The sequence below is a fragment of the Salmo salar genome, chromosome ssa14 (genome assembly GCF_905237065.1).
Source record: "Salmo salar chromosome ssa14, Ssal_v3.1, whole genome shotgun sequence".
Taxonomy (NCBI): domain Eukaryota; kingdom Metazoa; phylum Chordata; class Actinopteri; order Salmoniformes; family Salmonidae; genus Salmo; species Salmo salar.
In genome coordinates this window covers 64,609,690-64,681,778 of record NC_059455.1, presented here as the reverse complement: position 1 = coordinate 64,681,778, position 72,089 = coordinate 64,609,690, and the positions used below count along the sequence as shown (strand labels likewise).

General features: G+C 43.0%; 2 protein-coding genes across 2 annotated transcripts; both read left to right on the top strand.

Moving 5' to 3' along the window:
• The first annotated feature begins 3,911 nt into the window (after nucleotides 1-3,911).
• Nucleotides 3,912-8,740, top strand: LOC106595621 (chitin synthase chs-1). The gene is made up of 10 exons (XM_045693686.1): nucleotides 3,912-4,409; nucleotides 4,528-4,880; nucleotides 5,171-5,329; nucleotides 6,065-6,239; nucleotides 6,425-6,526; nucleotides 6,635-6,776; nucleotides 7,208-7,408; nucleotides 7,505-7,789; nucleotides 7,938-8,117; nucleotides 8,292-8,740. Exons 1-10 carry the CDS (start codon nucleotides 3,912-3,914, stop codon nucleotides 8,738-8,740), a joined length of 2,544 nt encoding a protein of 847 aa, XP_045549642.1.
• A 28,888-nt stretch (nucleotides 8,741-37,628) lies between these two features.
• On the top strand, nucleotides 37,629-67,636 carry LOC106569952 (retinoic acid receptor RXR-beta-A-like). The gene is made up of 13 exons (XM_014141731.2): nucleotides 37,629-37,786; nucleotides 38,307-38,453; nucleotides 46,402-46,631; nucleotides 53,239-53,386; nucleotides 54,166-54,345; nucleotides 54,881-54,904; nucleotides 57,734-57,894; nucleotides 58,159-58,288; nucleotides 62,893-63,025; nucleotides 64,668-64,709; nucleotides 65,318-65,409; nucleotides 65,542-65,647; nucleotides 65,747-67,636. Exons 2-13 carry the CDS (start codon nucleotides 38,438-38,440, stop codon nucleotides 65,892-65,894), a joined length of 1,410 nt encoding a protein of 469 aa, XP_013997206.2. The 5' UTR covers nucleotides 37,629-37,786; nucleotides 38,307-38,437; the 3' UTR covers nucleotides 65,895-67,636.
• Nucleotides 67,637-72,089: the final 4,453 nt, after the last annotated feature.

Here is a 72,089-nt window from a genome sequence, read left to right as displayed (position 1 = left end):
TGGAGTTATGTCACACATGCAGCTAACACAGACATATGGAAATGTCTGCTTGACCCAAAATTACAGCCAATTAATTGCAGCATTACCACAAAAAGTAGAAGGGGAAAAAAGTAAGAAACTTGTATGTCGGCCCTGTATTTACATTTTAGTCATTTAGCAGACGCTCTTATCCAGAGCGACTTACAGTAGTGAATGCATACATTTCATACATTTTTTCTCCATACTGGTCCCCCGTGGGAATCGAACCCACAACCCTGGCGTTGCAAACACCATGCTCTACCAACTGAGCTACACGGGTATTAAAGAACATAAATGGTTAAAGAAAAGTGTGATAAATAAAAACATATACCAATTTAATTTAAGTACCAAAAAACTGACAGCTGTGCCATATAAATTGCAAAATAGTTGGGAAAAGATTTTCGATGTACCCATTCCATGGCACATGTTTTATAAATTGATACGCAAAACAACGCCAGATTCAAAACTTCACATTTTTCAATTTAAATTACTATAGAAAATTCTTGCAAGCAATAGAATGTAATATATATGGGGGATACAATCTTCCCAGCTCTGCAGATTTTGCTGTGAGGAGGCAGAGTCATTAGATCATTTATTTTGGTATTGTCCATATGTAGCTTGTTTTTGGTCATCCCTGTGGCTCAGTTGGTAGAGCATGGTTGTGGGTTCAATTCCCACGGGGGGCCAAAACAAAAAAAAAATGCATGAAATGTATTCACTACTGTAAGTCACTCTGGATAAGAGCATCTGCTAAATGACTAAAATGTAAATGGTCACAGGTCCAGGAATGGCTGAAGAATTGCAACATTTGCCTAGAACTAACGCTGCAGATAGCAGTACTGGGTGATTTGAAAAGCCATAGTCAGTCAATCAATAATATAATAATTATTTTAGATTTTTTTTTTTTTTTTAATTTACAATCTGTAGAAGCTATGAGAATTGAAAGGTTCAGTACTTTTGTGAAGCATCACAGCACAGTTGAAAAATATATGGCAAATAGAAATCCAAAATGGCTGATGATGAGAGATAGATGGGAGGGGTTGAATGGAGCTGAAGGGTGGGACTAATAACAAGATAACCAATGTAAAACATACAGGGTCTGTAAAATGTATATAGGTTCAGAAATTTTGTGAAATAGCACAGTTGCAAATAGAAATCAAACTGGAAGGACATCAGAAATAGAGGAAAGATTAAAAACAAACTAAATAGAACTATTGTAAAATAGATTGTGTCTGTAAAATGTGTATAAGATGTATAAACTGAAGGTAGAAGCATAAGTGTTTATTAGTTTACTCCAATTGGGGGAAGGGTGGTAGGGTTTGTGGGGAATAATAAAGGTATATTCTTTAAAAAGTATGTATATCTATATAGGTATGCGTATGTATATGGATATATATTTACCAAAAAAGTATATGGGGGATTGGAAATGATGCAGACAATTACATTGATGGAAGCAACAATCTTTCCGCAATATTAAGCTGATCCACCCCTTAACAAAAAAAAAAGAAAATTAAAAAAAAGAAAGCTCCAGTACCAGTCAAAGGTTTGGACACACCGACTATGCAAGTGGTTTTCTTTAGTTTTACTATTTCCTACATTGTAGAATAATATTGAAGACATCAAAACTATGAAATAACAAAAAAAGTGTTAAACAAATCAAAACTTATGTTTTATTTTAGATTCTTTAAAGTAGCCTCTCTGCCTTGATGATAGCTTTGCACACTCTTGGCATTCTCTCAATCAGCTTCACCTGGAATGCTTTTCCAACAATCTTGATGGAGTTCCCACATATGCTGAGCACTTGTTGGCTGCTTTTCCACCACTCTGCGGTCCAACTCATCCCAAACCATCTCAATTGGTTTGATGTCCTGTGATTGTAGAGGCCAGGTCATCTGATGCAGCACCATTACTCTCCTTCTTGGTCAAATAGCCCTTAGGCAGCCTGAAGGTGTGTTGGGTCATTTTCCTGTTGAAAAACAAATGATAGACCCACTAAGCACAAACCAGATCGGATGGCGTATTGCTGCAGAAGGCTGTGGTAGCCATGCTGGTGTGCCTTGAATTCTAAATAAATCACAGACTGCCACCAGCAAAGAACCCCCACATCAGTACACCTCCTCCTCCATGCTTCATGGTGGGAACCACACATGCAGAGATCATCCGTTCGCCTACTCTGCGTCTCACAAAGACACGCGGTTGGAACCAAAAATCTTACATTTGGACTCATCACACCAAAGGACAGATTTCCACCAGTTGATTGTCCATTGCTAGTGTTTCTTGGCCTAAGCAAGATTCTTCTTCTTATTGGTGTCCTTTAGTAGTGGTATCTTTGCAGCAATTCGACCATGAAGGCCTGATTCCCACAATCTAATCTGAAAAGTTGATGTTGAGATCTGTCTGTTACTTGAACTCTGTGAAGCATTTATTTGGGCTGCAAGCTGAGGTGCAGTTAACTCTAATGAACTTATCCTCTGCAACAGAGGTAACTCTGAGTCTTCCTTTCCCATGGCGGTCCTCATGAAAGCCAGTTTCATCAAAGCTCTGGATGGTTTTTGCGACTGCACTTGAAAAAGTTTAAAGATCTTGAAATCTTGTCCCAACACAATTGATTGGCTCAAACGCATTAAGAAAGAAAGAAATTCCACAAATTAACAAGGCACACTTGTTAATTGAAATGCATTCCAGGTGACTACCTCACTAAGCTGGTTGTGAGAATGCCAAGATTGTGCAAAGCTGTCATCAAGTCAAAGGGTGGCTGATTTGAAGAATCTCAAATATAAAATATATTTAGATTTGTTCATTTTTGGGGGGTTACTACATGACTCCATGTGTTATTTCCTAGTTTTGATATCTTCACTATTATTCTACAATGTAGAACATTTAAAAAATTAAGAAAAACCCTTGAATGAGTAGGTGTGTCCAAACTTTTGACTGGTACTATATATACAGTTCAAGTTGGAAGTTTACATACACCTTAGCCAAATACATTTAAACTCAGTTTTTCACAATTCCTGACATTTAATCCTAGTAAAAATTCCCTGTCTTAGGTCAGTTAGGATCACCACAATATTTTAAGAATGTGAAATGTCACAATAATAGTAAAGAGAATGATTTATTTCAGCTTTTATTTCATTCATCACATTCCCAGTGGGTCAGAAGTTTACATATACTCAATTAGTATTTGGTAGCATTTCCTTTAAATTGTTTAACTTGGGTCAAATGTTTCAGGTAGCCTTCCACAAGCGTCCCACAATAAGTTGGGTGAATTTTGGCCCATTCCTACTGACAGAGCTGGTGTAACTGAATCAGGTTTGTAGGCCTCCTTGCTCGCACACGCGAGGTGAGGTGTATGTAAACTTCTGACTTCAACTGTATATATTACACATATTTAACCTACTTATTTGGGTAGGCACAAAACTTCCTCCATACTTCCATAAATGTTTTAATCCAGTACCAGTTACCTTCACACGAGTCTCTAGATTTTTGGGATGTCTAATGGTCTGACAAACACAGCTCTAGCTCTGCCACCTTTCACCGCAGATGCGTAAGAGCAATATCGGTGGATGCGGTGGATTGAGACGCATACACAGCAAAAAAACAGAACTGTATCTCTAGTTTAAACTGACAGATTTTTATGGGAATTGTTTTATTATGCTAATTAGATTTCCGCAGGACGTGGACATCGACCTTAGTGGGTTAAGGACAGATCGTTGTATTTCCGGAACAGAATGGGTTATATTATATTAGCTTCCCTCAGAATGTTTTTCATCCTTTAGCATTACATTTGCTTGCATTTAATGATACTATTGTAATTCTGATAATGTACAATATTCCAGGTGCTGTGTGTCGAATTCCTGGTGTCGCTGGGGAAAGCGGTTCTCACCATTGTTACCATGCCATTCTTCGGCATCGTGACCAATGTGATGATGCTGAACAGCATCAGCATCCTGTCCTCCATCTTCCAGGTGGCCGCTCAGTGCATTGCGAGGGAGACGAAGCAATTCATAGTGCCCCCAATCATCTCATTAGTCCTCATAGTGTCAGGCTACGTGCTCTTCATCCTCAGTTACCTGCTGTTGAAGGAAGATAGGGGGATGAATGTCTGGATCGGACTGGCAATAGTGGGGACCATCTTTGTCTCGCTGAACTGGTGGGAGAACTACAGCACCCTCTTCAAAAGCTCCTTCCTGAACAGTATATGCGAAGACATAGCGAGATCCAGGAATGTGGTGAGCATCCTCTCCAGTCTGGTCCGGATTCTTGTCACTGCAGCCGTGGTGGGGGCATACGTCCCTCTGTCTGGCAGAGTCTGGTCATCTGTGACATCAGTTCCAGGGGATGTGGGGTTGGTGATCCTGATCTTGGTGACCATCCTCCGCTCTGTGCCATTGGTTCGTGGTGGTGGCTTGCAAAATGCACGTCATGCGGCGAAGCTTCCTGTTACCCATGTACCTGGCCTCGTTAGGTGTTCTGGCAGCGTTCGTTGCTCCTGTCATTATCTTCTTCCAGAATTCAAGTGACCCCAGAGGTGCTAACTACACCATCACAGAGTACTGCCATGACATCACATATGGCAGGGGCCTAAGCAGCGATACTGTCTGGTTTGAGAGGCTAGTCAGGGACATCACCCATACCCTCTGTCCCCAGGACATGACCGACCTAACAGAAATGGGCCTCTTGGGAGGCTCTGCACTCTGCTGGTTGTTGGGTTGGATTCTGTGCACAATGCACATCTGGTTCCTCCAGCTTCAGCGCATCGAGAGGACACAGAATCTGTTTGTGCGGAGGATGTACGAGGGGGCCTTTCTGGAACAGTCCATGCTGCTCAACACGCGTTTTGAGATTCAGAGGAAGAAAAAATTGTAAGATTATTGCAAATTCTGTGGAGGGTGGGAGACTTTTGTATGAATGTGCATGAGATGGAGTGCCAAATTACGATTGTAACGTTTTCTCCAGCCACAGACAAACTGACCCAGTCACAGTTTACCTGTGTGCAACAATGTGGCATGAGAACAATGACGAAATGATGAAAATGATCATCTCAATGTTCAGGTACAGTCTGACGTTTTTACATGATTGAGAAACGACACAATTGGCAGAGTTAGCAGCTTTTTCACGCAAATGATGTCTTTTTTATTTGTTTCTTTACCAGGCTGGACAAATACAGGCCAAGGAATAACTCCAACGATGATGTGAGCTTCGAGTCTCACATTTACGTTGATGATGCTTTTAAAGACGTGAAAGGTAGTAAAGAACGGCATGTGAACAAATACGCAGAGGACCTGGTGGACGTTATCCGAGTTGTTTACAAGTAAGCAGTGCAACAAATGTTCACAAATGATGATCCAATATGCACAAAATGAACTGCATATATACTTGATGTAATGTTTAATCTGTAAAGAAATGAATACATGGTACGTATGCTATAATATCGATGTGCTAGAAAGAACGAGACATTTATCAAGATTAACTTAAAAAAAGAAACCACATATTCCTCTGAAAACCACCAGGGGATGCTCTACCCACATTCTCCACCATTTGTAACAAATCCCCATCAATGTCATTGTTTGTTGAAGTGTGTGCCTGATTTAAAAAAAAATCTGAAGAACTGGAATGATGGCCAAATTAATGATTTTAATAACTCTTATCAGGAATGTCATTTTTGTCCAAGTAGAAAACAAACTCAGACAGTAGGGAAAAATATGTTTAAAAAAGGGTTAAAAGTTGAGTCTAAAGTAAGCATAAAAACCTAATGGGACTTTCCATGACAATGTCATCAGGGTAATTGTCACTTCAGGGAACGTGCACAGTTGACATCTCCTCTGACAGCAGACAGGTGCTGGGTTGAGGCCTAACGGCATTTGGTGTAGTGAAAAATACCTGCATGTGTCAAAGCAGTGAGTTTGGTCCCTACTGCTGGGGTGCTCAGTGTGCTAATGAAACTCAATCCCAGCACTGCTAAACCAGAGTACACTGCAGATTTAACAGTACGGGTGAGAATAATAATGTACATCAACTTTCCCTCATTTCATCCTTTGAACCTCAGTATCTTCAATGAGGAGGATTCATCCATCTTCAAAGAGAGCCCACCCCTTCCATGCCAGAGGATCCTGCACACCCCTTACGGAGGTCGACTGGAGTACACCCTCCCTAAGGGCAACCTGCTGATGGTGCACTTTAAGGACAAGCTACTGATCCGCCACAAGAAGAGATGGTCTCAGGTGAGACAATGCTGTCAATATACAGTTTACCATGTGTCTGTGAAAGGTCTAACACTATTTCAATTTTGATTGTACTATCACGAAGCTATGATATCATTGAAAGTGATATACTTGAATTAAAGTTGGATGATGAAGTTGAATTAGACATGAAACCACAGACTTAATTAGTTCACTCACTGTTTCAGATTATGTACTTGTACTACATTCTCGGCTGGCGACTCACCAGGAAGTATTTCAAGAAGTTTGATCAGGGTGAAGATGAGAGCGAGCTGAGGGAAAAGATGATGGTAAACAGCATAAACAATAATTTTTTATAATTCTAGCATCATACTTGGATAAATTGTTACATTACTTCTTATAAAGGAAATGGGACTGACACTCTTGTATTCTGTTAGAAAGAGAAGGACAATACCTATCTACTGGCTTTGGATGGGGACACCGACTTCCAGCCCTCTGCTGTAATGCTCCTAATAGATCGACTGAAACGTTATCCACGTGTGGGTGCGGCATGTGGGAGGATTCACCCAACAGGCACAGGTATATAAAGCTTTCGTGTGAATCGTAATAAGGATCAAATGATTGTTAGGGAGTTGTCATATCTGATAGACAGCCACAACTGAACATCGTACCCGGATCATCTTTGTGGTTTAATTGTTTATTGGATGTACTCACCAACCAAGACTATTTAAGTTCAAGTTTGAGTGCAATGGTACCTGCTTTTTCCACTATATGTACCCGGTCCTAAAACAATATTGTATGTGAACACTATAAGTACAGTTAGGGTATAATATACATCATTTATGGCCCCTATTATACAGATATCTACTCAGGTCCTATGATCAAATGGAATAAAATGTGTTTAATGTACATTCATAACACTTTTTACAATATAACACTAGAGATAAAAGGCAAGAATATATCCTATGGTGTGCTATCACACGTCGGATCATTCTGTTATATTGCCCCAGGTCCTATGGTATGGTATCAGAAGTTTGAGTACGCGGTGGGCCACTGGCTTCAGAAGACTGCAGAGCACGTGTTTGGTAGCGTGCTCTGCAGCCCCGGCTGCTTCAGTCTGTTCAGGGGTGCAGCCCTCATGGACGACAACGTCATGAAGAGATACACCACTAAGGCCACGGAGGCTAGCCACTACATACAGTATGATCAAGGTAAATCTTTATTGCTGGACAACACTCATTCGAAGAACACAGCTGCTTGTCTGTGTAGTCCTCTCTCGTCTACAGTTCCTCCCTCTGCTCTCACAGGTGAAGACCGCTGGCTGTGCACTCTCCTTCTGCAGCAGGGCTGGAGGGTGGAGAACAATGCTGCGTCTGACGCCTACACCAACGCCCCCCAGGACTTCAAGGAGTTCTATAACCAGAGGCGGCGCTGGGGGCCCTCCACCATGGCCAACACCATCGATCTGCTGGGCTCAGGGTCTCTGACCTCCCAGAGGAACAGCTCTATCTCCAAACCCTTCATCCTCTACCAGATTCTCAGCATGGCCGCCTCCATTCTAGGCCCGGCTACAATCTGCCTAATGATCTCAGGTATCCACGGCAACCTGTCTGTCAGGGGCCACATACCGCTCTAGCTTTGGGGTAGTTTGTTGTTGGGATGTAACAGGATACAAACATTTTGTAAACTGAAGGAAGATGAATATCGTTCATAATAAATCTGGTCCTTTCTCTTTTTCAGGAAGCTTGTCATTCATCCTAGACATCAATCCCAACGTTGCTTTGGTCCTTGCAACAGTGCCCCCTGTGGTGTACCTGTTGGTCTGCTTCAAGCTGAAATCGGACACACAGATCGCCATAGCAGCTGTCATGAGTCTCTTGTACGCTTTCCTCATGATAGGAACGGCATTGTCCATCATAGGTAAATGATGACACTAGACTTCATCGCCATCAACATAAATTAAAACCTCAAGAATACAAACCTCAGAGTTACGGACTAACCGGTCAACGTAATGGGCAATATCAAACTTGGACATTCATTAAATACAAAACGTCAATTCTTTGTCATTATGTTAACTATCTCTGTTCATCTCAGGTGCTATGGTTGAGCAGCAAACCATTTGGACTCCTAGCGGCCTGTTTATCATAAGCCTGGTGCTGATGAACATCATCACAGCAGCATTCCACCCCAAGGAGTTCCATCTGGTCGTCTACGGCCTCCTCTACTTCATCTCAATCCCCAGTGGCTACCTCCTGCTGACCATCTACTCCATGGTCAACATGAACAATGTGTCCTGGGGCACTCGGGAGACAGGTGTCCAAGTCGCTGCGCCACCAACCAAGGCCATCACACAGCGCATCCTACAGGCCAAGTGCTGCAAGTTTCTCTGCTGGGACAGTGGCAAAGTAGCAGACCAGAATGGTCAGGTGCCAGAAACTGTTGTGTTGGCTAATGAGCCAAAGGTGAACCCTAATCTGATCTCTCAAGACAATAGCAGGTATTTACATTTTGAGTGTCTGGAGTCCTATGGTCAAATGGAATAAAATGTGTTTAATGTACATTCATAACACTTTTTACAATATAACACTAGAGATAAAAGGCAAGAATATATCCTATGGTGTGCTATCACACGTCGGATCATTCTGTGTAAACGCTAAGCATAGTATTTGGATCTGTAGTTTTTTGACAGGTACCACTTTGTGCACCTCAATGATAAGTCCTTATACTCCAAGGCTATATGTGGCATTCCACAAGGATCTTTTTCGGGAGTGTTTCATTATTTGCATATACAATATATTTCTATCTAACGTCTTTAAATCTTTCTCTTAAAGTGTGTATTTTTCATTTTCTCCTATTTTGATGTGTGTATCGAGAAAGTTGTGTGGAATGCACAACAAATAATGTTTGATTTATTTCAATCTAGGAATGTGGAATTCCGTTCTCATCAGTCTACTGAACAAACTGAGTATATTTTTGAATAGATCTATTACAATCTTTCCACTTTGTGACTTTAAGATGAAGACATTATGATATTATCTTACAAACGTGAGAAAATAACACGCACATTTAGACTTCACCTAGTAACCGTTACTCTGCACACTGTGCTAACTATGTCCCCTCTTCATTGTACTGGTACTGATACTCCCTGTATATAGCGCCGTTTTAGTGTATTTTATTTTGTTTCTCTTGTGGAAGTTACCATTTTATTTTATTTTATCCTTTTTTTTAACTGCATCGTTGGGAAAGGTTCATAACCAAACATTTCTCTGTAAAGTTTACACCAGTTGTATTTGGCACGTGATAACTGATATTTTATTTGATTGTTTGTATCTACAGACTGGGTAACACAACTGCAGAATAAGTCCTATGATTTCCCTCTAAATGAAGATTTTCTTGGGAAGGTATATTATTACCAACATAATATTATGAATGACATAAAAGTTACAAGATACATTTAAAGTTGTCTAACCGCTTCACGTTGTTGGTATGTCACTATATCCAGAATCACATATGTTTCACTATACACTGTAGATATCTGACTTGACTATTTAATAAGTGTCTCTTGGTGTGCTCCAGGGAGAGGAGGACTTTTGGAGAGAGCTCCAGAAGCTCTATTTGGAACCTCTAGCTGAGGATAAAGAAAAACAGAAGAAAATCACAAATGACCTAAAGGAACTGAGAAACAAGGTATGCTGTATGCATAACCCCTATTTTTAGTGTGCGGTGCTGGGGGGGGAATCCCCTTTATGATAAAGCATTGCATGCATCTATAATCACATTTGTGTTGTGGCATACAGTTTAGAAGGTACGTTTTTAGGATTTCCACATATGGGCTTTTTTGTTGTTGCAAAGTCTGGGAAGAAATGGGCCTATTATAAATGCATTTCAACATTTACATGAAATAAGATGTTAGCATGATCTTTTTTAATACCACACAAATGACAGAAATGAGTGGCTATTCTGACAGTGACAAACTGACAGCAAGATGCTTTTGGGAAACTGGGCCTGGGTCTTGAACATTAGCCCAGGCCAATAAAGAGACACACAGATTGTACAATGTTAATAGCAATATACATAAAAATGTATTACAAATAAAAATTGGAAATACCTTATTTAAATAAGTATTCAGACCCTTTACTATGAGACTCGAAATTGAGCTCAGGTGAATCCTGTTTCCATTGATCATCCTTGAGATTTTTCTACAACTTGATTGGAGTCCACCTGTGGTAAATTCAATTGATTGGACATGATTTGGAAAGGCACACATCTGTCTATATAAGATCCCACAGTTGACAGATCAAAAACTAAGCCATGAGGTCGTAGGAATTGTCCGTAGAGCTCTGAGACAGGATTGTGACGAGGCACAGATCTGGGGAAGGGTATAAAAAAATGTCTGCAGCATTGAAGGTCCCCAAGAACACAGTGGCCTCCATTCTTCATAAATGGAAGAAGTTTGGAACCACCAAGACTCTTCCTGGAGCTGGCTGCCTGGCGAAACTGAGCAATTGTTGGAAAAGGGCCTTGGTCAGGGAGGATTGGTCTGCTACATGGCAGACCAATCTGAACTCATCTCTCGGCATGTCCTGCCCATACATTATCTCAGCCAATCACGGCTAGCGGGAAGGTTCCCTGTCTTTTTCCGTGGCTAAACCAACTAGGCTCGTAATTTAACAACTTTCTTCGTATTTACAGAATGCATAAAAGTTTGTTATTAAGGCACATTAAATCAAATCAAATCAAATCAAATTTATTTTTATATAGCCCTTCGTACATCAGCTGATATTCTCAAAGTGCTGTACAGAAACCCAGCCTAAAACCCCAAACAGCAAGCAAAGCATGTGAAAGAAGCACGGTGGCTAGGAAAAACTCCCTAGGAAAAACTCCCTAGAAAGGCCAAAAACCTAGGAAGAAACCTAGAGAAGAACCAGGCTATGAGGGGTGGCCAGTCCTCTTCTGGCTGTGCAGGGTGGATATTAAAACAGAACATGGTCAAAATGTTAAAATGTTCATAAATGACCAGCATGGTCAAATAATAATAATCATAGTAGTTGTCGAGGGTGCAACAAGCACGTCCGGTGAACAGGTCAGGGTTCCATAGCCGCAGGCAGAACAGTTGAAACTGGAGCAGCAGCACGGCCAGGTGGACTGGGGACAGCAAGGAGTCATCATACCAGGTAGTCCTGAGGCATGGTCCTAGGGCTCAGGTCCTCCGAGAGAAAGACAGAAAGAGAGAAAGAGAGAATTAGAGAGAGCATATTTACATTCACACAGGACACCGGATAAGACAAGAGAATACTCCAGATGTAACAGACTGACCCTAGCCCCCCGACACATAAACTACTGCAGCATAAATACTGGAGGCTGAGACAGGAGGGATCAGAAGACACTGTGGCCCCATCCGATGATACCCCCGGACAGGGCCAAACAGGCAGGATATAACCCCACCCACTTTGCCAAAGCACAGCCCCCACACCACTAGAGGGATGTCTCCAACCACCAACTTACCGTCCTAAGACAAGGCCGAGTATAGCCCACAACGATCTCCGCCATGGCACAACCCAAGGGGGGGGGCGCCAACCCAGACAGGAAGACCACGTCAGTGACTCAACCCACTCAAGTGACGCACCCCTCCCATGGACGGCATGGAAGAACACCAGTAGGCCAGTGACTCAGCCTCTGTAAAAGGGTTAGAGGCAGAGAATCCCAGTGGAAAGAGGGGAACCGGCAAGGCAGAGACAGCAAGGGCGGTTCGTTGCTCCAGCCTTTCCGTTCACCTTCACACTCCTGGGCCAGACTATACTTAATCATAGGACCTACTGAAGAGATAAGTCTTCAGTAAAGACTTAAAGGTTGAGACTGAGTCTGCGTCTCTCACATTGGTAGGCAGACCATTCCATAAAAATGGAGCTCTATAGGAGAAAGCCCTACCTCCAGCCGTTTGCTTAGAAATTCTAGGGACAATTAGGAGGCCTGCGTCTTGTGACCGTAGCGTACGTGTAGGTATGTACGGCAGGACCAAATCGGAAAGATAGGTAGGAGCAAGCCCATGTAATGCTTTGTAGGTTAGCAGTAAAACCTTGAAATCAGCCCCTTGCCTTAACAGGAAGCCAGTGTAGGGAGGCTAACACTGGAGTAATATGATCAAATTTTTTGGTTCTAGTCAGGATTCTAGCAGCCGTATTTAGCACTAACTGAAGTTTATTTAGTGCTTTATCTGGGTAGCCGGAAAGTAGAGCATTGCAGTAGTCCAGCCTAGAAGTAACAAAAGCATGGATTAATTTTTCTGCGTCATTTTTGGACAGAAAATTTCTGATTTTTGCAATGTTACGTAGATGGAAAAAAGCTGTCCTTGAAACAGTCTTGATATGTTCTTCAAAAGAGAGATCAGGGTCCAGAGTAACGCCGAGGTCCTTCACAGTTTTATTTGAGACGACTGTACAACCATCCAGATTAATTGTCAGATTCAACAGAAGATCTCTTTGTTTCTTGGGACCTAGAACAAGCATCTCTGTTTTGTCCGAGTTTAAAAGTAGAAAGTTTGCAGCCATCCACTTCTTTATGTCTGAAACACAGGCTTCTAGCGAGGGCAATTTTGGGGCTTCACCATGTTTCATTGAAATGTACAGCTGTGTGTCGTCTGCATAGCAGTGAAATTTAACATTATGTTTTCGAATGACATCCCCAAGAGGTAAAATATATAGTAATATACAGTTCATATTCCAGAAGGCATTTCTGCCACAAAACACATTTTAGTAATGATGCGCAACATGACTTCCTGTGAAGTAATGATGCGCAACATACGCCTTGTTTCCTGAAACGAGTCACATTTTTGGAAAATGTATTTTTTTATTTTAGCAAAATTATTTCAATTTATCAGGGGGTGCTGCAACACTCCTACTTCCCTGCGGCTATGGCTATGGCTGTATGCTGTCTTTTCATTTCAATGTACATGATATTAGCATCAAGTAGAAGGTGAAGAACTTTATGTCTGTCTCTGGTATTAAAGAGATTGATTCAATAGCACTAAACTATCACTAGTCGGAGAAATCCACTGTTTGTGCATGCTTGCCTGTCTTGTTCATATCCCTTTAAATGAAACTCATCTCCTCTTCATACAGGCGACTTTTATCTTTTTCATCTGCAATGCCATGTGGCTGGTGGCAACGTTCACTCTTCAGGCCATCGGAACCTCAGTCACCATCAGAATCCCAAAATCCAATCTCAATCTGACTCAGACTAGGGAGTATCTATTTATCGATCCAATAGGACTGATGTTCCTTTTGGGATTTGCATCCTTACTGCTGATCCAATTCTTTGCCATGTTCTTCAATTATTTATGTATTTATTTATAGGCAGGATCACCAAATTCTAAACCACATTTTCAAAATACTATTTTCTTAAAGTAATTTAGTTTGCCTTTATATTATGATAAATTAACCCATGAAATCGTCCCCATTTTATTGCTATTACATTATTATTATTTTGTTCCTTTAGAATTTACACTCTGATCCATTTTGTGGCATTTGTGAACACGGAGTCCAAGACTGAGGGAAGACAACCAGGCGATGACATGCAGGTAAATTAACATAATCTTGTTGACGATGAAGAGGAACATCGAGGGCACAAAAGGAACCAACACTTTGTTTTCATTTTATATCATATCAATGACATTCCTGTTGGTGGATAACTAAAGATGTGTTTCTGTACCTTCTGACTCCAACTTCACAGATTCCTGACATGCTGGAGAAAGAGCTCAAATACGACAAATTCTTTGACACATTTCTGTCTATAGAGAATCCAGCAACAATCCAGCAACATAACCAATAAACTCCAGTGTGAGGTCTTACTACTGACTGTCTCTTAATGGTAGCAGTCGCAGCTAAAATAGGAGTAGGAGTCGGATAGGGGTACTGCAGTTTTGTGTTAGATGTTGCACAGTTACATATAGTAGTATTGAGGGAGAATGTTCCAAGTAGTAGAGATTATAGAGTATTTATTTTATTTAATATAGTTAACCTTTGTTTAACCAGGAAAAGACCTTTGATGAACCTCTTTTGCGAGAGCAGTGTGAACATACAATACAAGAGCAAAGACAGGGACAAAACATTAAAAACAATTGCAGTGGTCAACAACATGTATTATAGCATAAAGGAGTATAACAATTGACTGTGAGTTAAATCTCAGGGAAATGTGATATAATGTTATCATATTGCTTTCCCTTTTTTATCAAATGCTTTGTTATGAATCACTTCCGATTAGTATTTAGGTTAGCAGTTATACTTTTCCCTTTTGAATGAAGCACTTTATCTGTTTATTGCACTGATTTATGGAGATATTTAATGAACTTTTAGTGGAGTTATGTTTGCTATGTATTTATTATGTAACTGAATAGAACAAATACATTTATTTTTTTAACTAGGCTAAGTCAGTTAAGAACAAATTCTTATTTACAATTTATAAGCCCTCTACACCGATAACAAATTGTGCTTTGTTTCATTCTGCTATCTGTATTCTAATCAATGCGTAATAAAACTATATACATACTGTATTTCTCTCATAGTTTCTGTGTACGTCTGATTCAACATATCAAAGTTTTGATTGAAGACAGATAACACCTGTGATGAGGGCGAATAGAATCGGATGCATGCTGGGGAGTAAGAGGGTCGCTTAAAGAGGAATTTAGAAATGTAAAAATACATGTAGTCCTTCTTTGTGGCATTTCGTGAAGGCTCTATGTTAACTGATCGGACTATACGTTTTTACGGGTGTAGATATGGTTGTCCTTGTTCGATAAAGCCATTGGACGTCTTTCAACGATGTTCCTATCACTGGATTCATTGCTAAATATACAAGCAGACACATTTTTTCCAGTCCCTGAAACACTACAACTTGGGATGGTCCTTGTTCTCTGGCCCCCGTCCGTCCCCCAAGGCGGGCTTTTTTGAAAAGGAGGTGGACACTAATAACAATCCTTTGGGCACAACTGAAAGAACTGACCAGAAGCAATGGCTTCAAGTGATTCCTCTCATCAACACAAATTAGACGATGGAACATCTATTAGCTATATGGTGACATCCATGTTTCAACCGGAATATAGCGATGAGGATTCGAAACAAAGAGTTGGATTTAGCTAACGTTAGTAGCTCAGCTACAGCCGATGCCAGCACCAAGAGGGCAGATGACAAATACGGTGCCTAGCTAAGTAAGTTATTTTTCGTGCAAGCCACCTAGCTAACTTTAGTTTATCTACTGAAACCCATATTGTGTACTGCTGGCTAACATACTACTGTGTTACAGTGGGGGGGAAATCAAATAATTTTACTGTTTGCTAACTTAGCTAAGTAACTATACACATATACATACTGTAGGTGTGTGTATTTTGGCCATTTTACCTTCACCTTGTGCATGTTGGTGGAATCAGATTCTGGATCACATACAACCAGGGCTCAAATTTTTTATCTTCCCGGGGACGTTCAAAAATATGTCTGGGACACTTCACAACAGACTTTGGGACAGTTGCGGGACAATGGGCCAGAAAAATGTCAAATGCATAAAACAGTGGTTCCATACTAAAATGTTTAAACACAAAGATGAGGCTGATGAACATTCAGCTTGATAAACTATGAATAATTCCCATTCCTAACTCGACAATGTGTTCACTCGTCTCGGCCATATGCGTGAACATTCCAAAATGCTATTACGTGAGAACACCATTCTCAAATGCGCACCTGATGCGAGCGGTTTTATAATGTGACAGAGATGGATATACATTTCTATTGTCAGATTTTGGCTGTACACGATTCGTCATTATTTTTTTTTTTACTGAACTTTTATTTAACTAGGCAAGTCAGTTAAGAACAAATTATTAATATTTTAGACCCGCTCCCTAAAAAATCCAAGATGGCGTAGCAGTCAGACGTCTTTGTCTTGTTGTGTCCCTTCTATATATCTTTTTATATCTTTTTCTTCGCATATCTTTTAAAAATATTTTCCTAAACCTCAACTTCTAAATACTCTCCTGCAACCCGCCTCACCCAATGTGGCATGGATCTGTTTTTTTTTTCTAAAGTATTTCTATTTACTTCGGATCTGGAATCCCTCAACTGAAGCTAGCCAGCTAACTACCTACCAGCTATCAGTCAGCAAACCACTGCTAGCGGTCATCAGCTAACCTTTAGCATGGAAAGCTCTCGCCAGTTCGTACAACGTGACTCAAACCAGAGCATAACGGACCTTTTTGTTTTTCTTTCCAAATCCCCGGATTCCTACCGCAAACTCTGAACATATTCATCTGGATCTTCGCAATTAGCCTGAAGCTAGCCCGGCTAGGGCTCCTGGGCTACCACCGAAACCCACTCCTGGGCTACAATATCCAGACCCCTTCTACTGCCCCCTAATACCGACATATTCTGCCCGAGGATTCCAATAGGCCCCTCAGGCGCGACGTCCGCTGAAGGCCCATTCTGCTAACTGCGGCGTGCTAGCTACCTAGAGCTTTTTGGAACCCTACTAATCCACGACTCCTCACGAAGAGGCAAAAACAGACTTACCACCATCGCGACATCCCCCAAAGGCTCTTCTGCTAACTGCTAGCTTGCTAGTCCCGATCTGCTAACTGCTAGCTTGCTAGCCCCGGTCTGCTAACTGCTAGCTTGCTAGCCCCGGTCTGCTAACTGCTAGCTTGCTAGCCCCGGTCTGCTAACTGCTAGCTTGCTAGCCCCGGTCTGCTAACTGCTAGCTTGCTAGCCCCGGTCTGCTAACTGCTAGCTTGCTTGCCCCGGTCTGCTAACTGCTAGCTTGCTTGCCCCGGTCTGCTAACTGCTAGCTTGCTTGCCCCGGTCTGCTAACTGTTAGCTTGCTTGCTAACCCGGTCTGCTAACTGCTAGCTTGCTTGCTAACCCGGTCTGCTAACTGCTAGCTTGCTTGCTAACCCGGTCTGCTAACTTCTTGCTTGCTAACCCGGTCTGCTAACTGCTAGCTTGTTAGCTCTGGCCTACTAACTGCTAGCTTGTTAGCACCGGCCTGCTAACTGTCTGAATCGCCGTGTCCCCAGCCAGCCCAACCACTCACTGGACCCATATGTTCACTTGGCTACGCATGCCTCTCTCTAATATCAATATGCATCATCCATTACTGTCCTGGTTAGTGATTACTGTCTTATTTCACTGTAGAGTCTCTAGCACTGCTCAATATGCCTTAACCAACCACGTTGTTCCACATCCTACATATGCGATGACATTACCTGGTTTAAAAGTCTCTAGAGACTATATCTCTCTCATCATTACTCAATGCCTAGGTTTACCTCCAATGTACTCACATCCTACCTTACCTTTGTCTGTACACTATGCCTTGAATCTATGCTATCGTTCCCAGAAACCTGCTCCTTCTACTCTCTGTTCCGAACGTGCTAGACGGCCAGTTCGTATAGCCTTTAGCAGTACCCTTATCCTACTTCTCCTCTGTTCCTCTGGTGATGTAGAGGTTAATCCAGGTCCTGCAGTGCCTAGCTCCACTCCCACTCCCCAGGTGCTCTCATTTGTTGACTTCTGTAACCGTAAAAGCCTTGGTTTCATGCATGTTAACATTAGAAGCCTACTCCCTAAGTTTGTTTTACTCACTGCTTTAGCACACTCTGCCAATCTGGATGTCATAGCTGTGTCTGAATCCTGGCTTAGGAAAACCACCAAAAACCCTGAAATCTCCATCCCTAACTATAACATTTTCCGCCAAGATAGAACTGCCAAAGGGGGCGGTGTTGCAATCTACTGCAAAGCTGGCCTGCAGAGTTCCTTCTTACTATCCAGGTCTGTACCCAAAGAATTCGAGCTTCTACCTCTAAAAATTAACCTTTCCAGAAACAAGTCTCTCACTGTTGCCGCTTGCTATATACCACCCTCTGCCCCCAGCTGTGCCCTTGACACCATATGTGAATTGATTGCCCCCATCTATCTTCTGAGCTTGTGCTACTAGGTGACCTAAACTGGGACATGCTTAACACCCCGGCCATCCTACAATCTAAGTTTGATGCCCTCAATCTCACACAAATTATCAATGAACCTACCAGGTAAAACCTCAAATCCGTGAACACGGGCACCCTGATAGATATCATCCTAACTAACTTGCCCTCCAAATACACCTCTGATGTTTTCAATCAAGATCTCAACGATCACTGCCTCATTCCCTGCATCCGTAATGGGTCTGCGACCAAACGACCACCCCTCATCACTGTCAAACATTCCCTAAAACACTTCTGCAAGCAGGCCTTTCTAATCGACCTGGCCGGGGTATCCTGGAATGACATTGACCTCATCCCGTCAGAAGAGGATGCCTGGTTATTCTTTAAAAGTGCCTTCCTCACCATCTTAAATAAGCATGCCCCATTCAAAAAATGTAGATCTAGGAATAGATATAGTCCTTGGTTCACTCCAGACCAGTCTGCCCTTGACCAGCACAAAAACATCCTGTGGTGTTCTGCATTAGCATCGAATAGCCCCCGTGATATGCAACTTTTCAGGGAAGTTAGGAACAAATATACACAGGCAGTTAGGAAAGCTAAGGCTAGCTTGTTCAAACAGAAATGTGCATCCTGTAGTACAAACTCAAAGTCCTGGGACACTGTAAAGTCCATGGAGAATAAGAGCCCCTCCTCCCAGCTTCCCACTGCTCTGAGGCTAGGAAATACTGTTACCGCCGATAAATCCACTATAATTGAGAATTTCAATAAGCATTTCTCTACGGCTGGCCATGCTTCCCACCTGGCTACCCCTACCCCGGTCAACTGCCCGGCACCCTCCACAGCAACCCACCAAAGCCCACACCATTTCTCCTTCACCCAAATCCAGATAGCTGATGTTCTGAAAGAGCTGCAAAATCTGGACCCCTACAAATCAGCCGGGCTAGACAATCTGGACCCTCTCTTTCTAAAATTATCTGCTGAAATTTTTTGCAACCCCTATTACTAGCCTGTTCAACCTCTCTTTCGTATCGTCTGACATTCCAAAAGATTGGAAAGCTGCCGCGGTCATCCCCGTCTTCAAAGGGGGTGACCTATATCTATCCTACCCTGTCTTTCTAAGGTCTTCGAAAGCCAAGTTAACAAACATATTACCGACCATTTTGAATTCCACCGTACCTTCTCCGCTATGCAATCTGGTTTCAGAGCTGGTCATGGGTGCACCTCAGCCACGCTCAAGGTCCTAAACGACATCATAACCGCCATCGATAAGAGACATTACTGTGCAGCCGTATTCATCGACCTGGCCAAGGCCTTCGACTCTGTCAATCACCACATTCTTATTGGCAGACTTGACAGCCTTGGTTTCTCAAATGATTGCCTCGACTGGTTTACCAACTACTTCTCTGATAGAGTTCAGTGTGTCAAATCGGAGGGCCTGTTGTCCGGACATCTGGCCGTCTCAATGGGGGTGCCACAGGGTTCAATTCTCAGGCCGACTCTCTTCTCTGAAAACATCAATGATGTTGCTCTTGCTGCTGGTGATTCTCTGATCCACCTCTACGCAGACGATACCATTCTGTATACTTCTGGCCCCTCTTTGGACACTGTGTTAACTAACCTCCAGACGAGCTTCAATGCCATACAACTCTCCTTCCGTGGCCTCCAACTGCTCTTAAGTGCAAGTAAAACTAAATGCATGCTATTCAATCGATCACTGCCCGCCCGTCCAGCATCACTACTTTGGACGGCTCTGACTTAGAATACGTGGACAACTACAAATACCTTGCTGTCTGGTTAGACTGTAAACTCTCCTTCCAGACTCACATCAAGCATCTCCAATCCAAAATTGTATCTAGAATCAGCTTCCTATATCGCAACAAAGCATCCTTCACTCATGCTGCCAAACATACCCTCGTAAAACTGACCATCCTACCGATCCTTGACTTCGGCGATGTCATCTATAAAATAGCCTCCAACACTCTACTCAACATATTGGATGCAGTCTATCACAGTGCCATCCGTTTTGTCACCAAAGCACCATACACTACCCACCACTGCGACCTGTACGCTCTCGTTGGTTGGCACTCGCTTCATACTCGTCGCCAAACCCACTGGCTACAGGTTATCTACAAGTCTCTGCTAGGTAAAGCCCCCCCTTAGCTCACTGGTCACCATAGCAGCACCCACTCGTAACATGCGCTCCAGCAGGTATATCTCACTGGTCACCCCCAAAGCCAATTCCTCCTTTGGTTGCCTTTCCTTCCAGTTCTCTGCTGCCAATGACTGGAACGAACTGCAAAAATCACTGAAGCTGGAGACTCATATCTCCCTCACTAGCTTTAAGCACCAGCAGTCAGAGCAGCTCACAGATCACTGCACCTGTACATAGCCCATCTGTAAACAGCCCATCTATCTACCTCATCCCCATACTGTATTTATTTATTTATCTTGCTCCTTTGCACCCCAGTATCTCTACTTGCACATTCATCTTCTGCACATCTGCCATTCCAAACCCTAACCCAGACGATGCTGGGCCAATTGTGCGATGCCCCATGGGACTCCCAATCAAGGTCAGTTGTGATACAGCCTGGAATCGAACCAGGGTCTGTACTGATGCCTCTAGCACTGAGATACAGTGCCATAGACCGCTGAAGACACTCGGGAGCCCAAGGTAAGATAGGCTATGTAAAATGTCCAGGTTTCAAACAATGATATGTTTGGCTAGGCATTGTATATGTAATTATTTAGGTTATGGAAATTTATAATATTGAAATATCATTCCAATGTTGGGCAAATAGGCCTATTAGAAGGGACATTTTACTCTCTCCCAGCCTGTCTGCGTGCCCACCGGCCGGGAGCTGAGGTTTTGTGTGCCGGGAGTTGCTGTGGTATTTACATTGTCTGTAGACTATGGCTACCTACTATGATATTCTAGAGAATATGGTTGTATCTCCCTGACCTGAACCGAACGCACATTGTAAACTGTGCAAAGTATTTCTGCCTTGCGCTGCAACACTGCCTGGCTGGGGGCTGTCCCTTACAAAAATGTACCATGGTACTACTATCGTACTTTCACTTATACCATGGTGTAGTCTGAATCATGGAAATGTACCATGGTTTTATGTTAGAAGTATGATGGTACTGCCATGCGCCTAAATAATGCCATGGTATGGCCTTATTTATACCCTGGTATAGATGTGGATCATGGAAATACCATGGTTTTAAACTGCATTATACATTCAACTATGGTAAAGCACAATTATGATAAATGCACATGCACAAGGTGAAAGCTGCCGCTTTCAAGGAACGGGAGACTAATCCAGACGCTTATAAGAAATCCCGCTATCCCCTCAGACGGACCATCAAACAAGCAAAGTGTCAATACAGGATTAAGATTGAATCCTACTACACCAGCTCTGACGCTCGTTGGATGTGGCAGGGCTTGAAAACTATTACGGACTACAAAGGGAAACCCAGACGCGAGCTGCCCAGTGACGCAAGCCTACCAGATGAGCTAAAAGCCTTTTATGCTCGCTTCGAGGCAAGCAACACTGAAGCATGCATGAGAGCACCAGCTGTTCTGGATGACTGTATGATAATGCTCTCAGTAGCCGATGTTAACAAAACCTTTAAACAGGTCAACATTCACAAAGCTGCTGGGCCAGATGGATTACCAGGATGCGGACGAACTGTCAAGTGTCTTCACTGACATTTTCAACCTCTCCTTGACCGAGTCTGTAATACCTACATGTTTCAAGCAGACCAGCATACTCCCTGTGCCCAAGGAAGCGAAGGTAACCTGCCTAAATGATTACTGCCCTGTGGCACTCAGGTCGGTAGCCATGAAGTGCTTTGAAAGGCTGGTCATGGCTCACATCAACAGCATCCTCCCGGACACCCTAGACCCACTCCAATTTGCATACCGCCCCAACAGATCCACAGATGACGCAATCTCAATCACACTCCATACCACCCTATCTCTCCTGGACAAAAGAAACACCTATGTGAGAATGCTGTTCATCGACTACAGCTCAGCGTTCAGCACCATAGTGCCCACGAAGCTCATCACTAAGCTAAGGACTCTGGGACTAAACACCTCCCTCTGCAACTGGATCCTGGACTTCATGACGGGCCGCCCCCAGGTTGTAAGAGCAAGCAACAACACGTCTGCCACGCTGATCCTTAACACTGGGGTCCCTCGAGAGTGTGTACTTAGTCCCCTCCTGTATACCCTGTTCACCCACGACTGCGTGGCCAAACACGACTCCAACACCATCATTAAGTTTGCTGACGACACAACAGTGGTAGGCCTGATCACAGACAACGATGAGACGGCCTATAGGGAGGAGGTCAGAGAACTGGCAGTGTGGTGCCAGGACAACAACCTCTCCCTCAATGTGAGCAACACAAAGGAGCTGATCGTGGACTACAGGAAAAGGCCATTTGAACAGGCCCCCATTATCATCGACAGGGCTTTAGTGGAGCGGGTTGAGAGTTTCAAGTTTCTTGGTGTCCACATAACCAACTAACTATCAGGGTCCAAACATACCAAGACAGTCGTGTAGAGGGCACGACAAAACCGTTTCCCCCTCAGGAGAGAAAAGATTTGGCATGGGTTCCCAGATTCTGAAAAGGTTCTACAGCTGCACCATCGAGAGCACCCTGACCAGTCGCATCAACGCCTAGTATGGCAACTGCTTGGCATCTGACCGCAAGGCGCTACAGAGGGTAGTGCTAACGGCCCAGTACATCACTAGGGCCAAGCTTCCTGCCATCCAGGACTTATATAATAGGTGGTGTCAGAGGAAAGCCCATAAAATTGTCAGACTCCAGTCACCCAAGTCATAGACTGTTTTTTTTCTGCTACCTCATAGCAAGCGGTACCAGAGCGCCAAGTCTAGGACCAAAAGGTTCCTCAACAGCTTCTACCGCCAAGCCATTACACTCCTGAACAATTCATAAAAATCGCCACCGGACAATTTACATTGACCCACTCCTCTTGTGCACTGCTGCTACTCGCTGTTTGTTTGTTACCTATGCATAGTCACTTTTCCCCCACCTACATGTACAGATTACCTCAATTAGCCTGTACCCCTGCAGACTGACTCGGTACCGGTGCACCCTGTGTATAGCCTCGTTATTGTTACTCTTATTGTGTTCCTTTTTATTATTCCTTTTTATTTTAGCCTACTTGGTAAATATTTTCTTCTTCTTGAAGTGCACTGTTGGTTAAGGGCTTGTAAGCGTTTCACGGTAAAGTCTACACTTGTTGTATCCGGCGCGTGTGGCAAATAAAGTTTTATATGATTTTGGTACCATAAATTGTCATATGGTACTATCTTTTTTAATTGTGTGTTAGAATAGTACAATGGCAGTATAATGCATTCAATAAATAAACCCAAAAGAGGTTGGTTGGTGTTGAATTTATATACCAGCATGGGCAAGTTTCTGATAAAGTCAGAGGCAGGCTACTATTGTTAGTCCTAGTTTGTCTGTAACACCAAAGAAAAAGGGAAATTGTCACGACTTCCACCGAAAGTGGCTCCTCTCCCTGTTCGGGCGGCGCTCGGCGGTCGTCGTCGCCGGCCTACTAGCTGCCACCGATCCATTTTTCCTTTTCGTTTGTCTGTCTGTTTTTTCACACCTGTGTTCATTTAGTTGATTTCGATGGGTTTATTTACACAGCGCAGCCTGCTAGTCTTTGTGCGGGATTGTTCAGTGTTATGTTGTTAGGGGTGCGTGTATGCACCACGGGGTTTTCTTTGCTCACGGTAATGTTACCGTTTTGATATATTTGTCTAGGAGAAGAAGTTTCTCCTTCGTGTGTTGTGTTTCTTCCCTGTGTGTGGCGACTTCGTTTTAGCGTGTTTTCCCACATGTTTATTTGGGACGCCTTAAATAAACGTTTGTGCCACTGGGATTTCCTTGCTATCCTGCTCATGATTCCTGCACCTCCCTCCTACTAGGAGTTACGTAACAGAAATCCTTTCTGTGAAAAAGGGGTAATACTTTCTGTATCAAATAGTAGTTTTTTTTGCTCATGTTCGGGATCCCTGTGTTGCCAACCTGAAATGTGGGAGAATGTGAGATATGTTAGCCTAATCTTTGGCATTTTGTAATCATTTACATTATAGTCAATGGGTGTTATGTGGAGCGAGATAGCTGCCAAAAGGTTGAATGTACTTATCGTTAGGATAGCAAGAAAACCCATACATAAATTGTTAGGATTGTAAGAAAACCCATAAGTGAAACGTAAACATAAAACCATATGTTAAGACTTTAATGAACATTTACACATTCAACTCTTACTTTACTTCTCCCTTTACTCGGTTACAGATATTTTTAATACGCACAAACTTTTGTCAGTAATGTGGCATCTGCAAAGGACATGAACTGAATGTCGCTTGTCGAAGTTATCTGGGGAAGAGTTGCTTGATTGACTAGCTATTTCATTTCCAAAATAAAAGTCGAGCTTGTTTTAGAACTGCATTCAATAATGACGTTATACTAGTAAATGGCGTAGTATAGGTTGTGGGCCTTCAGCAAATGACTTGTGAGAATGATAACCACAGAAGAGCCTCGACTAGAATAACCGCCTGAGCTGCAAAATAGAAAGTAAATATGATTTAGGCTACGCCTATTCCGCTTTCTAAATATACCATGCTGTCATGTGTTATTTGATGGCCATATAATTGCATAATTAATTTTTATAGGTGATCATGTAACCTAATGAATCAACATTTTTCCAGTATTTTGGAGCATGGACTGTAGGCCTTATATTAGGCATTTTGACTGTTGTATTTGTTAATTCCACTCTGTATGTTTATTTTATTTTTATTTAACCTTTTTATTTAACTAGGCAAGTCAGTTAACCATTACTCCTAAAACTTTCAAAACTGGTTCTAGCTAACCCGATGGCATAGACACACATTGCACACGTTTATTTTTTGTCAATTTACATCTCACACTATTTTAAATGATTTATTTACATTTTTTAATTTCAATAGCTCATTGATCATATGACCTACTGGACTCAAACAAGGTTCAGAATGTCCACTGACTACCCTTCTATATTGCACAGCCTTTAGTTTGTCCATTTTCATCTCACACGTTTTTACATGAATTTTTCAAAATGTAAAATTTCAATAGCTCCTTGGTCATATGACCTAGTGACTTCAATCAAGGTTCAGAATGTCCACTCAGTGGGCCTACATATTGCACACCCTTTAGTGTGTGCAATAAACGTAAAACAAAAAGCGTAACACGTTATAAATTATATCAATGCAGTACGATGAATGGCGGATTAGCCATCCATTGTGTTATATCATAAATTGTCTTACATGCCGTCACTGTTGTCAAGAGATTATAAACATGTTAAATAAAGTTACTAACCCAGTCAGTCTTTGGGCCACATCCAGGTTCTTTATCAGTGGCACACATGAAGCAGTTGTTGGCTTTGTTGAACTCTGAAATCATAGGCATGAACTGAACATATGGCTGTCCCACACAACTACATAAAAATAAATAATTTACATTTACTTTGAATTTAATGTCATTACATACCAGAGAATTTTAGTATATCCTCAGCGATTTATTTTCGCAGTTGTTCCATGTATTTTTGAAGGTTCCATATCAATTTGGGAGGGGATGTTGGAAGTTCTGTGCAACTTCCTTGGCCATCTACACCAAAAAATAAAATAGAGTTTTTGACCTAATTGTCACATATCAGCTAACCATTCATTATTGAAAATATAACTATCAAACCTGCATTACAAAGACCCCACAGCTGAAGGTGTCCTGCTGCATGGTGTGAGTTATTTCCCCTCCTTTCCACTTTATGTCCACCCAGTCGTCTTTTCCATGGCAGGATCTTCTCATTTTGAAGTATTCTGGTTTTTATGTAAACATAATGGAATTCTGATTAATTATAGGCAACTGAATACACAAGCCAAATGTTTATACTGTTTTCCTTATCACTGCCATGATAAAGCAAAGCAGTGTGACAAACACAGTTACACATGGAATAAACAAACGTACAGTCAGTAACACATTAGAAATGTCTATGTACAGTGTGTGCAAATTAAGTAAGATTAGGGAGGTAAGGCAGTAAATAGGCCGTAGTGGCGAAATAATTACAATTTCGCAAATAAACACTGGAGTGATAGATGTGCAGAAGATGAATGTGCAAGTAGAGATACTGGGGTGCAAAGGAGCAAAAAATATAAATAACAATATGGGGATGAGGTAGTTGGATGGGCTATTTACAGATGGGCTATGTAGAGGTGCAATGATCTGTAAGCTGCTCTGATAGCTGATGCTTAAAGATAGTGAGGGAGATATGAGTCTACAGCTTCAGTGATTTTTGCAATTCGTTCCAGTCATTGGTTGCAGAGAACTGGAAGGAAAGGCGGCCAAAGAAGGAATTGGCTTTGGGGGTGACCAGTCAAATATACCTGCTGGAGCACGTGCTACGGGTGGGTGCTGCTATGGTGACCAGTGAGCTGAGATAAGGCGGGGCTTTACCTAGCAAGGACTTATAGATGACCTGGAGCAGGGGGGTTTGGTGACAAATATGAAGCGAGGGCCAGCCAACGAGAGCATACAGGTCGCAGTGGTGGGTAGTATATGGGGCTTTGGTGACGAAACAAATGGCATTGTGATAGACTGCATCCAATTTGCTGAGTAGAGTGTTGGAGGTTATTTTGTAAATGACATCGCCGAAGTCAAGGTTCGGTAGGATAGTCAATTTTACGAGGGTATGTTTGGCAGCATGAGTGAAGGATGCTTTTTTGCGAAATAGGAAGCCAATTGGAGATTTAATTTTGAATTGGAGATGCTTAATATGAGTTTGGAAGGAGAGTTTACAGTCTAGCCAGACACCTAGGTATTTGTAGTTGTCCACATATTCTAAGAAGGAATCGTACAAAGTAGTGATGCTAGGCGGGCGGGGAGGTGCAGGCAGCGATCGGTTGAAGAGCATGCATTTAGTTTTACTTGCATTTAAGAGCAGTTGGAGACCACGGAAGGAAAGTTGTATGATTAGTTAAGTGTCCAAAGAAGGGCAAGAAGTATACAGAATGGTGTCGTCTGCGTAGAAGTGGATCAGAGAATCACCAGCTGCAAGGGCAACATCATTGATGTATACAGAGAAAAGAGTCGACCCGAGAATTGAACCCTGTGGCACCCCCATAGAGACTGCCAGAGGTCCGAACAACAGGCCCTCCGATTTGACACACTGAACTCTATCTGAGAAGTAGTTGGTGAACCAGGCGAGGTAGTCATTTGAGAAACCAAGACTGTTGAGTCCCTAACTTCCATGAAAAGTTGCATATCGCGGGGGCTATTCGATGCTAATGCAGTACACCACAGGATGTTTTTGTGCTGGTCAAGGGTAGTCAGGTCTGGAGTGAACCAAGAGCTATATCTGTTCCTGGTTCTACATTTTTTAATGAGGCATGGTTATTTAAGATGGTGAGGAAAGCATTTTTAAAGAATAACCAGGCATCCTCTAATGACAGAATGAGGTCAATATCTTTCCAGGATACCCGGGCCAGATCGATTAGAAAGGCCTACTCGCTGAAGTGTTTTAGGGAGCGTTTGACTGTGATGAGGGGTGGTCATTTGACCGCGGACCCATTACGGATGCAGGCAATGAGGCAGTGATCGCTGAAATCCTGGTTGAAGACAGCAGAGGTGTATTTAGAGGACAGGTTGATCAGGATGATATCTATGAGGGTGCCCGAGTTTACGGATTTGGGGTTGTACCTGGTAGCTTCCATGATAATTTGGGTGAGATTGAGGGCATCTAGCTTAGATTGTAGGATGGCCGGGGTGTTAAGCATATCCCAGTTTAGGTCACCTAACAGTACAAACTCTGAAGATAAATGGGGAGCAATTCATTCACATATGGTGTCCAGGGTGCAGCTGGGGGCTGAGGGGGGTCTGTAACAAGCAGCAACAGTGAGAGACTTATTTCTGGAAAGGTGGATTTTTAAAAGTAGAAGCTCGAACTGTTTGGGCACAGACCTGGATAGCATGACAGAACTCTGCAGTAGATTGCAACTCCACCCCCTTTGGCAGTTCTGTCTTGGCGGAAAATGTATACACATACATAGAGGCATTTTTCAGCTATGATTTTACCACTCAGAATCCAGAATGGATATGACAATGTGGCCAGCACAGAATGTAATACACCCTTAGAACAATCTACTTTTTGATCTTCTTGACTTCTTATCTGGTAAACTGCTACTATGTGTCAAGAAAATAGCCCCAATTAGGGGTTAGTGTACTCCAGTAAAAAAGGGCTGGTTTAGATTTAAAACTATTGCCCTGTGTCCCCGTTCATAGGGGCATGAGAGACTCGTCACTGGTAGAATTGAGTTAGTACTTTATTGGCCCAAACACCCACAAGGTTGAGGTTACTCATGGACAGTAATTCGTTTTTTTTTTTTTTTGCATTGATGCATTGTGTCTTCTAACTGTCCAAGAATAGGATCCAAGGTGTTAGGAAATATTTGTTCCCATAAATATAAAGGAGGATGTCTCTCCTCATACCTCTGGCACTTTAGTCAGACTGACAGACTGTGCACCACAGAGCCAATCAGGAGAGAATGCATACAGGTCAAAGGTGCCAATTGAAAGTCAAGGGGTGTGTCTGTGCCTTTTGGATTACTCTCTCTTTACAGAGAACCCCTGTGGTCAAGTCAAGAGCTACCCTTCCCCTTTCAGTCTGCTCTGCGCATGTCTGAAAGTGACAGTTTTTCACAGTATGTCATAAAAAATGATTACACTTATGAATGTATGTAAAATGATAATATGTATTAGATCCAGTACAATGGAATAACTAAGACCTGAATTTGAATGCAGTGTTCCGATTCCTCCTTCTCTTTCTGTCCAGCAGGGTCAACCAAAAACACTTGGCCTGATGGTTCATGCAGATACTGGGGAAGCAATATAGAAATGTATTGATCCCTTAAAGGATTTTACTATTAAATGACCCTTATCACAACCCTCATACCTCTTCACAAAAATGTACCTAAATACATTTTGGAAAAAGGATTTTACTCACAAAAGACGTAGGAATGTGTTTTTCCAGTTAGAAATAGTAGGCCATGCATCAAATAATTATTTTCATCAGAAAGACCAACCCTCAAATGCACTATTGCATTTTGTAAGTTGTCTGCAGGTGGCTTGTTGTGAATGCACTCAAATATCAAGTCATTATCAGGTTATGGAAACTGCGTTCTAATACTCAACGTAGAAGGATTTGTCTTAATGTACAGTATATGAAAGTGATGCTATGAAAAGGATTCTTTCACCTTATCAAGCTCACTGTCACTAACAAATCACTGCCTATTACAGTGATTTAAAAAGAGCATATGAAACATTGTTTTTCATGAGGCCTACCGTTAAGCACCTCTGTTCGAAACACCTCTCCTGTCCTTGATCCATACCACATACAGCCATTTGCGAATCTTTTCAGTGTCCATGTGAAAGATAGTGAGGCTGGAACATTTAACTTCAAAACATTTTAACACCCATGTGAAATGAAGGCCTGCAAAGCTTACAGATTTAAGTCTAATTGCATGATATGAAAGTAGAAAAACAGAGTGTGAGATATGAAGGTATAGTCAGTGGACATTCTGAACCTTGTTTGAGGTCAGTAGGTCACATGACCAAGGAGCTATTGAAATTCTAAATTTAGAAAAATTCATGTAAAATCTTGTGAGATGAAAATGGACAAACTAAAGGGAGTGCAATATAGAAGGGTAGTCTGTGGACATTCTGGACCTTGTTTGAGTCAAGTAGGTCACATGACCAGCCAGGTCACATGACCTAGCTATTGAAATTTTTAAAAGAGATGTTATCACTAGATGCACCATCATATTTCTCTCCCCAAATAATAACCTAAAACACTATAATCATTACATCATACAACTAAAAATCAACCTTCATTTACATAAATGTTTTACAAAAGTAAATCGCGCATCTATTTTTTTTTAAAACATTGATTCTGAGTTGCTTTGTTTTCCTGAGATTGTTGTCCTTATGATCCTGCCTTTTATTCCCATCTTCTGACAGAAGATCATTTTGTCTCGTGTCAGCTTTCACACACAACAACCGTAGTTTAGACATTTTTGTGATCCAACTGCCCCACAATCCAAAGTAATAAGGTTGACACTCTCAAACTGGTGCACCTGGCACCTACTACCATACCCCATTCAAAGTCTTAAAACTTAAACCTTCCGTCTTGCCCATTCACACTCTGAATGGCACACATACACAATCCATGTTTCAATTGTCTCAAGGCTTAAAAACCCTTCTTTAACCTGTCTCCTCCCCTTCCTCTCTGATTGAAGTGGATTTAGCAGGTGACATCAATAAGGGATCATAGCTTTCACCTGGTCAGTCTCATGGAAAGAGCAGTTCTTAATGTTTTCTACACTCAGTGTATGTAACTGCTTTGCTTTAAATAGTATAGTAAAACTTTTAACTTATTCCATTATCACAAAAATTATTTAAAGAGTTAAAACAAGCCCCACAACTTTACTTGTAAAGTTACCATCTAGTTTGGTCTTGATACTGTAATGACCTGGCTAGATGATCATAAATTAGCAAATGTCCAGACAGAATATTGCGTTTACGAATTCCCAGTTTATTAACCAAACTCAACACAGGCTACTGATTGGCCGTAGCCCACGCCAAATAAACCAAGGGAAACAGTATCAAACAACAGTGACCCATCTCTTGTTAAGACCAGACGTAGAGAGCGAGAACAATGGCTAAGCATGGTCCAGGCTGTATCACATCCGGCCGTGATTGGGAGTCCCATACGACGGCGCACAATTGGCCCAGCGTCGTCCGGGTTTGGCCGTCATTGTAAATACGAATTTGTTCTTAACTGACTTGCCTAGCTACAAGGTTACATAAAATATATATATATATATATATATATATAATCATAATTTAAACTTGCGATACTCCAACCACCTTCCAAACCCCCCTGCTCCACCAACCACAAGGATGCCCGGCACCGGAACATTCCAGGCATTCCCGTGGTTGGCAGGTAGTAGGTTGACTGGCATGTCGGACCCCGCGAACACTGGGTAGTGATAAGTACTGTAGTATGATGTCCCTTGGGTGTATCCGTACCTATCTATGACATGCGAGGGTTAGGTTAATACACAGGCTGGAGCTAGAACCTCGTTGTCGCGCGTCCTTATTTTAGATCATACTACATGGTGTCAGAATTGGTTTTAAAATTCACATAAACGTGAAGGACGTACCAAGTAAATCATACGTTCAGTCTGTTTCAAAGCAGGGAGGGCACAGTGTTGGAGATAAAACAGCGCATATCATTATTTTGCTAGCTAACGAGCAATGACTAAGTTACTGCTAAGCAACATGTTGCAAGAGGAAGCAACTGGCGAGATATCAGGGTTTGCGACTCCAAGTTCAACGGGCTCTGGCGCAAACACGGACAGGCCAGTGGCTAGGGCTGACGGATTTCGCGTTAGTCCCCCGGAGAATTTTGTTTGTATGGATATTCAAAACTGGCCGAAATGGATCAGGCGCTTTGAAAGGTACAGGGTAGCATCAGGCTTAAACGTGAAAGATGAGGCATTTCAAGTTAACACTGATCTACTCTATGGGTGATGAAGCCGAGGATATATTAAATGCTTCAACGTTGACTGAGGAAGAGAAACTTAACTACAGTGCTGTTAAAGACTGTTTTGAAACGCATTTTGTAGGGAGACACATTATATTTGAGAGAGCTAGGTTTAATATGCGCAAACAGGAGCAGGGGGAAACCACCGACAGTTTTATCACAGCTGTTCACAAACTAGCAGAAGATTGTCAGTTTGGCGCGCCCAGGGAAGAGCTGATCGGAGATCGGATTGTAGTGGGAATAAGAAATATATAACTTTCTGAAAAGTTACAGTTGGATTCCCAGCTTACCTTGTCCAAAGCTGTAAACCAGGTTAGGCAGAGTGAGACAGTAAAAAGACAGCAGACGATACTGAGTGACAGCAGCTCCTTGCAGAGTGAAGAAAGTGAGGAAATAAATGCATTTTCATACCGAGCTAAAAAAAAACGGAGGGGAACACAGAACAGAAACAGATGTGGAGAAAACAATCACAGACAGCACCAGTAGGTAGTTCAAGTGTTTGTCGCAAATGTGGGAAATCCCCTTTCCACAGATGGAATGATTGCCCAGCAAAGGATGCGGAATGCAGGAGATGTCACAGGAGAGGACACTTTTCAGCTGTCTGGCGATTTAAAGCAAATGTCTGAGGAGGTACAGCAGGACAGCATCTTTCTGGGAGAAGTAAAGGAAAACAATGCTGGCTGGCATTCAGACATTAAACTCAATGGGGAGGTTGTGTCATTTAAACTAGACACTGGGGCAGCAGTGACAGCTATCCCAACTAGGCTGTATAGCTATAGTAGAGATGGCCCTTTGCTTTCTACAAACAAAAAACTACAGGTCCAGTAATAAGATTTTACCAGTGGTAGGGCAGTTGATGATTAAACTGGAGAGTAAAGACAAAAGTGCCATCCAGCCTGTCTTCGTCATTGACTCTCTAGCCAAACCGTTGCTGGGGCTGCCAGCAACTGAAGCATTGCAACTCATTGAGAGAGTGAGCGAACTGGAGGACCCAGGTGAGGTTTTCAAAAATAAATTCTCAAAAGTGTTTTCTGGTCTAGGAAGGATAGAAGGGGACTACAAAATCCGCTTGAAAGAGGATGCTGTCCCCTATGCTCTTACCACCCCCCGCCGTGTGCCTATCCCTTTATTGGCCAGAGTAAAGGAAGAGTTGGGGAGGATGGAAGAAATTGGGGCGGTGTCTAAAATAGAGAGTCCCACAGACTGGTGTGCAGGGATGGTAGTGGTCCCAAAAGCCAATGGGGACATAAGGATCTGTGTGGACATGTCTAACTTGAATGAGGCACTCTGCAGAGAGAGACACATCTTACCATCAGTGGAGCAGTCACTGGCTCAGTTGGATGGCTCACAAGTCTTCACAAAGCTGGATGCCCGCTCAGGTTTCTGGCAGATACCGCTGTCATCAGAGAGTAGGGCGCTCACAACGTTTATAACACCGTTTGGCTGTTACTGTTTTAATGTTTTGCCATTTGGAATCGCTTCCGGTCCTGAGCATTTCTAAAGACGCATGTCCCAGCTGTTGGATGGGCTGAGTGGCGTCATAGTCCACGCGGACGATGTGCTCGTGTGCGGAAGGGACAGAGCAGAACATGATGTAAGGCTCACAGCAGTTCTGACCAGACTCCAGGAGACTGGCCTGACACTCAATGAAAAATGCACTTTTGCACAGTCAGAGGTCTTGTTCTTGGGACACAAAATCAGTCAAGCTGGAATAGAGCCGGACCCGGAGAAGATCAGCGCGATCACAGATATGCCCAGACCCCAGAACATGGCTGAAGTCAGGACCTTCTTAGGCATGGCCACATATGTGGGTAAGTTCCTCCCACAGTTCTCAGATACAACCAAACCTCAGAGAGACTTACTAGCCAAAGAGAATGACTGGTCATGGGGTCACATGCAACAGGTGGCGTTTGACAAAATCAAAGGAGACCTGGCCTCACAGAGAGTGCTGGCCCAGTACCGTCCCCACACTAAGACAAAAGTATCAGCAGATGCATCATCCTTTGGGCTAGGGGTGGTCCTCAAACAGATGCAGGACAACATGGAGTGGTGTCCAATAGCATACATCTCCCGAAGCTTATCCGACACAGAGCAACGGTATGCTCAAGTGGAGAAGGAGGCGTTGGCTATCACATGGGCATGTGAAAGGCTCAGCCAATACCTTATTGGCCTGCAGTTTACAGCAGAGACTGACCACAAACCACTGTTGGCTCTGTTAGGGACAAAAGCACTGGACGACTTGCCTCCCAGAGTTCTGCGCTTCCGCCTCAGATTACTGAGGTTCACCTACAAGATGGTGTATGTGCCAGAGAAGGCACTGATCACAGCAGATGCACTCTCCATGGCCCCAATTAAACGTCCATTATCAGAGGAGGAGCAACGTCTAGAGGGTGATGGACAGCCTACCTGCATCTTAGACAAAACCGCAGCAGATTGCAGAGGAGCAACAACGAGACCACATCTGCCGACAGATAGTGCAAAAGGGGATGGCCCAGGCAAGAGGAACTGCCTCGGCTGCTGAAGCCCTATTGGGTGCACCAAAGTGACTTCCACTGTAATGGAGACCTTCTCATGAAAGGACAACGGATAGTTATCCCAGAGACTCTACAACCAGAAATGCTAGACAGAGTGCATGAGGGACACATGGGGATAATCAAATGCAGACTGAGGGCTCAACAGTCAGTGTGGTGGCTTGGTCTGAGTACTCAGATTGCCAAGCTGGTGGCCCAGTGTGAGGTCTGTACAAAATGTCAACCTTGTCATCCGGAGCCAATGATGGCAACAGAGCTGCCAAAACAGCCATGGCAAAAGGTAGGGGCAGATATGTTCTATTGGAATAATGACACTTATCTGCTAGTGGTAGATTACTATTCAAGATACATTGAAATAGCAAAGACACCCATAACCACATCAGCTGGTGTTATCAATGGATTAAAGTAAATTTTTTCCAGGCAAGGGGTCGCTGAGGTCCTGGTTACAGATAACGCTCCCCAGTTCTCTGCAAGCTCCTTTTCTGCTTTTGCCGCAGAATATGGCTTCACACATGTGACCAGTAGCCCCTACCATGCACAGAGTAATGGTGAGGCAGAGAGAGCTGTGAAAACAGTCAAGGGACTGCTGAAAAAGAACAAGGATCCATACAGGGCTCTGTTAGCATACAGAGTTACACCACTGCATCATGGGCCGTCGCCTGCCGAGCTCCTGATGGGCAGGAGGCTGCGTTCCCCATTGCCTGTCTCGCCGGCTCAGCTTAATCCCCGATGGCCTAACAGGAAGGCCTTCACTGAGAGGGACAAACGGCTGAAACGAACGCAAACTGGAGACTTTAATCGGAGACACCGTGCTAAGGAGAGGCCAGAGCTGACCGAAGGTCAACGTGTGTGGATTACAAACTCAGACACCAGCAATAGTGCTGAGGAAAGCGGATGCCCCACGCTCCTATGTGGTGGACACAGGCTCAGAAGAGGTACGAAGGAACAAAACACACCTCAGAGCTCTTCCAGTTCTACCAGCCAAACAGACGGAGGCCACAGAAAATGCACAAAAAGAGGGTGAAGGAGAGAGAATGCTCACAGAGCCACAAGCGTGCCCAAAAAGGGATGTGAAGCCACCAGAGTGGCTGAAAGACTGTTACGCGAAGAGAACATACTGTGGGGGACCATACCCAGCAAAAAGAGACTGTACCTAAGTTAATTTTCATACTGTTTGAATTAATGCTTTCATACTGTTTCAGGATGTGAAGTAGCATGTTAGAGAATAATACTGGTTTCCAAATTGCATTTCAGTTATGCTTCAGTGGTTATGCATGTTGAGTTGTTGTTCATGGGAGAGGGGAAGATGTAGTGGGATGTCCCTTGGGGGTATCCGTACCTATGTATGACATGCAAGGGTTAGGTTAATAAACAGGCTGGAGCTAGAACCTCGTTGTCGCCGCTCCTTATTTTAGATCATACTACAAGTACAACACAATACAAATATATGGTAAATAGAAATCAAACTGGATGGACATCAGAAATAGAGGAAGGCCAGGACTAAAAAGAAACAAAATATAACTATTGTAAAATAGATTGTGTCTGTAAAATGTATATAGTACGTATAAGCTGGAAGTAGAAGCCTAAGTGTTATTGTTTATAAATGTATATATTTACCCCCCAAAAAATACATGCGGGATTGGAAATGATGCAGACAATTACATTGACTGAAGCGACAATCTATCCGCAATACTAAAGCTGATCCACCCCCTAAAAAAAATAAAAGTACAACACAACAAATGAACAGCATAACTCATAACACACAGCTGTCTGTGAAAGGTCGCTGCAATACCATGTCTTGTTTTGAGGTGTTGACTGATGTCAAGTCTATGCTAATATGGTTAGAATTGTAACAATGTATTTGAGAGACAAGTGCTCATTGTTCATTTATTTATGTTTTCAATAAACATTGGAGATGAAATATGCTGTCAACAATCTAAGCCACCGCATCTGTCAGTTTTGTTGCTAAACAACCAGCCACTGTATTGGAGAAGCAGTATATATTTAGTATATATTTAAAGTTTGGCCAACTTTTAGAATTTTTAATATTGTTCTAATTCTAGACATTCAGTTACATACCATTTGTTTAAATCAAATCAAACTTTATTTGCCACATGCGCTGAATACAAGTGTAGACTTTACCGTGAAATACTTACTTACAAGCCCTTAACCAACAGTGCAGTTCAAGAAGAGGAAAATATTTACCAAGTAGGCTAAAATAAAAAGTAATAATAAAAAGTAACACAAGAATAACGAGGCTATATACGGGGAACCGGTACCGAGTCTGCATAGGTAACAAACAAACAGCGAGTAGCAGCAGTGCACAAGAGGGGAGGGGGGGTGGGTCAATGTAAATTGTCCGGTGGCGATTTTTATGAATTGTTCAGCAGTCCAATGGCTTGGGGGTAGAAGCTGTTGAGGGGCCTTTTGGTCCTAGACTTGCCGTGCGGTAGCAGAGAAAACAGTCTATGACTTGGGTGACTGGAGTCTTTGACAATTTTATGGGCTTTCCTCTGACACCGCCTATTATATAGGTCCTGGATGGCAGGAAGCTTGGCCCTAGTGATGTACTGGGCCGTTCGCACTACCCTCTGTAGCGCCTTACGGTCAGATGCCGAGCAGTTGCCATACCAGGCGGTGATGCAACCGGCCAGGATGCTCTCGATGGTGCAGCTGCAGAACCTTTTGAAGATCTGGGGACCCATGCCAAATCTTTTCAGTCTCCTGAGGAGGAAACGGTTTTGTCGTGCCCTCTTCACGACTGTCTTGGTATGTTTGGACCATGATAGTTTGTTGGTGATGTGGACACCAAGAAACTTGAAACTCTCGACCCGCTCCACTACAGCCCCATCGATGTTAATGGGGGCCTAATCGGACCACCTTTTCCTGTAGTCCACAATCAGCTCCTTTGTCTTGCTCACATTGAGGGAGAGGTTGTTGTCTTGGCACCGCACTGCCAGTTCTCTGACCTCCTCCCTATAGGCCGTCTCATCGTTGTCGGTGAACAGTTGTGTCGTCAGCAAACTTAATGATGGTGTTGGAGTCATGTTTGGCCACGCGGTCGTGGGTGAACAGGGAATACATGAGGGGACTAAGTACACACCCTTGAGGGGCCCCAGTGTTAATATCCCCCATGTAATGTTAATGGGGAACCTGGCTGCATTTTATTAAAGTGTCATGTAAATGCATCATAATGCTCATTACAGACTTCAGATTTATAGTTTTTTTTTTTTACTATAAAACCTCTTCAGACTGTACTGTCTTTGGTACAGTAGCTAACGTTACTCAGTCAACCACAGGCAGCAGGGCAGGGCAGGGGAAGGGAAGGGAGGACTGACTGACGACGAGGGAAAGTGGGGAGAGAGGAAGAACTCGTGGCCTGCCTGACCTACCACCATATATTTTCATGCGAAGAAACTGCACGATCAAGAACGTTAGTAGCTGGCTATAATTATTGTTGATGCATAGTTTGTTTTAGCATTAACGTTATATCTTACTGTTGGTGAAATGAATAGCTAATATGAATTTTTCCAAACTGACCAACTAACGTTATCACTTGCGAGTTTTCTCTGGTTGGTTGTTGCACTACGCTAGCCAGCTAGCTCGGTTGCTAGCTGTACCAATGATACAAAACGCTCATTCTTTTAAGCCTGCACTGTCTACAGGCCAATATTTTGTCGACTCAGCGTTTGTAGCAATCTAGTTAGATAGTAATTGTAGATAGCTAACGTTAGCTAGCTAAGTGGTTTGTTATTAGCTTGTTTTGTTACCCAGTCGGGCTAGGCTAGTTAGTCAGCAAACGATATGCTTCTTGGCCAAAATGCACACATACACTGAGAATGGGTCCTCATGGCTCATGTTAGGAAATACTTGGCTGTCAAACGCACGGGTCTGATGCCAAATGTAGACATTTGTGGCTGTTATTTCATTATTTTGTTTTGGATTTTTTTCAGCCCTGTTTTTGGTCCCCCAAAAACGACTCTGGCCCGGGCCTCACTCAGTCCGCGGTCTTGAGTTGGGTAGCAGCGTGATTGAAGCACGTCTATCGGTGTCACAGCGCGTCTTTTCCACCAAGGAGGCAGTCATGGGCGACAGCAGAGGTAAGAAGGCCATCGGTGTTTTCGAATGAAGTTCGCTAGCTGTCAAGCCACGTTTACACTTTGTCTTTATGTTCCAGTGGTTAACTATACTAGTTAGCTAGTGCATTAACGATGCTTGCTAACAATATTTGACTTGCCTAGTTAAATAAAACATTTGCTCAAGGCATAACAAGTTACTAAGCTACCTTACTGAATAACTTAGTTAGCAATAGCTACCAGGATGCGCTCAAACTACACAAAAAAAACCATATCACCCCAATTGTGTCTGATTTATTTAGCATCTAATACGCAATTATTGGTGTATACTGCTTGAAAATAACGACCGCTAAATTGTGTAAATGTTCCTTACAAGCCAGAATGTTGAATAAAAGTATATTTGACCTTACTCTACCGGTTGTCTGTGGTGTAAGTCCTTCAGATGATCGAAATTTAATAGGTAAGTATTGTTTACCCAACTGTTTAGAGTGCCGGTACTGAATTAGAAATGTCTATCACCTGGCACGCGCAAAACCATGTAAACACCTGCTGACACAAGTACATCATTGGGACCGTGCTCCCACCCATCCAGGACTTCTACTCAAAACGGTGCCTGAGGAAAGCCATCAGCATCAAGGACCACACCCCCGAGGTGTTCACTCCCCTACCGTCAAGCAGACAGTATTGGAGTATGTCTGATATCAACAGGCTCCGAGACAGTTTCTTTCTACAAGCCATGAGACTGCTGAACAGGATGGACCACCTGCACTGACTCTCCGCACTCACACATTCACACACAGATATCCACTCATATATCACAACTGCTGCTACCAGACTCTTATTATGATTACTAAATACTGCACAATTTAAACACTTGCCCCCAATCCTCCCTTCCCCTAAACACGTTGAAATATTGGACTATAAATTGTGCCTTCCTGTATTAACTATTCTACTGAGCCTTTTACTTTGTATTCTTATTTTATTATTTCTTATTGTTGCATTGTCGAAGAAGGAACCTGCAAGTAAGCGTTTAATTGGACTGTGTATACCATGTGTATCCCATACATATGACTAATAAAACTTGACTTCAGTAAGTATGCAGGCTTTGCGTGCATGTACTTCCATCTTGTGCAAATGCCTTCGGTCATGAGCAAATGTGTGCACACGATGCATGCATACTAACTGAAGTCATCAGGTATTTACATGGTTTTGCATGTGCCAGGTGATAATAGAAACTTCAGTACCGGCGCTCTTAACAATAAACAATACTTTCATGTAGATATTTTGCCTCGTATGTCGACCATCTGAAGGACCAACACCACAGACAACTGGTAGATTAAGTTCAAATGTAATTTTATTCAACATTCTGGCTCGTAAGGAACGTTTACACATTTTTACAGTCATTAGTTTCAGGCTGTATATACCAATTAATTGTTTAAATACAGCCTGATTAATCAAACTACTCTGCTTTATTCAACCTCCATTGGCTTCCTATTCAATACAGGCCCTCAAGGGTGATGCACCTAAACACATATGCTAACTTATAGAGAACTATTCTCCTGCACGCACACTACGATTGCCAGACTCAAACAGGCTGGTCACACCAGCTACAAGCCTGTGCATTATGGGTGACCTACACATGTCAAGAAGGCAGCTTCAATTTCCTTTTTTAAAACACAACTAAAGACCTACCTATTCGAGCTAGCTTTTTATGTTTTATGATGGTGTAGGCCGTCATTGTAAATAAGAATTTATTCTTAACTGACTTGCCTCGTTAAATAAAGGTTAAATAAAAAAATAATTGCTTCATCTCTTGTGTTTTGTATTAGTAGGCAGTGGTTTGATGTATTGTGATTTTATTTCTGTACATTTTACTGTATTGTTGCTGAATTTTGTTTTCAAACAGTGCCTTCAAAAAGTACCCCACCTCCCCTTGACTTTTTCCACATGTGTTACAGCCTGAATTTAAAATGTATTACATTTAGATTTTGTCACTGATCTACACATAATACCCTATGTCACAGTGGAATTTTGTTTTTCGAAATGTTTACAAATTAATAAAAAATGAAAAGCTGAAATGTCTTGAGTCAAGTATTCAACCCTTTTATTATGGCAAACCTAAATTAGTTCAGGAGTAGAAATGTGCTTCATAAGTTGCATAGACTCAATCTGTGTACAATAATAGTGTTTAACCTGATTTTTAAATGACTGCCCCATTGCTGTACCCCACACATACAATTATCTGTAAGGTCCCTCAGTCGAGCAGTGAATTTCAAACACCAATTCAACTACAAAGACGAGGGAAGTTTTCCAATGGTTTCCAAAGAAGGGCACCTATTGGTAGGTGGGTAAAAAAATAGAAGCAGACATTGAATATCCCTTCAAGCATTTATTAATTACACTTTGGACAGTGTGTCACTACAAAGATACAGGCGCCCTTCCTAATTCTAGTTGCCAAAGAAGGAAAAAACGCTCAGGGATTTTACCCTGAGGCCAATGGTGATTTTAAACCAGAGTTTAATGGCTGTGGTTGGAGAAAACTGAGGATGGATAAACAACATTGTAGTTATTCCACAATACTAACAGAAATAACAGTGAAAAGGAAGCCTGTACAGAATAAAAAAACATGCGTCCTTTTTGCAATAAGGCACTAAAGTAATACTGCAAAAAAAAGTTGTATTCAGGACAGAACGTTATGTACGGGCAAATCAAACACATCACCGAGTACCACTCTTCATATTTTCAAGCATGGTAGTAGCTGAATCATTTTATGGGTATTCTTGTCACCGGCAAGGACTAGGGAGTTTTTTAGGGTAAAAAGAAACGGAATAGAGCTAAGCACAAGCAAAATCCTACAGGAAAACCTGGTTCAGTCTGTATTCCACCAGAAACTTGGAGATACCCTAGTCATGGCCTGTTCTCTCTGCTACTGCACGGCAAGTGGTACCGGAGTGTCAGGTCTTGGTCCAAAAGGCTTCTTAACAGCTTCTACCCCCAAGCCATAAGACTCCTGAACAGCTAATCAAAGGGCTACCTAGACCCCTCTTTTAGCTGCTGCTACTCTCGGTTTATTGTCTATGCATAGTCACTTTAACTCTACCTACATGTACATATTACCTCGAATAACCGGTGTCCCCACACATTGACTCTGTACCGGTACCCCTTGTATGTAGTCTCGCTATTGTTATTTTACTGCTGCTGTTTAATTATTTGTTACTTTTATTTTATATTTCTTACTTATCTATTTTTTAGTTAACTTTTTTTCTTAACTTCTTAAAGCATTGATGGTTAAGGGCTTGTAAGCAAGAATTTCATTGTAAGGTCTACCTGTTGTATTCGGAGCATGTGACAAAGTTTTGAATTGATTTAAACAATCTTATGTAACTTTCAGCAGAACAATTACCTAAAACACAAGGCCTAATATAGACTGGAGTTACTTACCAAGACGACTTTGACTGTTCTTGAGTGGCCTAGTTACAGTTTTGACTTAAATCTGCTTGGAAATCTATGGCAAGACTTAAATGGCAGTCTATCAATGATCAACAACCGACTTGACAGAGCTTGAATATTTTTTTTAATATTGTACAATCCAGCTGTGCAAAGATCTTCGATTTAGAAAGACTCACAGCTGTAATAGCTGCCAATGGTTATTCTATCATGTATTGACTCGGGGTTGAATACTTATCTAATCAAGATATATCAAGATATATTTGTTTTATTTTCCATTGATAAAAAAAAAAAGTTACTTTTTCTTCAACTTTGACATTACAGAGTATTTTGTGTAGATGACAATTAAATAAATGTTTATCCCACTTTGTAACACGACATTGTGGAAAATGTCAAGGGGTGTGTATACTTGTTGAAGGCACTGTATGTGCAATGAGCATCGGAAATGCGCTTTACAAATGTAATTATTATTACCCAGCTAGGCTTCCATCCAATTTGTGACAGATTTTCATGCAAATATTCAAAAATCTGCATAAAACAATATGTGCCACCAGAGATGTTTCCATTAAACTTAGTTTTTGTGGCTAAAAGCCTGTGCATGATGACGTAGTGCACATGAAAATAACTTTTACCGTCAAATTCCCATGTACATGTAGAAAAAGACAAGTTAAATTTGTTTCGATCGCATTTTCAACTGACGGTTTTGTCACGAAAACCCTTATATAGCAAATGTGCCCACGCTGGTCTTGGTACATGCGCTCTAGCCAACAGGTCCCAGATACAGTACGGGTAGGCTACCCACATTATGAGATTATTATGGATAAGAGCAACATTATTTGTATATATCAAACGGCAGCCAAGCATCGATCATCATGTCATCAGAATAAGACCCTCGATATTTATTCAAAAGGAGCATCAAGCTCATCATCACCTTGCACATTCACCACCTTGTGAATGTATTTCATCTGTAGCCTAATAAACTGCATGCTTTCCCGAGTCGTAGTGGGAAGACCACACGGCATGACTTCGATATGATGGTTATGATATCAATATTTGCACATTATATTTGCACACAAAAAGATCCCACCATGTTAAACGAAAAAATTGTCTGTCGGCATTTTAAATTTGTACCAGCATTTCCTTTTTCCATCAGCCCTGTCATTACTTTTTTCATGTTAGGTTATTCAACCACATTAAATGGTTGGATGGAAACGTGGTTGTTGTTATTAATTATTGCTTATACATAATTATTCCCAGAGATATATAAGGCCTAGCTTAATTTCTGCTTAACCTAGGGTATGGCAAAGTGACATGGGAGGGGTTGGAGGGGGGTTATTATAAAGTTGAAGCTCATTTATTGTATTTCTACACTGTAAAAACTCCAAATGCAAAAAAATATGATAATAAATTGACTCCATCCATTATCACATTGGCTGCTGTAACTTCATTCACCTTAGTCGATAGGGAACTTAACATTCTACAACACACGTCATATAGCAATTAGCTGCTACGCAGTAGCTCAGCACCAGGTTAAAAAACTCTAGTTTAGTTTCATGTCAAGTCAAACAGCAGTTAACTAGCCATCTACTGCCATCTTCACCTCTGCACTGTTTTGAGAGAAGTTGCACTGTTCAATGCAGAGCTGCATCTATGCGCTGTCCTAAAGCCAGCCAGCCGGGCAAACAGCCTTCCTGCCATGCTCTGAGCAATCCACCAGCCAGCTGGGCAAACAGCCTTCCTGCCATGCTCTGAGCCATCTGTATGGTCCTGAAGCCAGCCAACCGATCAGTCAAAAAGCAAGCCGTGGGCCTCCTGGGTGGCGCAGCGGTCTAAGGCACTGCAGTGCTAGAGGCGTCACTACAGATCCGTGTTTGATCCCGGGCTGTGTCGCAGCCGACCGGGAGACCTATGAGGCGGTGCACAATTGGCCCAGCGTCGTCCGGGTTAGGGGAGGGTTTGGCCGGCTGGGATGTCCTTGTCCCATCTCGCTCTAGCAACTCCTTGTGGCGGCCGGGCACATGCACGCTGATTTCGGTCGCCAGCTGTACGGAGGAGACGCATTGGTGCAGCTGGCTTCTGAGTTAAGCAAGCATGTGTCAAGAAGCAGTGCGGCTTGGCGGGGTCGTGTTTCGGAGGACGCATGGCTTTCGACCTTCGCCTCTCCGGAGTCCGTTCGGGAGTTGCAGCGATGGGACAAGACTGGATATTGGATATCACGAAATTGGGGAGAAAAGGGGGTAAAAGTACCAAAAAGAAAAAGCAAGCCGAGATCTATCGCTCAGATTTATTTCTTTAAAAATGTAACATTAACCTAATAAAAACAGTTCTGTAAGAATGAGGTTTGTGGAGTCGGCCTAATACATTATCACTGCATATTGACTATATGCCTGGCCTAATACATTATCACTGCATATTGACTATATGCCTGGCCTAATACATTATCACAGCATATTGACTATATGCCTGGCCTGCCAATATTGTTCTTCTCAGACTGTATTATATTACAAAACTCGAGCTTTGATAACAAAATAGATCAGTTGGTGTAGCACTTGTGAGCCACAGCTGAGCATGAATTGAAACAATTCGCAAATAATTAGCTTTTTTATTTTATTGGACTGATGGTACCTGCATCTGATGGTCATGGTGCTTTCAAGACAACTGGGAACTCGACTGGGAACTTTTTTCCTGAGTTCCCAGTTGTCTTGAACGCACGGAAGTCTGAGATTTCCGAGTTGCCAGTTGTATGGAACACGGCATTAGTCTCAGCAGAGGAAGGGAGCGCAAGCCTTTATTTTGGGCTTTTCTACAGAAATGTTTGGTGATCCACTAGGAATGCATTGAAGATCTACCAGTTGGAGACCACTGCGCTACACTGTATATGCCTTTTAATCGGGATTGGAAGTATTTTGGTGGCTTATTTTAAATTGTTGGTGTTGAGCTAGGGTATGGCGACTAACTTCATGGTAGCTAGCCTCTATGGGCTAGGTGGGACGCTTGCGTCCCACCTACGTAACAGCCACTTGCAGCCTGTGGCGCGATTTTCAAAACCTTAAAAATCCTATTACTTCAATTTCTCAAACATATGACTATTTTACAGCTATTTAAAGACAAGACTCTCGTTAATCTAACCACACTGTCCGATTTCAAAAAGGCTTTACAACGAAAGCAAAACATTAGATTATGTCAGCAGAGTACCAAGCCAGAAATAATCAGACACCCATTTTTCAAGCCTGCATATAATGTCACCAAAACCCAGAAGACAGCTAAATGCAGCACTCACCTTTGATGATCTTCATCAGATGACAACCCTAGGACATTATGTTATACAATACATGCATGTTATGTTCAATCAAGTTCATATTTATATCAAAAACCAGCTTTTTACATTAGCATGTGACGTTCAGAACTAGCATACCCCCGCAAACTTCCGGGAATTCGCTAACATTTTACTAAATTACTCACGATAAACGTTCACAAAAAGCATAACAATTATTTTAAGAATTATAGATACAGACCTCCTCTATGCACTCGATATGTCCGATTTTAAAATAGCTTTTTGGTGAAAGCACATTTTGCAATATTCTAAGTACATAGCCCAGGCATCACGGGCTCGCTTATTTAGACACCCGGCAAGTTTAGCACTCACCATAATCATATTTACTATTATAAAAGTTTGATTACCTTTTGTTGTCTTCGTCAGATTGCACACCCAGGACTGCTACTTCAATAACAAATGTTGGTTTGGTCCAAAATAATCCATCGTTATATCCGAATAGCGGCGTTTTGTTCGTGCGTTCCAGACACTATCCGAAATGGTAAAGAAGTGTCGCGCGCATGGCGCAATTCGTGACAATAAAATTCTAAATATTCCATTACCGTACTTCAAAGCATGTCAACCGCTGTTTAAAATCAATTTTTACGCCATTTTTCTCGTAGAAAAGCGATAATATTCCGACAGGGAATCTCCTTTTCGGCAAACAGAGGAAAAAATCACAAAGGCGGGGGCGGTCGGGTCACGCGCATAAGCCCAGAGTCCCTTGATCGGCCACTTGAGAAAGGCGATAATGTGTTTCAGCCTGGGGCTGGAATGACGACATTCTGTTTTTTCCCGGGCTCTGAGCGCCTATGGACGACGTGGGAAGTGTCACGTTAGAGCAGAGATCCTTAGTAAAAGATAGAGATGGAAAAGAAGTTCAAGAAATGGTCAGACAGGCCACTTCCTGTAAAGGAATCTCTCAGGTTTTGACCTGCCATTTGAGTTCTGTTATACTCACAGACACCATTCAAACAGTTTTAGAAACTTTAGGGTGTTTTCTATCCATATGTAATAAGTATATGCATATTCTAGTTACTGGGTAGGAGTGGTAACCAGATTAAATCGGGTATGTTTTTTATCCAGCCGTGTCAATACTGCCCCCTAGCCCTAACAGGCTAGGGAAACTATCAATAATTATATTTTCTTAAACTTGAGTTGTATGTAGGGTATCATCACTCTCTGCCATGTAATCCCTGTCATTTTCACCAGATTCCCGCAGCCCAGACAGCTCCTCTGTGTCCTCCCCTCCCTCGGGCCAGCGCTCACCCCCCCTGACCCCCACAGCTGCTGCCATGACGTCTCTGCCGCCCTTCACCTTGGCCGTCAACAGCCCCATCAGCAGCATGGGCTCGCCCTTCTCTGTCATCAGCTCCTCTTTGGGGTCGCCATGTTTGCCCGGGACACCCTCGGTGGGCTACGGCCCCATTAGCAGCCCCCAGGTGAGCCCTGAGTTCCAGACAGGTAGCTAGCACTTCTATTCTACCACTCCTCTCCCTCTGCCTTATCTTTCATCCATCACCTCTCAGGGCCATTCAGAGATGGGAAGTTAGCGTTATGGGTCAATAAAAGCTGCTTTACACTAGTGGCCTGTGAGACTTGATAGGCTGCAGTCAACATGTGCGTCTCTGCCAGCATCATCAGCCTCTTTGGTGATTGGTTGAGAAGAATATCACTTGTTGAGAGCACTTTTATGGTAAATTAACCTTGGCTGCTATTTTATGGCCCCCAAAATTTGCTATATACTGTGATTTATTTTGTAGGTTAATGGTGATGGGGGAAAATCGATACAGTTACATATCGGGATATTATGTGTGACGATATATTGTATCGTTTTGGCAATATTGCTATATTATTTGTGCACTAGTTGGCTATACCTGCACCAAAACTCCAGTATTCCATATTTTTGTTTTCAGCACTTTTATTTCCATGACTGATCACAAATCGTATTATCATGGCTCTGTCTTGTCCCTCTGCAGCAGAAATATGCTGAGCAATATGTTTGGAACATTGAATCGCAATAAAATCAAAGTATCTAATTTAAATACGTATAGAATCGTGAGAATCGCAATACATATCGTATCGACAGCTTAGCGTTGTGATAATATCCCTGGCAATTCCCAGCACTGTAGGTCAAGTGAAATTGCGGAGAACTACCAAAGGCTAACTTGAAACAATACATATCTACACTGAACAAAAATATAAACGCAACATGCAACAATTTCAATCAGTCCATTGAAATAAATTCATTATGCCCTAATCTATGGATTTCACATGACTGGGAATACAGATATGGGTCTGTTGGTCACAGATACCTTTAAAAAAGGTAAGGGCGTATATCAGAAAACCAGTCAGTATCTGGTGTGACCACCATTTTAAGTCATGCAGCGTGACATAGATTTGACCTTCGCATAGATTTGATCAGGCTGTTTGTGGCCTGTGGAATGTTGTCCCACTCCTTCAATGGATGTTGCGAAGTTGCAGGATATTGGTGGGAACTGGAACAAGCTGTCGTACATGTCGATCCAAAGCTTCCCAAACATGCTCAATGGGTCTGGTGAGTATGCAGGCCATGGAAAAACTGGGACTTTTTCCGCTTCCAGGAATTGTGTACAGATCCTTGCGACATAGGGCCGTGCATTATCATGCTGAAACATGAGGTGGGCTGGGATTAAAAATAAAATACAAATATAGGACAAAACACACATCACGACAAGAGAGACACCACAACACTACATAAAGAGAGACCTAAGACAACAACAGCATGGCAGCAACACATGACAACATAGCATGGTAGCAACACAACATGGTAGCAGCACAAAACACGGTACAAACATTATTGGGCACAGACAACAGCACAAAGGGCAAGAAGGTAGAGACAACAATTTGACAGTAAAACGCTCATAGAGAGGCGGCGCTCCTAGTGGCCAGGGACTTTAATGCAGGGAAACTTAAATCTGTTTTACCAAATTTCTATCAGCATGTTACTCCACACACAGAGACACATACAAAGCTCTCCCTCGCCCTCCATTTGGCAAATCTGACCATAATTCTATCCTCTTGATTCCTGCTTACAAGCAAAAATTAAAGCAGGAAGCACCAGTGACTCGGTCAATAAAAAAGTGGTCAAATGATGGCATTGAGGAGTACACCACATCAGTCATTGGCTTCATCAATAAGTGCATCGATGACGTCCCCACCACAGTGACTGTACGTACATACTCCAACCAGAAGCCATGACTGTTTGTGGCAACATCCGCACTAAGCTAAAGGCTAGAGCTGCCACTTTCAAGGAGCGGGACTCTAACCCGGAAGCTGATAAGAAATCCCGTTATGCCCTCCGATGTACCATCAAACAGGCAAAGTGTCAATACAGGACTAAGATTGAATCGTACTACACTGGCTCCAACACTCATCGGATGTGGCAGGGCTTGCAAACCATTACAGACTATGAGGAGAAGCACAGCCGAGAGCTGCCCAGTGACACTAGCCTACCAGACGAGCTAAACTACCTCTATGCTAGCTTCGAGGCAAATAGCACTGAAACATGCATGAGAGCTGTTCCGGGCGACTGTGTGATCGTGCTCTCCGCAGCCGATGTGTGTAAGATCTTTAAACAGGTCAACATTCACAAGGCCGCAGGGCCAGACGGATTACCAGGACATGTAATGCAAGCATGCGCTGACCAACTGTCAAGTGTCTTCACTGACATTTTCAACCTCTCCCTGTCCGAGTCTGTAATACCAACATGTTTCAAGCAGACCACCATAGTCCCTGTGCCCAAGAACACTAAGGTAACCTGCCTAAATGACTACCGATCCGTAGCACTCACGTCTGTAGCCATGAAGTGCTTTGAAAGGCTGGTCATGGCTCACATCAACACCATTATCCCATAAACCCTAGACCCACTCCAATTTGCATACCATCCTAACAGCTCCACAGATGATGCAATCTCTATTGCACTCCACACTGCCCTTTCACACCTGGACAAAAGGAACACCTATGTGAGAATGCTATTCATTGACTACAGCTCAGCATTCAACACCATTGTGCCCTCAAAGCTCATCAATAAGCTAAGGACCCTGGGACTAAACACCTCCCTCTGCAACTGGATGCTGGATTTCCTCACGGGCCGCCCCCAAGTGGTGAGGGTAGGTAACCACACATCTGCCACGCTGATCCTCAACACAGGGGCCCCTCAGGGGTGCTTGCTCAGTCCCTTCCTGTACTCCCTGTTCACTCATAACTACATGGCCAGGCACAACTCCAACACCATCATTAAGTTTGCCGATGACACAACAGTGGTAGACCTGATCACCGACAACAACGAGACAGCCAATAGGGAGGAGGTCAGAGACCTGGCCGTGTGGTGCCAGAATAACAACCTATCCCTCAACGTGATCAAGACAAAGAAGATGATTGTGGACTACAGGAAAAGGAGAACCGAGCACGCCCCCATTCTCATCGACGGGGCTGTAGTGGAGCAGGTTGAGAGCTTCAAGCTCCTTGGTGTCCACATCACCAACAAACTAACATGGTCCAAGCACACCAAGACAGTCGTGAAGAGGGCACGACAAAACCTATTCCCCCTCAGGAGACTGAAAAGATTTGGCATAGGTCCTCAGATCCTCAAAATATTCTACAGCTGTACCATCGAGAGCATCCTGACTGGTTGCATCACTGCTTGGTATGGCAACTGCTCAGCCTCCGACCGCAAGGCACTACAGAGGGTAGTGCGTAGAGCCCAGTACATCACTGGGGCCAAGCTTCCTGCCATCCAGGACCTCTACCAGGCGGTGTCAGAGGAAGGCCCTAAAAATGGTAAGACTCCAGCCACCCTAGTCATAGACTGTTTTCTCTGCTACCGCACGGCAAGCGGTACCGGAGCGCCAAGTCGAGGCTTCTAAACAGCTTCTACCTCCAAGCCATAAGACTCCTGAACATCTAATCAAATGGCTACCCAGACTATTTGCATTGCCCCCCCACCCTCTTTTATGCCGCTGCTACTCTCTGTTATTATCTATGCATAGTCACTTTAATAACTCTACCTACATGTACATATTACCTTAATTACCTCGACTAACTGGTGCCCCCGCACATTGACTGTACTGGTACCCCCTGTATATAGTCTCCCTATTGTTATTTTATTGCTGCTCTTTAACTACTTGTTATTTTTATTTGTTATTCTCATTCATATTTTTTAAACTGCATTGTTGGTTAAGGGCTTGTAAGTAAGCATTTCACTGTAAGGTTTTCGATTTGATTTGAACAATACATCACTCGAAGCAGCCACAACTGTCAGTAAGAGTGTCCACGATTGAGTCTTTGAATGAAGAGATGGAGATAAAACTGTCCAGTTTGAGTGTTTGTTGCAGCTCGTTCCAGTCGCTAACTGCAGTGAACTGAAAAGAGGAGCGACCCAGGGATGTGTGTGCTTTGGGGACCTTTAACAGAATGTGACTGGCAGAACAGGTGTTGTATGTGGAGGATGAGGGCTGCAGTAGGCATCTCAGATAGGGGGGAGTGAGGCCTAAGAGGGTTTTACGAATAAGCATCAACCAGTGTGTCTTGCAAAGGGTATATAGAGATTACCAGTGTACAGAGGAGTATAGAGTGCAGTGATGTGTCCTATAAGGAGTATTGGTGGCAAATCTGATGGCCAAATGGTAAAGACCATTTTGCCTCTCGAGAGCACCCTTTCCTGACGATCTAAAAATTATGTCTCCGTAATCTAGCATGGGTATGATGGTCATCTGAATCAGGGATAGTTTGGCAGCTGGGGTGAAAGAGGAGCGATTACGATAGAGGAAACCAAGTCTAGATTTAACCTTTGTTATGTGCTGAGAGAAGGACAGTGTACCGTCTAGCCATACTCCCAAGTACTTGTATGAGGTGACTACCTCAAGCTCTAAACCTTCAGAGGTCACACCTGTGGGAAGAGGAGCATTTTTCTTACCAAACCACATGACCTTTGTTTTGGAGGTGTTCAGAACAAGGTTAGGGGCAAAGAAAGCTTGTTGGACACTAAGATAGCTTTGTTGTAGAGCGTTTAACACAAAATCCAGGGAGGGGCCAGCTGAGTATAAGACTGTATCATCTGCATATAAATGGATGAGAGAGCTTCCTACTGCCAGAGCTATGTTGTTGATGTAAATTGAGAAGAGCGTGGGGCCTAGGATGGAGCCTTGGGGTACACTCTTGGTGACAGGCAGTGGCTGAGACAGCAGATGTTCTGACTTTGTACACTGCACTCTTTGAGAGAGGTAGTTTGCAAACCAGGCCAAAGACCCCTCAGAGACACCAATACTCCTTAGCCAGCCCACAGGAATGGAATGCTCAACCGTATCAAAAGCTTTGGCCAAGTCAATAAAAATAGCAGCACAACATTGCTTAGAATCAAGGGCAATGGTGACACATCCATAACCTGAGCAGAAACCAGATTGCATACCAGAGAGAATACTATAGACATCAAGAAAGACAGTCAGTTGATTATTGACAAGTTTTTCCAATGCTTTTGATAAACAGGGCAAAATAGAAGGTGAGCATTTTATTGTCCCCAGCACAAGGTGCACCTGTGTAATGATCATGCTATTTAATCAGCTTCTTGATTTTCCACACCTGTCAGGTTGATGGATTATCTTGGCAAAGGAGAAATGCTCACTAACAGGGATGTAAACAAATTTGTGCGCAACATTTTAGAGAAATACGTTTTTTGTACGTATGGAGAATTTCTGGAATCTTTTATTTCAGCTCATGAAACATGTGACCAACACTTTACATGTTGCGTTTTATATTTTTGTTCAGTATAGATATTGTAATTCTTAAAAGTCCATGTAACAATTCCGTTTTTCTAGAAGAAAAAGAAACGAGCCGCACACTAGGAGCTCAGATGCAAAAATGTAATATCAATATCAATACAATTCAGTTTGTCTGCAAAATCAACCATGAAACAGCATTATCTGGGTACTTTTTTAACATGTTTCCCTGCTCTTAATTGTTAGATAGAAGTAGGCTATTTGTCTCTCGTTCGTACTCTTTGAACGTGTTCTGACTTTTAAAACCCCCCAAAATATGAAATGATTTCAGTAATGATTCATTTCTGACATTTTAGATGAAGGGTGCCAGTGGATGAATCATTGGTTGCCCTCAAAATCACACATCAAAAGGTCAAACTCTCCCTGTCCTCCTGTGTATGTCTAGAAAATAGAGGACATATTCTGCAATCTTTCAATGAAAGATATACATAAAAAGCATAAATTCACATGCACAAAGTACAGTTTTTAAATCTACTTTGGATGTATGTGCATCTGTGAACATTGCCATTTTTTTTCTTTCCATCTAGGTCCAATATTATTTGTCCAAGGGGCTCACAGTGGCAGCACTGTAGTGAATATCCAAACAAATACCCATACTGTCCATCCCCGAGTGCCTCTCTTTCTCTTTCTTTCCTCCCCTGCATTTACTTTATCCCTTTCTTTCTACTTCATAGATCAATATGTATGCCAGGAATATAGAAGTGAGACACCCACCCCGACCTCTTCTTTTCACTATCTTTTTTGTTTTATTCCCTCTATCTTCTCTCATGTCAGATGGTCCTTCTCAGTGTTATTTTTCCTCCTCTCCCTCCCTGGCTCTTTCGCTGTCATTCTCCTCCCCCCATTTCACTTTTTCCCTCTGATTCTGCTTAAGCTGGTGTTGGTGAGAAGTGCTCTGTAATCTCTACTGCATTGTGGGCGAGGGAGGCGAGGCCCAGATGCTCCTGTCTCAGCCGATGATGCCTGGGTGTGCGAACGGGAAATTGAATGTTGCTTTAATAATGATCAATCAGCCCACTCAAAGAGAGAACTGGCAGTATGTATGTCATTGTTAAATGCATGAAGGTAAATTGTTTTTTTATGACAACTGCATCGATGGCTCCAAGTAATCGAACTAATGACTGACGTGCTGTCAGTACCTCACACATAAGTGACTTTTCCTCCTACCCCCTTCAATTCAGTAGTTCCCCTCTCACTCCTGCCCCTATCCTCCCCCCTTTCTCTCGGCCTCCAGATCAACTCCACAGTGTCCATGTCGGGACTGCACGCGGTCAGCAGCTCGGACGACGTGAAGCCTCCGTTCGGGCTGGGGGGCCACAGCCCAGGGGGCCCCATGCTCTCCCAGAAGCGCCTGTGTGCCATCTGCGGCGACCGCTCCTCCGGTGAGTCCCAAATCGGCCCCTAGACCCTATGCACTTGTGGTGGAGATCAGAGAGAAATTGAATGGTGTAAGAAATATGGCAGAAATCCCACCCAGCCTGTGAGAAGACAAGTTGAACGATTTACTCTTCGATCTTTAGGACAGGCTGGGGTGGGATTTTGATTTGGGATTGAGGGTTTGTGTCAGAGAGAGACGCACTTGTGGTGCGATATGCTTTGTTTATTAAAGGATTGTTCTGCCCAAAATTTGACAGGCGTTGAATGAAAGTTAGTTAGGTGGTGTCGATTTTCTTTTCCCATGAATTTGGGATTGACACCCACAGATTTCTGCTGTGCATAGTGGGATCTACACAACAGATGGCATTGGCTACATGGACTTATACCACTTGAGGTATGGAAACATCAGATAACCCTTGATTTTGGGGTGAACTACTCCTTTCCTCTTCATAGAACATTTTTTAAAAGCTGCATAAAATAAAAAACCCAGCAGGGAATAGTTTTTCATCTCTCTCTTGTCCGTGCGAAGCATTTACTCAGTTTATTTACGAGCTCAGTTTCTACTAAAACGGTCTGAAACACTTAATGTACTTTCATTACCATCACACCTGAAGAACTATGTGCTGCAGGCATTGCACCTGAATTATTGAAAGTGGTTTGTTACTGAAATTACCTTCCCTCCTTTTTCTATCCCCCCTCTTCCCTCTCTTTCTGTCTTGTCTTTTTTACATTCCTCTCTCTTGTCTTTCTCTCTTCCTCTTTGTTTCTCTCTCTCTCTCTATAGGTAAGCACTACGGAGTGTACAGCTGCGAGGGCTGCAAGGGTTTCTTCAAGCGCACGGTGCGCAAGGACCTGAGCTACACCTGCCGGGACAACAAGGACTGCCTGGTGGACAAGCGCCAGCGCAACCGCTGCCAGTACTGTCGCTACCAGAAGTGCCTGGCCTGTGGCATGAAGAGGGAAGGTAAGGGGGGAGCCTAGCAGTCTGCTGGCCTCAACTCGCATTCAATATATCTTATTAAAGGGCAACACTATCACCAGGAAGGGTAAAGGCTTGACATGGAGGGAGAGCTAGGATCTGGGTCTGACTTGCTACAGTAAGAAAGTAGAACGAAGATTGATGGGACACCTTGTGTGTAGTCAGGTGTACCCTAACCGGAAAACCTCTACTCACCAACCGTCTTGCTGAAATAACGTTGACATTGTTGATAAAAAGATTGTATAGCCTACTTGCTATGAAACTGTTTCAAATATCTGTTTTAAATCCACTGAAATAATTTATGTATAATAAAGATGTCTAAGAGCCATTAAGATTTTATTAGAATATTGTAATATACATTTCTAAGCGGAGAGTATTGATTGTACTCAAAGGGGATGGAAAGAGCGAGAAAAGGAGGTGGAGAGAGGGGGATGGAGAGCCTTGTAAACACTAACCCCTGTCCCCCTCTCTCCCCTCTTGTTTCCTCTCATTTTCTCTCTCACTCTCCCTTCTTCTGTAGTGGTCCAAGATGAACGACAGAGATGTAAGGAGAAAAGAGGGAGGGAAGGAGTGATGGGGAGTGTGTGAGAAACAATATTTTATGTTGTTTTGTTGTGATGGCCCATTTCTGTGTGAGGTACATTGCAGAATGTATTGGTATGAAACAGGGGTCTGAAACTCCAATTATCAGACGCAAAGTAAGTCTTACGGCCCTGCTACACTATAGCCATCGGGCGTCCGGCATTGCCGTCAGCCGTTGAGGAAATGGTTCCTTTTAAATCAATGAAAGCTGCTTCACTGCCCGTGTAGCACTCACGTTGCATCACATCCAATGTCAGCGTCCAAGCTCAAGAATCGCAGAGGTTCAATACTTGACGCGCGCTTTCATTCTATCTTGTGATTTGGAATAATGAGAAATAAAGTTGATTTTGGTTGCATATGGCCTCGACTATACCACACTGGTCATTGTACAAAGATTTATGAAGTCAAGAAGCTAATAAACTCAGCAAAAAAAGCAACGTCCCTTTTTCAGCACCATGTCTTTCAAAGATAATTCGTAAAAATGCAATTAACTTCACAGATCTTCATTGTAAAGGGTTTAAACACTTTCCCATGCTTGTTCAATGAACCATAAACCTGTGGAACGGTCGTTAAGACACTAACAGCTTACAGACGGTAGGCAATTAAGGTCACAGTTATGAAAACTTAGGACACTAAAGACGCCTTTCTACTGACTCTAAACACCAAAAGTAAGATGCCCAGGGTCCCTGCTCATCTGTGTGAACGTGCCTTAGGCATGCTGCAAGGAGGCATGAGGACTGCAGATGTGGCCAGGGCAATAAATTGCAATGTCCGTACTGTGAGAAGCCTAAGACAGCGCTACAGGGAGACAGGACGGACCGCTGATCGTCCTGGCAGTGGCAGACCACGTGTAACAACACCTGCACAGGATCGGTACATCCGAACATCACACCAGCGGGACAGGTACAGGATGGCAACAACTGCCCGAGTTACATCAGGAACGCACAATCCCTCCATCAGTGCTCAGACTGTCCGCAATAGGCTGAGAGAGGCTGGACTGAGGGCTTGTAGGCCTGTTGTAAGGCAGGTCCTCACCAGACATCACCGGCAACAACGTCGCCTATGGGCACAAACCCACCGTCGCTGGACCAGACAGGACTGGCAAAAAGTGCTCTTCACTGACGAGTCGCTGTTTTGTCTCACCAGGGGTGATGGTCGGATTTGCGTTTATCGTTGAAGGAATGAGAGTTACACCGAGGCCTGAACTCTGGAGCAGAATCGATTTGGAGGTGGTGGGTCCGTCATGGTCTGGGGCGGTGTGTCACAGCATCATCGGACTGAGCTTGTTGTCACTGCAGGCAATCTCAACGCTGTGCGTTACAGGGAAGACATCCTCCTCCCTCATGTGGTACCTTTCATGCAGGCTCATCCTGACATGGCCCTCCAGCATGACAATGCCACCAGTCATACTGCTCGTTCTGTGCATGATTTCCTACAAGACAGGAATGTCAGTGTTCTGCCATGGCCAGCGAAGAGCCCGGATCTCAATCCCATTGAGCACGTCTGGGACCTGTTGGATCGGAGGGTGAGGGCTAGGGCCATTCCCCCCAGAAATGTCCGGGTACTTGGTGGAAGAGTGGGGTGACATCTCACAGCTAGAACTGGCAAATCTGGTGCAGTCCATGAGGATGAGATGCACTGCAATGCTTAAAACAGCTGGTGGCCACACCAGATACTGACTGTTGATTTTGACCCCCCCCCCCCCCTTTGTTCAGGGACACATTATTCTATTTCTGTTAGTCACATGTCTGTGGAACTTGTTCAGTTTATGTCTCAGTTGTTGAATCTTGTTATGTTCATACAAATATTTACACATGTTAAGTTTGCTGAAAATAAACGCAGTAGACAGTGATTTCTTTTTTTGCTGAGTTTAGCTAGCTAGCTACATTGACCAGCAAGGTTCACAAGTTAAACAAAAGCAACTTGTGTAATTACACAATAATTTAGTACAACCACTAGCAACGATGTGCTTGTAGCAGGAAAAACATCACATTGACACAATGCTAATGGCAACGCAGCGCGACGCTTCTAGTGGGGCAGAAGTGTTAGTGTTGTCAGTATCACTGACATTGTGGATAATCGTATTGCAATCATGTATTACTGTGGTGTCAGGGTCTGATTAACATATTTCCCTGCATTCTCTGATAGTGGTGCACCGATGATTGGTATTGTTGTGCCAGTTTATGTGGTCTGGGGTGACTCCAAGGATATATAACCTGTAATGTGCCATAGGAAGAAACCTTATTGTGGGTTGATTGTAATAGGAAAATCCTCTTGAGGGCTGATGGGAATCAGATATCAGTCTTGGGGCCACAAGAAAGCAGCTTGCGAGCCTGATGTGGCCCCTAGGCCTTGAGTTTGAGACCCCTGGGGTGAAAGGTAAAGAAAGCATTGTTGTTTGAACTAACCGGGAAATGTACATATCTGTGTATCTCGCTCTCTCTTTTTCACTACCTGTTATTCTTCACTCTGCTTTACTTACAATCCTCTCTTTCTCTACTTTTTTCTTGGTCTCTTTATTTTTTCCCTATTTCTCCTCCCTTTTTTATTTCACCTCCCTTATCTCACCTTTCTCTTTTTTCTTCACTTTGCTTCCCGTTTGCTCTCTCCCCCTCTCTCCTTCACTGCCTTTTCCTGCCCTTTCTTTCTCTTTTCACCATCTGTCCTACTCCCTCCCTTTCTTTCCCCTCTCACCCTCCCTCCCCTCCTGTGCCTCTCTCCTTCTCGCTCCACCAACTCTCTTCCCCTCCTTTCCCCTCTCCTTCCCTCGGCCCTTCCTGTGCCCCTGTAGCCGTGCAGGAAGAGCGCCAGAGGAACAAGGAGCGGGAGAGTGAGGCGGAGTCGACCAGCGCCGTCAACGAGGAGATGCCCGTGGAAAAGATCCTGGAGGCCGAGATGGCCATAGAGCAGAAGACAGAGGTGCATGCCGACGGGAGCTCTGAGGGCAGCTCGGTAAATATGTGTGTGTGTGTTTCTGTGTGTGACCCACCATCTGGCCCTGCGATGCACACATACCAATTTCTCTTACTTCGTTCCTCACACTGTCTATTATTATTTCTAGACATGGGATTGTGCGACTGCACCAACAATTTGTTGTGATACAGTAGATTCTGAGACCACAGACCCACTTTAAAAAAAATGTGATCCAAAGGCCTCTAGTCTCTATTTTGTACCCTATGTTGAAGCCAGTCTCTCTCCCTCTGTTTCTCTCTCCAGCCCAACGACCCGGTCACCAACATTTGCCAGGCTGCAGACAAGCAGCTGTTTACCCTGGTGGAGTGGGCCAAGAGGGTCCCCCACTTCTCTGAGCTGGCCATGGACGACCAGGTCATCCTGCTACGTGCCGGTACGTTCAAAAAGCCTTCGCCTTTCATGTTCATTGCCACCAAATGGAAGAAAGCAAACTGAAGCAGGGAGGAATACCTGGACATATCCAATAAAATGTTTGTTTTCCATTTAAAACGTTTATTTCATGCACCCTAATGAGCACACCCCTGCGCAGCTTTGACCTCATTAAATCACAGCCGTACACAGCCCTACATGGATAGGCTGATAACCCTGTCTCTCTCCTCGTGGACTATCTTTTATAATACAGTACCCACACATTTTGACCAGATACAATGCTATTTTACAGTAAACAAATTGACAACAGACTTTCAGCACACTTATAGGGAAGGACGGCACATGCACGGCACTTACACAAATGACTGATGATTGGCTGAGAGAAATTGATGCTGAAAAAGTTGTGGGAGCTATTTTGCTAGACTTCAGTGCAGCTTTTGACATTATTGATCATAGTCTGCTGCTGGATAAACGTATGTGTTATGGCTTTACACCTCCTGCTATATTGTGGATAAAGAGTTACCTGTCTAACAGAACAGAGGGTGCTCTTTAATGGAAGCTTCTCCAACATAATCCAGGCAGAGTCAGGAATTCCCCATGGCAGCTGTCTAGGCCCCTTACTAGCCTTGAGTAAGGTTAGTGTCTATGTAGGTCAAAACATGTTGATGCAACAGTAGCTAAGATGGGGAGAAGTCTGTCCATGATAAAGCACTGCTCTGCCTTCTTAACAACACTATAAACAAGGCAGGTCCTCAGAGTTGTAGACTCTGAAGTCACATGACTTGGACTCGAGTCTGATTTGATGACTTGAGACTCAACTTGATAGAAAATAAAATAACTTGAGACTTGACTTGGATCCTCAAGACTCGGGACTCAACTTTGACTGATGACTTGATATTATCTGGCCAGGTTTTGTAATGTTTTGTCACTCATTTTGTGGCACAGAGTCTCCGTGGATTACTCACGCAGCCAGAGACAGTAGCCGCATCGCCCTTGTAAAAAAAACATGTAAGTTGCAACAGATTGTTTAGTGAAACGCAAACTCTGCACTCTGATTACACCAGCATACTGTCAATCAACACAGGTTGGATGAGCTGGCGAGCAGATTGCTGATTTGCTGTACAGCTATAGGATCGGTGCAGCGCAAACGTCAAATTATAGGGAGCTCTATAATAAATAAATATGCAACTTCAAAAATGTTTTTCCATCAATAACATTAACTGTTTACTTTGCAAGCTCCCCAGCAATGGGGCAACAATTACTGGCATAGGTGTCATGGGCGTCGTAAGGATTGGACCAAGGCACAGCGGATATAGTGCTCATCTTCTTCAATTTATTTAAAGATAACACTTAAACAAAATAAACAAAACGACGAAACAGTTCCATAAGGCACACAGGCTATACAGAAAATAACCACCCACAAAGCACAAGTGAAACAAACACAACTAAATATGGCCTCCAATTAGAGACAACGACAATCCGCTGCCTCTAATTGGAGGTCATTCCCAAAAACTCAACATAGAAATAGAAAACTAGATATAAACATAGAAATAGAGAACATAGAACCTAAACCCAAAAACACCGAAACACACAAAACAAACACCCCCTGCCACGCCCTGACCAATCTACAATGACAAATAACCCCTTTTACTGGTCAGGACGTGACAATAGGCCTTTTGGTCTTTTAGTATGTGGGCCTAGCAATTGCTTTAAATTGATCATTTACTTATGAAGCATGCATTTGGAATTTGATGTTAAAATGAATTATTACTGTGGCGAAGACTCTTCACTTGCACAGAGTGCCTTTTCTCTTGTTGAAATGTTTCCTGTTGCTTTCACACTTTTAAATGCATAGGCCCTATGTGGTAAATGTACAGTGCCTTCGGAAAGAATTCAGACCCCTGGACTTTTAACACATTTTGTTACATTACGGCCTTTTTTTAAATGGCCCTCATCAATTTACACACAATACCCCATAATGTCAAAGAGAAAACATATATATTTTTTTTTTTGCTAAAAATTTAAAAAAATAAAAATAAACGGAAATATTACATTTACATGAGTATTCAGAGCCTTTACTCAGTACTTTGTTGAAGGACCTTTGGCAGTGATTACAGCCTCAAGTCTTCTTGGGTATGATGCTACAAGCTTGGCACACCTGTATTTGGGGAGTTTCTCCCATTCTTCTCTGCAGATCCTCTTAAGCTCTGTAAGGTTGGATGGGAAGCGTTGCTGTTCAGTTATTTTCAGGTCTCTCCAAAGATGTTCGATCGGGTTCAAGTCCGGCTCTGGCTGGGCCACTCAAGGACATTCAGAGACTTGTCCCGAAGCCACTCCTGCATTGTCTTGGCTGTGTGCTTAGGGTCGTTGTCCTGTTGGCAGGTGAACCTTCGTGCCCAGTCTGAGGTCCTGAGCGCTCTGGAGCAGGTTTTCATCAAGGATCTCTCTGTACTTTACTCCGTTCATCTTTCCCTCAATCCTGACTAGTCTCCCAGTCCCTGCCGCTGAGAAACCTCCACACAGCATGATACTGTCACCACCATGCTTCCCGATTGCTCAGTTTGGCCGGGCTGTCAGTTCTAGGAAGAGTCTTGGTGGTTCCAAACTTCTTCCATTTAAGAATGATTGAGGCCGCTGTGTATTTGGGGACCTTCAATGCAGTAGACATTTTTTGGTACCCTTCCCCAGATCTGTGACCCAACACTATCCTGTCTCGGAGTTCTACGGACAATTCTTTTGACCTCATCCCTTGGTTTTTAATCTGACATGCACTGTCAACTGTGGGATCTTATATAGACAGGCGTGTGCCTTTCCAAATCATGTCCAATCATTTGAATTTACCACAGGTGGACTCCAGTCAAGTTGTAGAAACATCTCAAGGATGATAAATGGAAACAGGATGCACATGAGCTCAATTTCGAGTCTCATAGCAAAGGGTCTGAATACTTATGTAAATCAGGTATTTTTTTTATTTTTATAAAAACTTGTTTTCGCTTTGTCATTATGGGGTATTGTGTGTAGATTGCTGAGTTTTTATTTTTTATTTAATCCATTTTAGAATAAGGCTGTAACGTTTCAAAATGTGGAAAAAGTCTGAATACTTTTCGAAGGCACTGTATATTCCATTTAATAGTAAAGTCATTAATAGCGTTTCATCATTCCATCCCGTACCGTTTATTGCAACACGTAGACATTTCCGTTTCATGTTTGATAGGCCTACAACACATTTTCATTTAGCCAACCATTTCTTACCCTGCTCTGAGTAGGCAGTGCACTTTATAGTGCGCATGAACGTTCGCAAGACTCATGAGGTAGAAGTTCTGTTTGTTTAATTAAATATATGGTTTCCTTTGTTCATATTTTCCGGTTTATGTCAGAGTTCTGTGTGTCTGTGTCCTATATTTCTGTCATTTCTGTTGTGCGTAATTGGAGCGGGCGCGCCTCAGTGCTCATAGAACACTTTGGAGTTGAATAAGAGAAAATGATTGTTCCATGTATGCGTGGGTTTGAAATTATTATTATTATTAAATCTGATTAAGACAAATGTAACAATTGATGTGAAAAATGTCCTTTTACATTGTAGAATCAGTTGATTTGTTGTAATTGCCAGTTGGGTAATTATATGGTCCTGGGGGCCAAGTTCGTATATAATGTAGGCCTACCTGTTTGAGCTCCTGTTAGACAGATTCCATGTGGTTTCTCCAGGAGAGGCTGCACAGTCTTGCCCTCTACCTGTGTCTGTTAAGATAGAGCCAGTTAAGCCTGATACACGGGCCAAGGCTATTTCTTTTGGGCTATTGCCCGTGTATATTTGGTAAATCTACTTGTATATTTGGTATGAAATGGCGCTTTCACCATTGGATCATCAAGACCTGTAAATAAATCTACACTCTGAGCAGTCAACCTGCCTTGCCTTCTACTGATTTCATGCCTGCTACAAGTTCCCTATTTTACAAGTACATAGTCAAAATGTGTTGTAGACAAAATAATGAAAATGGCTGTCTGGTAGCCTCAATAAATAGACAAAGTTGTTGCTTGTATATATGTATTTTTTACTTGACTTGAAAAACGTGACTCAACTTGATTTGCTCTTAGAATGCACGACTTGGACTTGACTCGAGTCTTGACTTGAGACTCGCACCTTGTGACTTGAGACTCAGGCCTTGTGACTTGAGACTCGGACCTTGTGACTTGAGACTCGCACCTTGTGACTTGAGACTCAGGCCTTGTGACTTGAGACTCGAACCTTGTGACTTGAGACTCAGGCCTTGTGACTTGAGACTCGAACCTTGTGACTTGAGACTCAAACCATGTGACTTGAGACTTGCTCGGGACTCGAATGATAGTGACTTGGTCCCAACTCTGCAGGTCCTACGGGCCCTGGTTTTGTCGCACATGGACTTACTGTCCAGTCGTGGGGTCAGGTGCCACAAAGAGGGACTTAGGAAAAGTGTTATGAAGTGCAATGTCATGTAATATTTTGAATTGTTTATAACTGCCTTGATGTTGCTGGACCCCAGGAAGAGTAGCTGCTGCCAAGGCAGCAGCTTATGGGGATCCTTAATAAATACAAATACATGGATAACCCGGTCTGTCTCTTCTCTCCAGGTTGGAACGAGCTGCTGATTGCCTCCTTCTCTCACCGCTCCATCAGCGTGAAAGATGGCATCCTACTGGCCACCGGCCTGCATGTGCACAGGAACAGCGCCCACAGCGCTGGCGTGGGAGTCATCTTCGACAGGTAACAGGCACACACACACACGTGCGTTGGACCTCAGTGAAGCACATAGAAGCAACCTTTTGCATGTTAATTTTCAAAGAGAAGGTCATAAACTTCAGGGAGAAAGATTGAAAAAAAGTGCCTCTGAATGATTAAAGCGTTCTTCATTGGTTTAAACAATAAATGTCTAGTGTTTTTGTAATGGCCGTTTGTTTTATTTGATCATACACGCCGTCATATATACACTTTCTGTCATAGTCATCCGTTGAAGCATTGAAATGGTGGCCAATTATGCCTGTTGCAGTTTACTGTTCATTAAATGTCCGTTTCTCTTTGGAGTCCAGATGATTTGTTGAAATGAGCTGAATCATTTTCCTGACTGAAGGGAGAATGGAGAACTTTGCACTTTTTTTCCCAGGGTTCTGCTGGCTGCGTGTCTGGCTCTGACTTGCTGAGCCTTTACTGCTTAGTCTGCCTCTAGAATGACACAGCGTGCCAGGACGCTGGCGACTAATGCTTCATGTAGACGTCGCCCTTGATTTCACTAGGATAACCCCCTCCACCCCACCCCAATCACAGCCACACATTCATCTATTCTGTTTTACATTGGCAGATGTCAGTATTTTATTCAGTAGCATGGCACCTGTCTTGAGTAAAATCCTGCGCTCATCGCAGCTCTCAAAGAACAGGCGTGCCCACCCCAACTCAGTAGGGTCGCCACATCACATGGTGTGAATTCATTGTTTATTACACAGTAACTACATTTTTATGAATAGTTCATAAGCTGCAAGACTCCCAATTCCCACAGGAATTTAAGCATATCTTGGATTAACCGGTTGCAGGCTTTTGTTTCAGATTCATCGCAATCTAGACATCCTTGTGGTCCAGTGAATGGTTTTTTGATTTATTTTTTGACATTTCTCAATTCTCATGTTTTTATCCTCACTTCTCTTTTTTTTGTTTGATTCATACAATATTATTTTCTTTGCATTCTTTTATGATTTATGCCAAATGGGTTGAATGAACATGATTAAACTGCCCTGATCATATTACTGCATTGTTCCTTTGATGCCTATTTATCACGCTCCTCTATTTTCCTATTCTCCTGCTCCACTGTCATTGGCTCATGCATAATACACATAACCCTTTTTGTGCTGATTTGGATAAACCAGTTACATTTAGAATTTTTTTCATTATGCGTACTTACCCAGGAAGTTGTATATGATAATTATCGAATTATCAATGAAGTATGCCTAAAACACTACAGTAGTTCAGTTAAGCAGAGGTCTTGGTTAATACTGCATAGAACTTTTTACTTTTTCTCCTCTTGATCGTGTTTCTGCCCAAACGTCTCTGATCTATTTGTTGCTGTGTTACATTGTCATATCTTTGTATTTTTGTCATTCCTCAAGCTTTACTTCCTGTAGTTTTGGTGCTTTACTTCCTGTAGTTTTAGTGCTATCTAAAAACCTTTTCATCAGGTCAAGTCTCCATCAACAAGAGCCTGTAGCCTGTTACTCCCAGAAGTGGAACTGGGCACCAAAATGCACTGCAGAGTCTAACTTACCTGTTCCTCTGGGCCCAAACCAACGCGGGGGGACAATGTAATAACAATGTAACTGTGTAATAACATTGTAATAACACATTGTAATTGCATACACAGGGAGAGTGCGCACAATGCAGAGGTTGGGGCCATATTTGACAGGTAATGACATCACTACACACCCACCTTCCCCTATCAACAACGAACAAAACAAATAACGCCACCCCCCCAAAAACAATCTTGGCCCAGTTGTTGAGAATGAACAAATCTGGCAAAGAAAGTGCTGTAATATGCCCAGGTATAAAAGCGGGTCGTGTGTATCTTGTCTGCACGTGTTTCAGTGAGTGTTGTGTTCTGTTTCTCCTCTTTTCTGTCGGACATTAGGCTCGACTGGTCGCTGGCGCAGTGTCGACAAAACACAGGCTGCTTACTTTCCTCCCTTTGTGTTCTTTCTGTCCTTATTGAATTATTACATTACCCAACATTATTGCGATGTGCCGTAGTCTATAAATACGTGGTGGTTTGGGCTATTGCTTTGTTGCAATTTCTATAATTTATAAGGTTATGTGTAGATTGTGTGTAAAGTGTAAATACAAAGTGTAAAGAGGATGTTAGACTTGTATCCCAGCCCCCCTGCCCTTGTTAATTTCTCTATTTAACTGCTGCATCGTTGAGTGGAACTGTGGTGAACCCTAGAGAAGATGCTAACCCATCTCCTCCCACTCTCTCGTCCCTCTGTCACACCTCCTTCTCCTCGACCCCGGTTGTAGAGTTCTCACTGAGCTGGTCAGTAAGATGAGAGACATGCAGATGGACAAGACCGAGCTCGGGTGCCTCCGAGCCATCATCCTCTTCAACCCAGGTAATGATATCCGCTCAAATAATGATTTGAGACAAGATAAGCCATTTCATCCCAAATATAGCATGATGTCAGGAAGAGTCACACGTTAATTCATCTCAGTGCTATAATGCCGGTGTTTGTTCCTGCGTTCAGATGCCAAGGGCCTTTCCAGCTCCAGTGAAGTGGAATTGCTGAGGGAGAAGGTGTACGCATCGCTGGAGTCCTATTGTAAACATAGATACCCCGACCAGCAGGGCAGGTACAAGAGAAACACACAGACATACTATAGCACTTATCCACACAATACTCCCACGTTACCGCCATGATTGACCTCACTCGTTCTCCCCCATCGCCCCAGGTTCGCTAAGCTCCTCCTCCGGCTGCCAGCTCTACGCTCCATTGGCCTGAAGTGCCTGGAGCACCTGTTCTTCTTCAAGCTGATTGGCGACACCCCTATCGACACGTTCCTCATGGAGATGCTGGAGGCGCCCCACCAGCTGACCTAGGAACCAGGTTCTGCTCTGGTCCATCAGGGGTTCTAGTTCTGGCACCCTGGTACTGGGACTTCACCATGTCTGCTGGTTTTGACGTCCCGCTCACACAAACCCCACCACCCCTTCTTCACTCATTACATCCCCCCAAGCTGATACAGCTCCAAAAGACCATATGCTGTCAAAAACAAACACTTCTTCCAGAAACACATACTTTTTCACAGTAGGGGTTAAGACACATGGATATATCTCATTTTTAACCACATATACAAGTTTTATCATGAGTTAGCCTTCAGTTTGTAGCCTTCAGCTTTGAGTGTAAATGCTTCTGCGATATCCGGTAGACCTCTCTGCTTCTTGTGGGATTCGTAGGTTATTCAGATACATTGCTGTACGCATAGATATGACGAGTGGCTTACTCTGTCTTTGGTTTTACTCTTGGGTTTACCCCAAACCTGCCATAATCAGGTGCGTAATATTTCAATCAAGTCTCCCAACTTTTCCAGCTTCTATTGGTCGGGACACAACCAACGGAGGCAGACGCGCCCCTCTCAGTTCACCAATCTGAATGTGATTTGAATACTATGCTTTATTCACGCTGAAATGCGCTGAATTTGTTTTGAAGTACTGTACTCATAAAATGAGACCTTTTTTAAGGCATTGAAATCCAAGGAGGGGGCACTTTGATTGGCCCTTCTTAAAGCTCACACCAGGCTTTCAAAGAAAGAAAGTGACTTATAGGATGTTTTCTTTTGTTTCATTGTGGCGTTTGGTCTTCAAGTCCAAACAAGGGCCATTGGGCACAGAAAGTGCAACCTTGTTCAAGAGCACTGCGTTCATTGGTGCTGTTGTAGATCTTTCTTTTGTTTCATACCCTATCCTTGCTAATGGTCATTTTTGCACTCTGTGAAACGTTACTGTGTAAGTAAACATTTAGCAGAAACCCTTCTGCCCATCTTTAAGAAACTGGGGGCGACCACAACACACACGTCATCGAACGAACCTCTCCCCATCTTTCATCATATGTCTTCATAAGAACCAATATGTTAATTGGGTGCTTTGTTCTGTGAAATGGCCGTCCGTTCTAAAAAAAGCCAGGATATCATTGGATATCTTGTTCTATCGGCCTACAATACCCCTACAAACCCCCCTTCTGAATCCTCCGCTTGTTTCATTCAGTGCTTGCAGCCTCTTTCCGTTAACTTTTTACAATCTGTAAATAACATGACACATCTACTACTTCACTAGAGTACGATTGGGTAATCCCAATCTATGCATACAGTAGGGAAGACACAGGCGTTAGCGAGCATATTAATACCCACACACAACAAAAAGTATGCACCGATAGCACAAGCTACAGTATGAACAGCTATTTTACACATTCAACTTGATCTGTAAAAAAACTTTAAGGGTTTTACCAATAGACTGGATTTTAAGCTTGAAAAACCCACCTAATTGTCACTGACTAGTAGGTTGCTAGTAGTTGTACTAGTAGTCGTACTAGTAGTCGTACTAGTAGTCGTACTAGTAGTTGTACTAGTAGTTGTGATGCTATTCTTTCGGGTCACTGTCGGCAGTGTCACGGGCAGGGCGATAGACCCCGCCCCCTTAGGCTGACCAGCCTCAGACGATACTTCCTGTTTAGCGTGGAGCTGATCGGCAGGCTTCAGCGGATGTAATGTGTGGTCTGCTTACACAAAGCTATGCACCGGGGGCTGATTCAGCTCCCCATAACAGAAATGGATGTCAACACATAAGATACAAACTATTAACAGAAATATAAAAAGAGCATCATTACACACAACGTAAGCAATATCGGTGGATGCATAAAGAATGAGACCATATACAGTGGCTTGCAAAAGTATTCACCCCCCTTGGCATTTTTCCTATTTTGTTGCCTTACAACCTGGAATTAAAATTGATTTTTGGGGGGTTTGCATCATTTTATTTACACAACATGCCTACCACTTTGAATATGCAAAATATTTTTTCTAGTGAAACAAACAAGAAATAAGACAAAAATACAGAAAGCTTGAGCGTGCATAACTATTCACCCCCCCAAAGTCAATACTTTGTAAAGCCACCTTTTGCAGCAATTACAGCTGCAAGTCTCTTGGGGTATGTCTCTAAGCTTGGCACATCTAGCCCCTGGGATTTTTGCCCATTCTTCAAGGCAAAACTGCTCCAGCTCCTTCAAGTTGGATGGGTTCCGCTGGTGTACAGCAATCTTTAAGTCATACCACAGATTCTCAATTGGACTGAGGTCTGGGCTTTGACTAGGCCATCCCAAGACATATAAATGTTCCCCCTTAAACCACTCAAGTGTTGCTTTAGCAGTATGCTTAGGGTCATTGCCCTGCTGAAAGGTGAACCTCTATCCCAGTCTCAAATCTCTGAAAGACTGAAACAGGTTTCCCTCAAGAATTTCCCTGTATTTAGCACCATCCATCATTCCTTAAATTCTGACCAGTTTCCCAGTCCCTGCCAATGAAAAACATCCCCACAGCATGATGCTGCCACCACCATGCATCACTGTGGGGATGGTGTTCTCGGGGTGATGAGAGGTGTTTGGTTTGCGCCTGACGTAGCATTTTCCTTGATGGCCAAAAAGCTCAATTTTAGTCTCATCTGACCAGAGAACCTTCTTCCATATGTTTGAGGAGTTTCCCACCTGCCTTTTGGCGAACACCAAACATGTAATGGATTTAATGGTGCTCAGTGGAATGTTCAAAGTTTCAGATATTTTTTTATAACCCAACCCTGATCTGTACTTCTCCACAACGTTGTCGCTGACCTGTTTGGAGAGCTCCTTGGTCTTCATGGTACCGCTTGCTTGGTGGTGCCCCTTGCTTAGTGGTGTTGCAGACTCTGGGGCCTTTCAGAACAGGTGTATATATATATTGAGATCATGTGACAGATCATGTGACACTTAGATTGCACACAGATGGACTTTATTTAACTAATTATGTGACTTCTGAAAGTAATTGGTTGCACCAGATCTTATTTAGGGACTTCATAGCAAAGGGGGTGAATACATATGCACCCACCACTTTTCCGTTTTGAATTTTTTGAAATAAGTATTTTTTTTTTCATTTCACTTCACCAATTTGGACTATTTTGTGTATGTCCATTACATGAAATCCAAATAAAATCCATTTAAATTACAGGTTGTAATGCAACAAAATAGGAAAAACGCCAAGGGGCATGAATACTTTTGTAAGGCACTGTATCCCTTTCCATATTGTGGCCATAAAAAGATTTAGATGGGTGATTTCTGGAGTATATTTAGAAATTGGTATTATTTACCATTCAGAAATTATGATGAATAGAGGTTGCTGTATCTTCTTACTGGACAGTAGATCAGCTGTCCTAAACTAGGTGCTACACGACTCATATGGTCTTACAATTATAGACATGCTTGTTTACACCAGAGGAGGCTGGTGGGAGGAGCTATAGGAGGATGGGCTCATTGTAATGGCTGGAACGGAATCAATGGAACGGAGTCAAGCATATTTGGTACCATTCCATGAATTCCATTCCAGCCATTGCAATGAGCCTGTCCTCCTATAGCACCTCCCACCAGCCTCCCCTGGTTTACACCAACGCAGACACAGTACACACACAAACACAAGGCTAAGAGTGTGCAAGTACACGCACACACACCCTCCACCTTTTTCCGTCTTGAAACCAAGGTCTACTTAAAATCGGATTCCCATTCAGCTGTACTCTTATCAGCCGATCCCCTAGATTTACTTGCAGTCAGCCCTTTCTGGCGAGAGGAACACCTCCCCCATGTAATATATGGATATGGAGGATTATACTTGTGTGTCCTACTCCAAGCCTGTGAACAGGCAATAGGAGCACTGTAGACTATTTACATACCTGTTGGTTTATGTATGTCTATACATGTGAAAATGCTCTGTTCCTCAGTGTCCAGATTGTGGATGTACAGAGAAGAGGTGCGGTTGCTTGTTGTCGCACCACGGTTTCAGAGTGGAACCTCAGGGTAGACTATCTTATATGTGCATCCCCAGTGTGGACCATGATCTTGTCACACCTTCACGATGCTGGCAACAGCCCTTTCTGCAATTCCCTCATGTTTTTTTTGGAGCTTCCTCGGTTGAATGTGAACGCCTTGCATCTCCCATTTCTTTAACACTAGAAAATCCTGGCCTCGAGGGACCAAACGAGTCATTTTGACTCCAACATTCTAGGTCTAGCAAGTACATTTCATATACGCTATCGGATAAATAATATTTTGGTTGTGTTTATGGATGTCTTGGGTAACATTAGAATACGAAAAAATTATAATTTCAAAGAACAAAATAGAATTTTCATTTGTTTATGTTACTGCAGGCTGTCTGTCGCCTAATCTTCAAGTGTGGAGCGCATGGAACAGTGGATATTATTGGGAGAAGTGATGTTTTGAAATGGAGCTAATTCTGGATACTATATCGAAATCAAAACGTCTTACCTGCATGTGACTCTGTAGGAGGATTTGAAAAAGTCCCTTTTTTGCACTCTAAAAAAGACACGTCCTTTTAAAACAGCTTATAACACACATTCTGTTTGTGATATCGAAATGATAAAATACGTGTGTTAAACAGACTTATTTAGGAAAAGTCAAGGACAGACTTTAAAAATGGCTGAGATATTTCAATTTAAAATTCATATTAAGTCAAAATGGCTCACTTGCCTCTTCTAGTGTTAAAACAGTGCATTTAAAGTGAATCCCTTGCTATCCTATAAAATGTGTCTTATCCTATAAAATGCAGTTTTCCTATGAGCAGAGATTATTTAGTACAGTACAGTATACGTATAACAGCTCTATGCAAATTATACAGGTTTTATAAGCTAAGCATTTTCAAGTTGTTCAAGCAGACAGTTTATCAGAAGATGGTCCAAGTAATTTTTATAATTTTTTTTAAAGGTATTGTGTTATGTCACTGTGTTGATATGTCGCAATGTTGATATGTCACGATGTTGACTGCGTACAATGAAGCCTTGTTCTGGTTATACCAGCAAGCTCGGGTCTGCTGCAGCATGGAGAGAGGTTTTCAACAACAAAAAACGAGATGCACAGAATAGCAAGGCGCAAGCGAAGGGGTGTAAATTGGCATACACGTTGCCCGGCCCTTCCTCTTCCCTTGCCAACGGAGTGCAATGGCCATTTGGTATTACTTGATGGCAGTGCGGCGGCGGTTGTCGCTCTTGGAGACAGACCGCCGGCGTGCGGCCCAAAGACGCGTGTCCTTCGTGACCGCGTGCACTCAAGGCAGACGCCTGGACCTTTGATTACGTTCAGTATCTCCAACTTACTTTTGAAATCACTTGCTTTAAAAAAAAAACGCTTCTTTATTAAAACTGGGCCTTTGAAGCTGCCATGTATTGGTATGTAGCGGGGCGCAATACTTATTTACATAGGCACCCTGGAGCAAAGGCCCTCTGCAATGATCTAAACACCCCATGCGGTTGGCTGGTTTGCGCCACCCATGTGATGATGCAACACTGCCAAACAGGTTCGAAGGCCAGCGTTGATGCTGTGCCATGCTGAGGGGTGTGCGTTTGTCACTAAAGGCCCCTTATAAGAAGGGTGTCACAGCAAGGGGGGAGGGCCAGTGGCCCCTATGGTGCTAATGCTGTACATTGGTGCTTTTTTTTAAGGGTCGATCTTGCTTTGATTGCCAAGAGGGCAGATTTACAAGCTAGGAACGTGCACAGATCATTTGGCTATTTGGATCACGGTTCGATCTTCCGTGTCCAGCGCAAACAGGAGTGTTTACGTAGAAAAATATGCGTTGGGACACTGCAGCAAACCTTGGCTTCGGCTGAGAAAAAAAGGAGCCAATGCATGGACTCCAAAGGTGCGCGCTGAAATCACGCCTCTGGATAGTGTCCCATTACATGGAATGAACTTGAGGGGAGGGCCAACTCAACATGGTAGACGCCACTCTTTATAGGAGGGAGGTCGTGCTCTCCAGTTGAAAGAATGCTTTCAAAGTTGGAGAAGTGCTTAGGGTGGGGCATAGGGTGGGACACTTTGACTTGATCAGATAATGATTTGTTGATCAAGAAAAGCTGTTTTCTTTTCAATTAGATCTAGAGATGTCCTGTCATTGACTCCCACCACAATACACTGCTTCTTTGTCTGTGTTTGACTCTTTCCCATGACCGCGCTGTTCATCTTTCTGTATTCAGGAGTATTAAACA

Coding starts and splice junctions, on each gene's coding strand:
- LOC106595621 (XM_045693686.1), top strand. CDS start 3,912: ATGCCATTCTTCGGCATCGTGACCAATGTGATGATGCTGAACAGCATC. Junction 5,330..6,064: donor GTTATCCGAGTTGTTTACAA/GTAAGCAGTGCA, acceptor TTTGAACCTCAG/TATCTTCAATGAGGAGGATT. Junction 8,118..8,291: donor AACGGCATTGTCCATCATAG/GTAAATGATGAC, acceptor TGTTCATCTCAG/GTGCTATGGTTGAGCAGCAA.
- LOC106569952 (XM_014141731.2), top strand. Junction 53,387..54,165: donor CTGCGGCGACCGCTCCTCCG/GTGAGTCCCAAA, acceptor CTCTCTCTATAG/GTAAGCACTACGGAGTGTAC. Junction 65,648..65,746: donor TACCCCGACCAGCAGGGCAG/GTACAAGAGAAA, acceptor CCATCGCCCCAG/GTTCGCTAAGCTCCTCCTCC.